The sequence below is a fragment of the Hippopotamus amphibius genome, chromosome 1 (genome assembly GCF_030028045.1).
Source record: "Hippopotamus amphibius kiboko isolate mHipAmp2 chromosome 1, mHipAmp2.hap2, whole genome shotgun sequence".
Lineage (NCBI taxonomy): Eukaryota > Metazoa > Chordata > Mammalia > Artiodactyla > Hippopotamidae > Hippopotamus > Hippopotamus amphibius.
Window position 1 is genome coordinate 128,493,874 of NC_080186.1, and position 72,089 is coordinate 128,565,962.

Consider the following 72,089-nt stretch of genomic DNA (forward strand, 5'->3'; position numbering starts at 1 on the left):
ACACATTATAGAAGGTCTATTTTAACTCCTTGCTTCTTTTTGACTCTCGTTTCTTGGCAATGTTCCCTCTGTTCCCTTCCCTGGTGTTTTCCAACCTTGCCTTCAGACAGAAAAACACTTACCAGATCTCCCCTAGACAGAAAGACCCACAACTTGTTTTGCAATTTTTGTTATAAAACATTTAATGTTAACCTACAATACAATGTAAACTTTTATGAAAAAAATTTAAAGTACACTAGATTTCTTCAGTAAATTCTCACATAACTATTCAGGTGCAGTACAAGTTGGGGCACTGCATCCTTTGTGGATGGATTTCCTGCTGCTTCATCCCTCACAAGTCCTTAAAAAAACCAGTTGTAAAATGGAGCTTCTTGTTCAAGCACCAGATAATACTCCCCTGATTTTGCATTCTGGGGGTTATCACTCCTTCCCACAGTCATTTTCTGTAACTTTTTCCTTGGCCTTGGCACCGTTAGCAATTTTCATAATGACTACTCAGTTGAAGATTCTAGGTTCTTTTCAGCTTGTTTAGTTTTTAGTGTTTTTTGTTTTTTTTTAAGAAATAGTCTCCATTGGCCATCTCTTATCCAAACATCATAGTGGAAGCAAGTAAGGAGAAAGAAGTACTTGCTGCAGGAAATTCTGCAGAAGTGGAAGAAAAGACCGAGGCTGCAGAAATTCGACTGACTCCAATTGGGTGTCTCTGCTTGGTCATTTCCTACGGAAATTCAGCCGAATCTACAATGTTAGTCTTGGGAGTGCAGAACAAAACTGGAAACAAGTGTTTCTGTTTAGTTGATGACTTGCCTGCCATTTGGAAACAACAGCTGAAATAATCAGGAGGTGATTTGGAAAAAACAGCAAATGCTTGCAGATCACCGGCTTCTCAGTATTTTCTCACTTGCAGGTCCTATCTAGTTCCCAGAGGTCCTTGGGAGTAACATACAGATTGTCCTGGCGTTGACAAAATGTGCATCTTTCATGGAAGAAAGGATGGCACCTAGACAGCAGATCTAGGTCAGCATGAAGACAGGAACCGGGTCTGAGTAAAGCAGGGCTGTTTCAACATGGACTAGGAAGGAGCATCTGCTTCAGGTGGAGCCTCTTGAAAACTAAAGTAAATGGAGAGGCCATCCCAAGAGTTGTACCGACATGAACAGACTTTAATACTCTGGCATCTCACCTCCTTCACTGAACAAGTCATCAAAAGTCAAGAGGCACATCGTAGAATAAGATGCAGACTGAATTATTAAGGAAAAAAATTTACAACTTCCCAAAGAGGTTTGGGCAAGATACTTGGTACACCTAGCCTGGCAAAGGTCCTTAATACCCTCCTATGTACTGCCAGGGAAACAGCTATGACTTCCAGATATGGAGGGCGGCTCTGAGTTAAGTGGAAAAATTTCATCTTTGCATGGTTGTCAGCAGGAAGCAGACTTCACATAAGGTAGAGTGGAGAACATGGTATATCCTGGTATTCACTCCAGATACATTTTATGACAACAGTCAGATAATTTCCCACTCATCTGGCCTTAGGACAGCAGGAGACAATGTGGAAGAATAACAGGCAGCCAGGAGCAAAATGATATTTCCCTGGAGATGATGCTGTAGACACCTGTGCCAAGGCCACTGGGAAATTCTCAGGCTCCCCAGGGATACCCATGGGACGCCTCACCCTGCCCCTTGGTGTTCACCCCAACCACTGAGGGTGGCAGCCACATCACTGCTACCTAAAAGAATGGTCCTTAGGTTTTAGCTAAGCAAGAGAAAGCCTTTGGAAACTGCAAATCCAGCAAGCTATGCTTTGTCTTGATAGGAACCCTTGGCCTCACAGCATGCTAGGAAACTGCGGTAACTTCATTAGGTTGCAGTACTATGCGTCTGCACCAGTCTAGCTAGAGAACACTCTGGAATACTGGTCAGCTCACGCTGACATCTGTTAATACACGGCCTGACCCATGTACCCATTACCATAAACTCAACCACATGAGACATCCAGAGGCTAAAAACCCCTACTGCTTCAACACAGCAATAGAGGGAGAGGATTAAAAACCTGCCTCCAGTAGGTGGCTACATCAGAACTGAAACGTGTCTTCCAACAGCTTACACAGGCTGAGTTCCGTCTTGGCTCCCTTCAAGGCCTCCAGTTCTTTCAATCCTTGAAACACCACCCCCACCACCACATTCCCAAATGAGACAGGCAGGGTACTGTCACACAGTCCTGTTGGTTCCACCACAGGCCCTGCTAGTCCTTTGGAAAGGCACCAAGCTTGGCAATTGAGGAAAGCTCAGGGCTGGGCAGGAAGAGCGTGCACACGCCAGGAGAGGAATGAAGAGCTGCTACCCTTTGACTCAGACCCCATAACGACCACCTGGTCCAGATCCGAAGGAAAAGCTGCAGTTGTATGTAAAGGAGAGTCTACATGGAGTTCATATCACACATATGGATGTATCTGTATATACACAGCCTTTTAGGGCTACAAACCCAGATTTCCTCCCACTGCACCAAGTGGGGTGCAGAGGTGGCAAGAAAGGACAGCAAGAGTTGGACCAAAAAAAAACAACCTCTCTGGGAATGTGAGAGGGACAATGGCAGAAATAAGCACAAACCAGCCTGGGGCACCTTTATTACACTCTTGTGGGCTAAGGAGTCCAGGGCAAGAATTCATGGGTTTAAGAGTTGGCTCTTTATCAAATAAAGTTAAGAAAAAAAAAATACACCTATGTCAGCCTCATTCCTTTGGTCATTACAAAGCAACAGAAAAAAAAAAAAGTAAAGTTATTCATAAATTGTGGGAAGTTCAAGGAAGATTTCTGTTCTGTGCCTTCTCTTCCCGCTCTTCTCTGGAAGTGGGAGAAGTCCTCAGGAGATGCTGCAGTAGCTGGTTGATGGAAGTTTTTTCACTTTCACTTTCCATAAAAGAAAGAATGAGATCTAGTGGGAATGTCCCCTTCCCCAGTTGGGACAATGGCTGGGTTGGAGGTGAACAGTCTCCTTTTGTTGGAAGGTGTGTGGTGCAGAGGCAGTATGGAAGGGTGGGCTTGCCAGCGGGAACGTTCTTTGCTAACCTCACGCACACACACAGGTGGTTACTCTTGCAGGCAGCATGGTTTCTGATCCTTCCTTAGGATGCAGCAGTCTTTTAAAAAAAATATTGTATTATAATAATAATAATATGAATTTCTCTCTCATTTTTTTGTTTTTGTTTTTTTCCATTTCTTTTAGGGATTGGGGTGGGAGAGGAGAGGAAGAAAAAGTGTCATTCGTCTGTTAGGTCCTGAACAAAGAGAACTTCTGTGTGGCTGAGTCCGGCCTCCTGCAGCGTGGGAGGGTTGGGCCACTCCTCTGAAGGGATGCAGGGCAGCACCCTCCGGGGAAAATTGGCTTCAATCTGAAACTTTTCAGGGCTTTCTTTCAAGGAGAACAAGAAGTCATGGATTACCTGCAGAGGTCACACAGAAAAAGAAGGGCAGTGAGAAAAAGACAAAGACAGATACACACACAACCATGAAATCAAATACACCCCAGCTATCCCCAGACTTGGAGATTTGAAGTAATCACATTACACTGAAACTCCATTTCGAAGTTGACCCATTTCACAGAGCAAGAACGCAGGGCATTTCCTTTAAGAGATTTATTACATAGCCCAATGCTAGTCCTGCTCTGAATTGACCCATCTGTTTCTTTTTTGAAAGCTTGTCTGATATAAACATTTTTTACTTAGAAATAATCGACTCACAGAAAAGCTGGAAACACAGGTATAGAATTTTTTCTTTGAACCAGCTGAAAGTGAGCTATCAAGTGAATGTCCCATCACCTCCGAATACTTCTGTATATCTTACAATCTTACAGGGCAATCACCTTCATAATACAACCCTCAAAATCAGGAAACTGAACTGATACATTATTACTTAATATAATAATGTACATTAAATTTTTCTTTGGGCCCCATTCAAGTTTTGGCAGTTGCCTTTTATAGCGAAAGGACCCAGTTTAGAATTGCGTGTTGCATTTAGCAGTTGTCAGACCTCCTAAGTCTGCTCCTTTAGCCTGGAAAACATCTTCAGGATTTCCTTGACTTTCAGGATCTTGACACTCCTAAAGATTACTGGTCAGTTGTTTTGTCTCTCAATTTGTTTATCTGACATTTACTCGTGATTAGATTCCAGTTATGCATCTTCAGTATTACAGAAATGATGTTGTGTTCTACTCAGTGCATCCTATTCAGACGGAGTACAATTTCTATTTGCTCCATTACCTATGATGTCCACCTTGATCACTTGATTAAGGGTGGTGCCTGCCAGGCCTCTCCACTCTTTTCTCCTTTGTAATTAACGAGTACTTTGTGGGGGAGGTACTTTGAAACGGAGATATTCTGCTCCTCAAACTTTCTTCAATTTATTTATTTATATTAATACAGAGCCATGCTTTCCTATTTTATTCAATAGGTTATGATGTTCAAACTGTTTCAGATGGGAGTCTGAGAAGCCCAATCAAGCTGGCCTCCATGTCGTTCTGACATGTCTCCAACGTTCTTTGAATAATTCCTTGCTTTGTGGCACAGGTGTTCCAGGCTAATCTTGTATTTTCCCTGTCCCAGTCCCAGAATCAGCCATTTCTCCAAGGAGCCCTGATTCTTCTTAATGGACAATGGTATTTAAAAACCACAATCTAGGGAGTTCCCTGGTTGTCCAATGGTTAGGATTCCACACTTCCACTGCAGGGAGCATGGGTTCGAGCCCTGGTCGGGGAACTAAGACCTTGCATGCTGTGCAGTGCAGCCAAAAAAGAAAAAATAAGAAAAAAAAAAAAAAAAAAAACCACGATCTAGGTGTGAGGTATGTTCATTGCTACTGGGCTGCTGACTCTCCCAAGCACCCTCTGTGGAGAAAGCTAGACAGTGTGCACTTACATGTACGCATCCACATCTGTATTTCCCTGTGTACTGAGAGCCATGAGTTGACCGCTTTCTCCTCATGTATACCCTCCTTACCTGGTTCTGCCTTTAACATCCACCCCATCCCCCCAGGCCACTTGGGCTCTCACTTTCCTGCACTGGGTGCCCCGCAAGTGGACTTCCTCTTAACTTGATAGAGATCTGAAACCCTCCATGCAGACTTCTCTGTGGGAAAGCCCTCTCCACCCCGGTCTGGCTCTGACAACGTACAGGTAAATTCTTTTATTTTCCTTTCTTTTTTTTTTCTTAAATTTATTTATTTATTTTATTTTATTGGTTGCATTGGGTCTTCATTGCTGTGCGCAGGCTTTCTCTAGTTGTGGTGAGCGGGGGCTACTCTTCATTGTGGTGCACAGCCTTCTCAATGCAGTGGCTTCTCTTGTTGCAGAGCACGGGCTCTAGGCACTCGGAATTCAGTAGTTGTGGCACCCAGGCTCAGTTGCTCCTTGGCATGTGGGATCTTCCCAGACCAGGGATCGAACCCATGTCCCCTACATTGGCAGGCAGATTCTTAACCACTGGGCCACCAAGGAAGTCCTGGTACATGTAAATTCTAACCTTCCCCTGTCTCTTAACGCCACACATGAAGAACAGGCACTCTGGATCTGATCTATGGTCCTCTTCATCTCAAATTCTATTTCTAACAAGACTCTAAGGGATGAGCTGTGAAGGGCACTGCTAACCTGCTTTCAGGTCCATCCCAAGGATCAGGAACACACCATTCAAGTTACCCTTACTTTTTCGAGGGAATCTATTTCTATTTCCTTTTTGTTCCAACTCTTGTAAGTTTATTCCCCTCTGCATGAAGCAGTTCTTCTTGCGTTTGTCTTAAACTTACCTCTGTAGAACTTTTAAGGGGCTATTGCTACGAATCCACTTAAGGAGTAAACTCATTTCCTCTCACCTAATCCATTCATGATTTTACAAAATTCTCAGATTCTGGTCCATTAGCCCTAATCATTTTCAGTTCCTTTCTCTGTCTTTGCAATTTCCATTAACATTCCGTCTCCTTTTCTTTCCTTGAGATGCATCAGTTAGACCTGCACCAAGTATTCTTGGTATGAACCTAACAAGGGTTTTACAAAAGGGCAAAATATCTTGCTTCTTTTTACAATCACTGCTTGACAACACTCAACACTGGCATTTTTTGCTTATCACTGGCAATGCGCTAAAACCATAACGAAACAGATGGAATCACCTCTAGAGGTCCCCTTTAGCTCATAATGGATAGAAAAATGATTTCTGGGCCAAGTATAATTCGGTTTCTCTCTCATATGCATTCATTTCAGGAGAAAGTCAGCTGCCACTCTTCTGCCCACTCATGAAAGCCTGAGATTTTTCTACAGTTTACCCTTTTTTATCCTAGCATTTAACCACTGTCAAGAGCAGAGCATCATATGCAAACTGAGCATTTCCCTGAACATTCACTCACTGAGACTGAACGAAGGGTAGAGCTCACAGGAAGGTCACACTAGCTCTGCAAGAGCACTAAAAAACCAACTCATTATTCAGTTACGTGTTATTAACTGCATGAATGCTAAATGAAAGACCAGCACTGCCACTACACCTCTCCTTTTCAACGTCTTTCCCATTTCTCAGCCTTGTCCCCATTCACTAGTTATTTCTCTCCGTCTGAAGTTTTTTTAAAAATAACTTTTATTGTGAATGTATTTAAAAGCCTACAAGGATTAAATATTTAACAAGTGGGTTGGTTCCCCTTTGGCTAAAAGTCTATTCTATTCCACAACTCTAATAGATTTTCCTCCAAAACTCTCAAGAGAGGAAATTTCAGTTAGGCTTTTCATATACATAATGATAATGAGAGTTTGGGGAGTAAAAGCTCCCTAAAGCTTGGACATACTAACAGGCGTACTCTTAGTGAACATGGCTGCAAGCTAAAACCCACACACAGGACTTCCCTGGTGGCGCAGTGGTTAAAAATCCACCTGCCAAAGCAGGGGACAGGGGTTTGATCCCTGGTCCAGGAAGATCCCACATGCCATGGACCAATTAAGCCCATGTGTCACAACTACTGAGTCCACACACCACAACTACTGAAGCCCGTGCTCTCTCGGGCCCGCGTGCTACAACTACTGAAGCCTGTGTGCTTCACGTAGCCTGTGCTCCATAACAAGAGAAGCCACCGCGCTGAGAAGCCAGAGCACCACAATGAAGAGTAGCTCCCACTCACCACAACTAGAGAAAGCCCACGTGCAGCAAGGGAGACCCAATGCAGCCAAAAAAATATACTACTACTAATAAAAAGATAAATAAAATAAAATGACTTGCCCACAGAACCCTTTAAAAAACAAAACAAACAAAACCCAACGTTAGATGTGAGCATCCTCCCCCATATAAATCAATGTATAAATAAGAGATAAACAAATAAGCTATTGCTCCTCTCTCACCAGGATGCCTCACAACGTCTTACTCTGAATTAGCTCTTTGAATCGTCTTACATTCCTTACTGGCCAGTAAGCTCCATGAATTCCAGAACCACGCTTTACTCACCTGCATAACCCCTACGGTGCCTAGCAGAGTGCCTGACAATACACCTTCAGTTTAACGTTATCAGAGGGCAGGTTAAATTTCCATTTTACATATGGGATATATCTGAGACCCTATAAGAGACTCTGTAACCTGCCCAATGTTCTCCAGTTAAACAGGAAGAAGTAATGAATATGCTACCCAACCTCATCTGACTACAGAGGATCCACATTTCTATTATGCAGTTTATTCTTGATTATTTCAAGTGATCAGGGAAATGGCAGAATCTATTATAGTTGTAAACTTGGAAAGGCAACATACCAATGCTTAATATAAACAGAAACTTACTTCTGATGATAAGCACCAAAAAACAATAGCATTTGAATGCTTACTATGAGCCAGGCACAATGTTGAGCACTTTACATATGAACTTAATCCTAACAATGCTATTAGAGAGTACCTATTATACCCATTTTACAGATGAAGAAACTGAGGCTCATAGATTAAGTAAATTGATCAAGGAAACACATCTATTAACACTGGAACAATGAGAATTTGATCTTTATTCTGTGAGACTCTGAGAGCATCTGCTTTTAACTACATCCCTATGGAATGACAAACACTATTTACCTATGGACACCAGATATACAAGGTAGCCCTAAGTGGGGCTTCTAATGGGCTGAGCAGAGAGACAGCTGCATGCAAGCTGCACATGCACTTATATTCAGTTGTGTAATTCCAGTCCTTCTAAGTCAGTGGGGATAGCACTTTTTCTACACAGCAAGGGGTTCTGGTGGGTTCTGAAGCCAATGCAAGCCTAGCAGCTTGGAAGAGCCTCTCACCTCCAACATACAAGTCTTTTGTGGGACTTCTTGGTAAGGTTTCTTTTCTTCTTGGCAGAGCTCAACCATGACAAAATGAAACCTTAGTAACTGCTCTGAGTGGGCAGCTAGACCTGAAGGAACCTACAATTATTCAGCATACTCTTCTCTCTCTGCCCTACCTCCTTCCTCCCCTGTTCATCAGAGCAGCAGATGCACCACCAATACTCTTGAGGGTCTTTAAGTTTCCAAATCTACAGCCCAGACTTTATATACACTTCACACAACTTAGGCAGTCCTTACTGTTAGAGACTGTGAAAAGTGGAATCGTCTCTCTACTCGAGAATCATTGGGTAATTTGAAAATGATTTTGACACTTTCAGGGTCATCAGGGGAAGGCTCCGGGGGGAGGCACTCCAATTTCCTTTCCTTCTCCTCTTGTAAATTCTGTAGAGACACAAAGCAAAGGTGAGGGTACGGCTCCAATTAGGGAACAAGGAAACAAGAAATACAATCACATCTTGTAGGTTTACTGGACAGTCAGACGAAAAATTAATGACCAGTATCAGAATAAAAACTTCCTGGCATGAGTCAGAAACACCCTAATTCAAATTATATTTATTTGATTAGATACTACTGCATCACAGGTGTTATTTATTGACTATGTTAAGGTATGTAACTGTTAGAAAAAAGGGAATGACTAAACGACGTTGGCTATAATCAAGTAGTGAAACAAGATGGTGAATAAGATGTCTGGTGAACCAACACTGGCACTAAGAGTGAAAGCTTAAAGTCTAGCGCTGTGAGTCAGCACAGTGAACTGCTTCTTATCTATTTATACTTACATTTTCAAGCAACAGAGCTGTTCTGCCTAATTTTTACTTACTCTTATAATTTGTTCTAATAAACTTTTTAAAAGCTTAAAAAATACTTTTTGGGAAAATGTAGTAAATATTAAAATGGCATGGAGACTTTAAATCACTCACAATCCTATCAACTAGGTTTTTCCTTTCATACTTGAGAAAAGACCAGTTCGGGAGTCACCAGAAGTAAAGACAGGCTCTTTACCCGCCGCCGTCTCTCCTCTGCCAGCTTCTGCTGCTGCACCTCTTCCTCCTTCCGCCGCTTCCGCTCCCGCTCCTCCCGCTTCTTTCTCTCCTTCTCCTGGTCAGCCCTGAGAGAGGCCAGGTAGGCCTCATCCTGTTGTTGTCTCAGCACCTGGGTCTGGTTTCGTTCTTCCCTGTGGATGGATCAAAAGCATAGATGGAAAAGATAAACCTCCAAAGCTCTGTGTTTTCTTAACTTGAAATTTTTTAGAGGGTCAAAAAGAGTAACAATCTTGGCAGATGACTATCTCACACTACCATAAGGGATTCCAAAGCAGAGCACGCAGAATCTGAATGAGCCATCTCTTTTCTTAGTTTAATTTGGCAGAAAAAGAAATAGCAAGCTTTTCCCTCTCCTTTAAACTTTTCACGTAAAACTCTTTCCCCTCAATCCTAACAGAAGTAACACAGTATTACTGCCATAAAATGACCATCAAGAGTATATCTGACAGGTAAACACCTTTTTGGGTTACTGCATTTTTGTGTATGCTGCTTTCAGAAAACCAAAAAACCACATACCCATTTTTTAGAAGATTTGAAAAATACAGAAACATCTTATTTAGAGTTCTACTAATCAAAGAGAAAACATGGTAACATTTTGGGATATTTCTTTTTCTCTCCAAAAAATTGTGTATGTACATAGAGTCTGTGTGTCTGTGTCTATAAAATTAAAAGAAAATATCCCAGAATGTTAAAAGTGGTGGTAGGATTAGGAGTGACTTAAAATTTCTTCTTTGTGCTTTTCTTTGTTTCTTGAATTTTCTACATTAATTAATGTACATTACTTATGTGATGGGGGAGGTGTTATAACCATTCCTCAGTTTTTGCATTTAAGTGCTTTATAGCATGCTCAGCTGTTTTAAATGACATGATTTATATTCCTAAGCATAAAGTCCTGTCATTATTTTGAATCCCATCTCCAAGAACAGGCAATCTGATGGAGTTATTTAGGTCAAAATACATAAATATTTTAACACTAAATGGACAAGGCTTTTTAAGTTGCCTAACACAGAGAAGAAGCCAGGATGTGTGGAGCTCAGGTAAGGCACCCTAGTCTGCAGCTGGTCTCTCAGGTCCAGAGAGGAACTCCCCTGTACCTCTCTAGGCGTTCTGACACCAGGTAAGTCTGGTTTGCATCCATGATAAATGTCAGCTGGTTAATGAGGTCATCAGGCTGAATGAGGCCTTCTAGTCTTCCTACCACCGTCATTCTCCGATCCTTCAACATAATCATGGCCAGGAATGGATAGGTGTTTTCTCTTAAAGCCTGCGAGACTGTGACAGAAAGAAGACACAAAAGATCAAGGGCAGGACTTAGGGATGAAAAAGATTAATTCTTAGGCTTTACACAACAAGCAAGAGAACTGCTTTAGTCTCAGTTGAGAAAGAAGGGAGGTGTCATTTATTCCCTGCCTACCTTTCTTCCTTCCTAGTTTCTCAATCTTTTTGTTGTTGTTGTTATATATTTGTGTCCCTATTCCCAGGTAATTTGATTAGAGTAGGACAGGCTTTTCTGGTGGGGTGTGGTTGTCATGATGTTAGGGCAGGCCGCAGAGTTCAAGAACAATGTCTATTTGATGGAAGGAAAAGGATCTACAAAGACTCTGGCTACTGCTTAGCATAATTTTCCCCTGTGTCGGGGTCAAGCCTAAAGGGGACAAAGCTACGAGTCTCAAGCTTTATGTTACTGGTGAGGACCTCCACCATCATTTTTCCTGTCTTTTGTTCCTCTTATCCAATCCCTTCCTTACCCCCTTTTCCTATGTCCCACTCATCCCTGCCCAATAAAAAAGGTCTAGCTTTTCTGTTCCAAAGGAGTTTAGAAATTAGAAAGTTGGTCTTTCAAATAACTAAGGTTTTACAGTAACAGAGTTTTCCTTATGATTTGAAAGAAGAGATTTTAAGCTTCTATAAAAAATATCCTTAGTCTCCTTCTCTCTCTCACTCCTCACTCCCAAAGCCATAGTAGAATGGCAAAACATATACTGCAGAAACTTATCAGATGTTTAAAAAACAATTAGGAATAACGATTCCAGGATGTAGACAAAACATCTGCTGTATCTTTGGTTTTCAAGATTTAGCACAGTGCTTGGTATGCTATTATATATTCAAGAGGTAGCTGCAAAGTAACTATATTTTCCTTCACTAGAGGCATTTATATCTTATTCTGACTTCTAAAGATATTTACCTCCAGGTAAGAGTTACAGTCAGGGCTTCCCTGGTGGCACAGTGGTTAAGAATCTGCCTGCCAATGCAGGAGACATGGGTTCGATCCCTGGGCTGGGAAGATCCCATATGCCACGGAGCAACTAAGCCCGTGTGCCGCAACTACTAAGCGTGTGCTCTAGAATCTGTGAATCACAACTACTGAGCCCACGTGTCACAACTACTGAAGCCCACATGACTAGAGCCCGTGCTGTGCAGCAAGAGAAGCCACTGCAATGAGAAGCCCACGCACCACTATCAAGAGCAGCCCCTGCTGACTGCAAGAGAAAGCCCATGCGCAGCAACGAAGACCCAACGCAGCCAATAAAATAAAAATTAATAAATTAAATAAATTTATTAAAAAAAAAAAAGAGTTATAGTCAGCAAAGATCTGAGCTTTCTGAATCCCTATCAGGACTCACGGTACTCAAAACTCATTGTGCAAGGAGCTCTGTTAAAATTACTGATGACAAGAATAAACTCTTCAGTAAAAAGCCCATTATGATTAAAGGCAAGCTGCTGGCCAGGACTGGGTATTTTTAAAAATAAAACAGGCTCTGGCAATGGTTAACTGTAATGAACAGGCTAGAGTCTGACAGACCTGAGCCTGTCCCAAAACTTGCTAACTGTTGTGATCCTGGGCCAGTGGCTTAAACTCTCTGAGCGTGTTTCCTAAACCATAAAGTGGAGGTAATACAACCCCGATCTCTTAGGACTGCTGAGAAGACTGGTTGGCCACAGAATAGTCATGCAATAAATGGCATGCCTTTCCATTATTCCAAAGATACCCCAACAATCTCAATAAGGCAAAAGAAACACAACTTACCCCTGTATCCCTCAGGTTTGTTTGTGGAGCATGCCCAGAAGAGCATCCTGCTGTTTATCAGTGAGATAACTTCAGGTGCACACAGTGTGTTGCTGTGGAGAGGGATGAAAAGGATATGAGAAGAACTTGCTTACTACAAACTATCAGCAGATAAGATCAGAAAAGAGGGAAGAAACAAAACAAACAAAACAACCCACTTACCGACAGAACTCATCAGAGTCCTGGTGATCATCTCCATGAAGATAAACCAAAAGAAAGCGAAGCTCCCGTTTGGCATCATTAAGTGCCTGTGAGAAACAGAAGATCACTAATTATGATGATAACTGTGCCTCGAACTTCTAATTAGGCTAAGGGTCCTAATGGATACAGCTACGTATTTAGGAACAAAAGAAGAAATGAGGGGAAAAGGTGAGCAAGAAAACCAGAAAATTTCTGGGTTGCTACCTTCACACCCATGGCATTTCTCTCCCTATAGAAAGTCCATGCTAACAGGCTTCAATGAAAAAGTTTTTAGTGTTGTTAGGATTTAAATTGTATCAGGCACATGAGAGTAGGCAGGCTGACCAAAAAAAAAGCCCCCTCCCCATCCAATCACAGAAAAGTCAGCTGTTCCCACAGTCTAAAGGAAGACATAAACAGGAGAATCTGACCTGAAAAAGGAGATGAGAATTTTGCCACTTTACAGCTACAACATTAAAAATACTGCGAAGATGACCCTGATCCAAGGCCACACACCAAGCAGGGATGAGGAACTGAGGGGCCCAAGGGCATTTTGAAAAGAGCATGGGCTTTAAAACATCTTCAAAGACAAGGCTAGTGTCCAAGATTCCTGAGCATGCTTTTGCATTTGCAGAATCCTGGACACATTACAATTCAATTAAGATTTCCTGAATGACCAATGGTAGTCTACCCTCAGCATCACAGCAACGACGGTGTACGAGAGGTGCCCATTTCATTCATGTCTGTATCTCTAGCACTAAGCACAATGCGTGGCATATAGAAGGTGCTTAATGCTTGTTGAGTGGGGTGGGAGCAGCCAGTGAGAAAAAGCAGATGCAGAAGAATCACAGCAGAAAGCAAGAGTAAGCACTTTTCTCTTTCTCCAGATAGATTCAGGAATCCTGGAGGCTGCAGAATAGAACCACCCTTAGGCATATGCCCACAGTGTTACTTCTATATTTTCCTCTGGTAAACTAGAGATATGTCTAACACCCATAGAACTCCTAATTTTCACTCCCTGAGAGGTAACAACAGTCAAAGGTTTGTGTGGCTTGGGTTAAATGAGATGTGCTGCTTTGAGGCTATGCCCTTATTCAATTCTGTGAGGGATCCAAGAAGACTCGGGCTTTGCTTACAAGGAGCTTTACAGTCTGGTATAGGAGGTAAGACATGAACACAAACAAGTATAAAATGAGGAAGAATGTGAAATTGCTATAGTGTTTAAAAAAAAAACACACTATGAAAATACAAAAGGAAAGACTACTATTTTAGATTGCAAATAGGCAGGCGGGGTAGGGCACAACAATTAGGAAAGGGTACAAGAGGGGAGTGACATGAGCTGGTGAAGGATGGGCAAGATTCCAATTAGCAAAAATGTGAGGAAGGCATTCCAGACGGAGGAAACAGTAAAGCAAAAGCAAAGGCACAGAGGTGGGAAAGTACAGAGTATATTAAGGGAATGGTCAGCTGGAACCTAGGGTATAGAGAAACAAGTTATGCAGGAAAGACCTAAAAAGGAGGTTGGGATTAGATCAAGGAGGGCCCAGCTAAAGGGCTTGGTCTTTTTTTGTGTAAGCAATAAAAAGCTACTTAAAGTTTTTGAATAAAAGGATGACATGATCAGTGCTGGGCTATATGCTTTCCTTTGAGGATAGAATCATATCAATAAATTGGCATCTATATGGTTTGTGGCACTGACCTGGCTGTACGTTCCCTGGTAGAAGACAGGGTGTGCCCTCCCATATTTCTCTTCAAAAGAGTGCATAAATGAAACAATGTCCCCAACGGGGTCAGTGACCCGGCTGCGAGGGTCAGGCCGTATAAAACGAAGAGCAAACCTGGGGAGGAAGGAATAAATATCACATGAATCGGCTTACTGTAGTGCATATGGAGTGGGCCAGTTTGTAAAGGTTCCTATAGCAGAACCACAGGCATGGCAGCAAAGGGAGGTGAACGGTCTGTGAGTGGACCATCAAACCTGAGAGTATAGTCTGGCTCAAAAGCCACAATGCAGCAAGTGTTCTACCACTGCCTATTTAAGAAGAATGCAAACTGCTAGAATTATAAATTCCAACACTGGCCTAAACAAATCTTGAGTGCACTTTGCAGAAAAATTAGGACTATAAGAATTGGGAAAGGAAGACACAATATCCAAAAAGATCACGGGTCAGGCTGTGCCCCCACCCTCCATAACAGCACTGTCTAAACCAGCAGCCGCAGGCCACATATGGCAATCTAAATTACCAACAAAACTGGTAAATTAAATTAAATACAATTTAAAAAATTCAGTTCCTCACTCGCATCAGCCACATTTCAAGTGTTCAATAGCCACGTGTGGCTAGTGGCTTCCACACTAGACAGTGCAGATACAGAACATTTCCATCATCACAGAGAGTGCTGGTCTAGAATAGAGCTCTCTTTCTGGTTGTTCGACTTGCCTCTCCCTTTCCTTTCTGTTCTCCTGGGATTTTGAATTATAAATCCACACTCCCAAACTACTCAAATTATGGACAAGAACTCCAAATCCAAACCTGCAGTCATGATTTACTTGCTCTTCAATGGGGCAAGTAAATTCTGCTCAGTGATTTATGGTTGACAGCACCCACGGAGGAAGTTATAAAATGGATCTAGACAACACTGGCAGAGTTGGAGACCTGGCAGTTACTGTAAGGTTAAAGATGGTATCACACATCTGTTTCTAAAGAGCCCATCTCATCACATTTGTATAGTACTATTTACTTATCCTTTGGGTTTCCATAAAAGGCAAAGGAGCAGGGGCTTGAAAAGTCAATGTGCTACATAACATTAAACAAGTTGCTTGGATGATACAGTTGCATTAAAATTAGTAACACATGCCATGCATATTTTTCCCCAAGGAAAGCAAACAATATTCATATACTTGAAGAAATTTCAGCATAGAAAAGCTGACTGAGCTATGATAGCTTCCTTACCAAATACTGAGCCAATTCCTTATCCCCTTAACAAATTCCCCGTATGTATACGATTTCACTTGGAATTTCTCCTGCATACTCAAATCAAACTTGACACAAACATTCCAGAGCAAACTGAAAACTAAGGTAAGAAGCTGTGTATGTGGGGGAGTGATTAGAAATCCTTAAGAAGATTAATGTTTTGATAACTTTCTCTGAAATCAAGTACTTTAGGATTATATTGTTATTCTTTAAGTTTTCAAAATTTGATGAATGAGTGGATAAAGGTTTTAATTTTTTTGTTTGTCATTACAATATACTCCAACGGCCAACACAACTTGGACAATCAGCTTTAAAAGAAAAAAAAAAAAAAAAGAGAGAGATGTCAACTCAGACTTCATTATGATTTTAAAGGTTTTTACATGCCCATTCTGAGGTACTGTCTGATCCTAACACTTCTGCAGCTGTTGGGTCCTTACCTTCAGGCTCTGCTCCCTAGAGCAAGGCAAGATTAGCCCACATTTAGAAGGGCTATGTACACAAGGCCCAGAGGACATATTCTAGCTCCCTCTGTTGGCCTGGATGCCCATAAACATTTTAGTTCTCCATAAAGTCTAGGTGTGGGTTCATCTACTACTGTTCCAGACCAGACATCCCAAGTCTGATGTACCAGTAACTTGGACCCCTTGACATTCTCCAGCCTTTCTGTAGCTTCCTGTGCTGAGCTCTCCAAATGGTACATGAAGGAAGTAAGAAGAAAGGTGAAGGTGTGAAGCAAGGGGGTACACATATGGAAGGCTTCCAGTGCCAGCAACCTATGGGTTGCCAGGACAGAGGAAAATGTACAGAAAGTGTGCCTAGAACGGTGAAACTGTTACAGGAGGAAGCTAGAAAACAGTGGGTTGTCTCAGAACAAGAAAATTTGTTGGGATTATGAGTTGTAAGATGGTTTAAGGTAAAAGTTACAAGGAGTGTGAAGCTAGTAAAGATAACAGAGGTCGGAAAGGAAAGGGTGTGAAGATTAACTAGGGAATGTAGGTGGACAAACATGGTCGGATAGGGAGGATACAATAAATACAGGCAGACTCATTTGTGAAAATAACCTCTGTGTTACATTTGAAAAACTGAAAATACTTTCATACTATATGAATACTTCAGGAAAGTATTCAATCTGACGACAAACTGGCAAACCAAAATTGATAGAGCATAAACCTTATTCTGGTCTCTGTTTCAGCTCCAATGTCTACCTTGTTACTACTAACACACAGATATAACGGTACATACCTAAATATATCAAGTATTGTATAATAGGTAAACCGGAATGGAAGCATTATCAAGTAATAACCCCATCCAAGCAGCCCCTGAAATTCCAAAAACAAAGTTAGATATCATTCTCTCAATCCCTAATACCTTAATTGCTAGTTAATATTTTTATTCGTTTTTGTCCTTTTCATGTGATTTCTCCCTCTGCAATACATGGTTCCCTTTTCCTGGCCCACCTCATCCTTCTTAAAAACGAATTACCTTTGATCTCATTTCATCTAATACTGTTATATTTTTCTCTTATCACATAGTTTTCATATTAAATCTGCTTGAACACTTTTTCTGCAGCTACTTACATTTGTTGTCAAATTCAATTGCAAGTTTTCCTCTCCAAATCATAAATATTCATTCTTTCCTTTTTAGAGTTAACACATTAAAATATGGTATACAGAAATAACAAGAAAGATAACCACTATTACTACCTTGGACATTTGTATATAAATGACAAATAATTATATTAACCACAATTATAAATTTCCAAATAGCTGCTAATCTTGGTAATACTGTTAATTATTATTTTAACAATGTTGATTATTGCTGCTCTTATTATTAACTAGCAAATACATAGGGCTCTATAACTTACAAAGCATTCTTATATGTTACACTGTGTTAATCTGAGACCCTGTCTACGTCCATGGCCAGGGAGCTCTAGAGCTCCATAGCTCCATTAGTGGACATTAAGGTCCCAAACACAGTCCAGTCTAAAACAAATTGGAGAAACATTGGGCATACATAGAACTACTCTTTTTTTAAAACAAATAAATAAATAAAATTAAAAAAAAAATTGGGGGTGTAGGGGGGGGGCCCCTGAACCATGCGGCTTGTGGGATCTTAGTTCCTCAACCAGGGACTGAACCTGGGCCCTCAGCAGCGAAAGTATGGAGTCCTAACCACTGGACAGCCAGGGAGTTCCCTAGGACTGCTCCCTGAGTCATATCATTGCTCTAGGAATCTGTGCTCTTCTACTTCAGAATACCCCAAAACAGCTAGTTAGAAACTCTATTTTTAAAATGTTATCAAGTACTTCACCAAAAAGAATGATGGAGTAAACACTAAGTCCAAGTAAAAGAGGTGAGTATAACTCCAAGAATAAGAAAGAGAAACTCCAAAAAGTTCTCTGGAGTCCGCTCTCAGTATACACACCTGATTTCCCTAATTTGACTGTGAATAATTTGAAGAGGGAAAAACGCTTCTTTATTCATCTCTAGATCCCCAACAGCAAAATATCAAGTACCCTGGAACACTCTTAAATGCCTGCTGAATTTAACTGAGCCACCTCCTTGCTACTAGCCCTTCAAGACTAATTTCAAAGATACGGCCAAGGCTCTCACAGAGATTCCAAGTACTTCCCTAGAAGTAACTTAAAATTAAGTAAAATGAAGCAACAAAGAATTCAGTAAACATTCTAACTTAACAGTGGAGGACCTATTAAACATAGCAAACATTTTTAGACATGTAAATACATGTAGATAAAGTGCTATAAACACAAAACAAGGCACAGAAAACTCTTCAAATAACTGGCATAGAAATGGGGAAAAAAGGATACGTTACTTCCTTTAGTTCATTAAGGAATCAAGGAAAAATGATAAGCCCAATAAATCTTTGAAGGAGCGAAGGTCAAGCTGACAGGTTTATATTCTGAATATTCCTTTTGCTCCTATCATTTAGAGATCAACATAACCAAGTGAAAGAACTTTTAAAATAAAAAAGGGAGACATTCCAGCTATGAAACAACTTGCCCTTGGTTGTGGTCTTGAGACAACATAGCTGTAGATCCTGTGGTCGGCTGTATTAACTTGCAAGGGTCGGGATGGTGGTGGGTTGAAAACACTTGGTACACCCTCTTGTTCATTCAATCTGTCCTGTACAGCAGCCTGAGAAGAAAAGAATAGCAGGAACTTCAGTGAAGCTCAAATCAACCTAGAAGAGATGAGACAACCATTGCTGGTGTTTCAAAACAAGTCGCCAGAGAGTATATATACACGAACCTTCCTTTAACTTGCTATGGTGGAAGGCAATGTGTGGTAATAGCTCCAGAATTCATACACAGCCAGAGGAGTCCAAGGAACTTGTCTGGAAGCTCTCTGCTTTTATTCAGATGGTATTTGTTATTTAGGGTGGCTGGGATACAAGGTGCTTCACTGTACAAGCGTAAGGAAAACCATCCACAGAGAACACAAAAACGGACCATGTCCCCAGAGCTGTGCAATGGAGCAATCCTGATGGGTTGGTGTTTGATGGAAGGCTTAGCTTTGGAGCAGAGAAACTTAGGTCTGAATCCTAGCACTGCTTGGCTTATGCGCCTCAGTTTTCTCATGTGCAAAATGAAGAAACAATACTTCTCAGGGTTAATTTGAAAATTTAATGAGGTGACCATACACAAAGATTCTAATGCAATTCCTGGCAGACAGATGATCTTCAGCAAGAAGTCTCATTCCTTTCCTAACTCTGCCCCTGAAAATGGATATCTGTCTCGGTGTAGTAAAAAATCTGGTCTTACCCAAAGGGAGGTCTGATCTCTGCTTTCAGTTTCTGGAGATAATCCATGTTGCACCTGATAAAAGTATCTTTGCTATGGGATCTTAGGTGGGGCTGACCACCCTAGAAAGATCAACCACGTAATTTAGGCTGGGGACTTTGGGTAACGCAGTATCAGTCAGCCTAGAGGCTGAGTTCAATTACACAGACAACCAATCAACTCAATCATGCTTATGTAATGACGCCCCAGTGAAAACTGGACACTGAAGCTGAGGTGAGCTTCCCTGGTTGGTAACATGTCCTGATTCCATGACAGGAGTAAGGAATCTTTGTGTTTAGAACTCAAGACTCTGCACTATGTGTCTTTCTTTAGCTGATTTTAACCTGTATCCTTTCCCTGTAATAAACTGTAACCATGAGTTACAATAGCTTTCAGTGAGCTCTTCTAGTGAATTATCAAACCTGAAGGTGGTTTTAGGAACACCTTGAACTTGCAGTTGCTGTCAGAACACCTTGAACTTGCAGTTGAGGGTGGTCTTTTGGAGGATTTGTGCGCCCTCTAAACTCGATAGTTGGCTCTAAACTTTGCCATGTGGCTAATTTCAGGGAGCTAATTTCATTTCTGGGTTTCATGTTTTCAAGTATTAAGACACAATTCAGGGACTTCCCTGGAGGTGCAATGGTTAAGAATCCACCTGCCAATGCAGGGGTCATGGATTTGAGTCCTCATCCAAGAAGATCCCACATGCGCAACTAAGCCCATGCGCCACAATTACTGAGCCCGCGTGCCACAACTACTGAAGCCCATGCACCTAGAGCCTGTGCTCCACAGCAACAGAAGCCACTGCAATGAGAAGCCCGAAGAGTAGCCCCCGCTTGCCACAACTAGAAGAAAGCCCATGTGCAGCAATGAAGACCCAACGCAGCCAATAAATTAATTAATTAATTAACTAAGAAAAAAAAGAGAATTCAATGGGGAAAGAATACTCTCAACAAATGAGGCTGAGACAACTGGAAATCCACATGCAAAATAATGAAGCAGACCCCCTTAATCACATTATATACAAAAATTAACTCAAAATACATCAAAGACCTAAATATAAGAGCTGAAATTATGAAACTCTTAAAAGAAAACATAGGTGAAAATCTTTGTGACCTTGGATTAGACAATGGTTTCTTAGATAAGACATTAAAAGCACAAGCAATGAAAGAAAAAAATAGATAACTGGATTTCATCACACCTGAAAACTTCCGTGCATCAAAGGACACTACCATAGAGTCAAAGGACAATCCCACAGAATGAGAGAAAATATTTACAAATCATGTATCTGATAAGGGTCTAGTATTTACAGTATCTAAAGAACTTCTACAACTCATCATTGAGAAGACAGATAACCCAATTTAAAAATGGGCAAAGGATCTGAATAGACATCTCCCCAAAGGAGATGAACAAATGACCAACAAGTATATAAAAAGATACATTACATCATTAGCCATCAGAAAAATGCATATCAAAATCACGAGATACTACTTCATACCCACTAGAATGACTCTAATATAATAAAAGACAGATGTTACAAGTTGTAGGTGATGATGTGGAAAAATTGGAACCATCATACACTATTGTTGGGAGTGTAAAATAGTGCGGCCTCTTTGGAAGCAGTTCTTCAAAAGGTTAAACATAAGAGTTATCATATGATTCAGCAATTCCACTCCTAGATATATACTCAAGAGAAATGAAAACATACGTCCACACAATAACTTGTACACTAATATCCACTGCAACACTAATGGTAAGAACTGAAAGGGGAAACAATCCAAATGTCTATCAATTGGTGAATGGATAAAGACTGTGGTATATTCATACAAGGAATATTATTTTATAATAAAAAAAGTAGTGTTGACACATATTGTGACTTAGATAAATCTTGAAAACAGTATGCTAAGTGAAATAAGCCAGACACAAAAGGACAAATATTGTCTGATTCCACTTATATGAGGTATCTAGAATAGTCAAACTTTATAGTGACAGAAAGTAGAGCTGTGGTTACCAGAGGCTGGGTGGAGGCAGTAATGGGAAGTAATTGTTTACTGGGTATAGAGTTTCAGTTTGGGACAATGAAAAAGTTTTAAAGATGGATAGTGGTCATTTCTCCACAACAATGTAAATGTACTTAAATTATTGCCACTAAATTGTAACGCCACTTAAAAATGGTTAAAATGGTAAACTAAATACCTGGGTGAAGGCAGATTTCCTTCACATACTTCAACTAAAACTACATATCACAAAAGATTGAAAGCAGAAGTAAATATGAAAATCCAGCTGTTTTCTATTAAGCCAGACAGAAAACTCTGCAAACATTTATATTAATGTGTAATGAGTTTACTATTCTTTAAAAAAACTAACAAACGAAGAAAAATTTCAGTTTTGTCATATGGTAATAAATATCAATAGATACAGCCCATATAAGTAGAGGCTCTCTGGAGAAAAATACACATATTTTTAGACAGGCACAAAAATATCTGGGAAAAAGCAAAAGAAATTAGTATTGCTATGTTGGGGGTGTAGGACAGAGAAATAGTGATAGGGAAGTGATTTGAGTGGGATTTTTTTCATATTTAATCTTAGGCTTTGTTTGAACTTTTTAAACTAAAGTTTCTTTTTCCTCTATTAATTGATATTTAAAAATTGAAGTACAGTTGATTTACAATGTTGTGTCAATTTCTGCTGTACAAAGTGATTCAGTTATACATATATACATTCTTTTTTAATATTCTTTTTCATTATGTTTATCACAGGATACTAAATATAGTTCCCTGTGCTGTACAGTAGGACCTTGTTTATCCAGATTCTTTATCTGCTAACCCCAAACTCCCACTGGATCCTTCCCCCACCCCTCCTCACCCCCGGGAACCACAAGTCTGTTCTCCATGTCTCTGAGTCTGTTTCTGTTTCATAGATATTTGTGTTATATTTTAGATTTCACATATTGATATCATGGTATTTGTCTTTCTCTTTCTTACTTCACTCAGTATGATATAATCTCTGGTTGCAACCATGTTGCTGCAAATGGCATTATTTCATTCTTTTTTATGGCCAAGTAGTATTCTATTGTATATATACACCACATCTTCTTTATCCATTCACCTTCAATGGACATTTGGGTTGTTTCCATGTCTTGGCTATTGTGAATAGTACTGCTATGAACACTGGGGTGCATGTATCTTTTTGAATTATAGTTGTACCTGGATAGAGGCCCAGAAGTGGGATTGCAAATCACACAGTAATTCTATTTTTAGTTTTCTGAGGAACCTCCACATTGTTTTCCACAGTGAATGTACCAACTTTTCATTCCCACCGGCAGTGTAGGAGGTTCCCTTTTCTCTATACCCTCTCCAGCATATGTTATTTTGTAGACTTTTCAATGATGGCCATTCTGACCAGTGTAAAATAGCACCTCAGTGTAGTTTTGATTTGCATTTCTCTAAAAATTAGTAATGTTGAGCATCTTTTCACGTGCCTACTGGCCATCCGTATGTCTTCAAACAAAAGTTATTTTCATGTACTTTATGTATTATTTTTATGAGTTACTAAAAGTGAAAAATGTAAATATGGCATAATTCCATTTGTGTAACAAGAAAATTATATGTAAATCTATATAGCCATATAAATAAACAAAAATAGTCTGAAAGGATATACACTAAAATTTAACACTAGCTATCCATGAAATGATGGGATTGAGGGTGAGCATTTTCTTCTTTACACTTTTTAGAATTCTTCACCTGTGCGGGTGCATGAGTATTTCTGCAACAAGTTTTTAATATTTCTATAAGTCATTTCATGTTAAAGGATGGTTGACACTATACCAGATTAACTGTAAAACAATAAATAAATAAAGCAAGGGCAGCAATAGTAATAAACCAAACTAGAATTTAAAGTAAAAGGGATCATCTGATATCATCAAAGGATATTATTACAAGAAAGCTGTAACAGCCACAGGTCTTTATGCATCAAATAAAATAGTCAAACTATATAAAAGTTAGAACATGTCTCCCCCCCAAATAAACACAGAATTTATTAATCTATTTTATTTGCATCAGGTACTGCCTTCCCACAGCGTACAGAAAAGCCTTGTCTCGGACATATTCGTTATTAACATTGGGAAAGTTAACATTATTAGCACACTAAGCAGAGTTGTATATATAAGAAAGTCTGGAAGGACATATACTAGAACATCAAAAGTGGGTATCTCAAGTATGGTTATTAAGGACTTTCATTTTCAACTGTATAAACTTAAATTTTTTGCAGACATGTATTGGTTTTGTAATTAGGAAAAAACAAAGACATTAGCAATAGAAAATAAAGAAATCTATAAAACCACATTCAAGTTCATCATGTCAAGTAGCCTTATTAAGTAATCAGGAAAAAAAAGAAAGAAAAAGGTGATTTTAATTGTATATTTAATAAGCTTGAATACAGACACCAAACCTTCATCCCACAAAAAACACATTCCTTGACAACCACTGTTGTCAACAGTGGTTACTTCTAGGAAAGAAGGGAAAGAAAGGGAGGGGGTGCAGGCAGGGATGACATGTAAGCAGCTGACGTGGGGGCTTCAATTTTATCCATATTTATTTAAAAGAAATTTGAAACAAGCATTGCAAAATGCCTGCTTTTAGGAGGTGGATGGTAGGTACATGATGGTTCCCTTTATTTTTCTCTAAATTTTAAGCATTTAATTTTAAAAATGTATATTTCATAATGTTAACAGAATGTTATTAAGTGACAAGGACCTTAATATATATTAAATTATATAAATAAAATGAAAGAATATGAAAAGGCTAAACAAAAAGCTACTAGGAATTCCAAATATGTTTAAATAACTCTTGGGTCAAAAAAGAAAATGAAAAACTTTTAATGAAAGAGAGTACAAATAAATAACCAAACAGCAAAAATCATAATGCTTAAAAAAAAAACATAAACCTACAAAAAAGTATGAAAAAATACATTAAAGACAGATTTTGCTTAATAAACAGAAAAAAAGAATTGATAAACATGAGCTTTTTATAAACAAAAGAAATAAAATAAACTACTGTCCAGCAAGTCTCATTTTTAAAAAAGGAAAATAAGCATAAAGAAACAATGAGAAGTGGGGATAACAGAACAGACACAGGAGAGTAAATGATATGCTGCTTTGTCTAGCCTATGATAAATAACATGAAAATTTCTAAGAAAAAAGCATCTTCTAAGAAAGCTTATCAAGAAAGAAGTAGGAAACAGATTATGAATAATGGAAAACATGAAGTTAATAAAGAACAGGCAGAAACAAGTTTTCAAGTGCTTTCTTTCAAATCTATGCTATCTAGGCTTCTCAACTCATTTTATCAAGTCAGTCATTTTATTTGTTTGTTTGTTTGTTTGTTTGTTTTGGCGCACGGGCTTAGCTGCTCCGCAGCATGTGGGATCTTCCTGGAGCAGGGGTTGAACTCATGTCCTCTACATTGGCAGGCGGATTCCCAACCACCGCGCCACCTAGGAAGCCCGAAGTCAGTCATTTTAAAAAGCCAGCATATGCTTGAAATCAAAGTCTAACAAGGAGACAGACACACCAAAGTATCACACAGAGCAGCACCATTCTCTCTGCCAAAAATGCACTCCCCTGACATTTTCACATCTGTCATTCCCTTTAGTCATTCAGGTGTCAGCTCAGATATATCCTACCCAGAAAGGCCTCACCTGATTGGCCACCCTATTAAAATAACTTTTCTGATCCTCTCTGTCCTGTTTTCTATACTCATCTTATTCACAGTATTTATTACAAACTTAAATTATCCAGAATTAAGCTCCATGAGAGTAGGGACTTCGTCTTGTTTGCTGGCATAGTGCCAGAGCCTAGAATTTAACTGCTCGAAAACAGTGCTGAATAACTAAATATGATGTAGAAGTATATTTTCAGAAATCTAGCACCCTATTCAAATAATATACCATAATTAAACAGTAATTTCAACAGATAGCAAAAAGGTGCTTGATTAAATTCAACTCCACTCTTGATATATTAACATACCAAGAATGGAAGAATAGTCAACAAATACTTGGGAGCCTATGATGTACTAGGATCAATTTTAGATGCTGGGAATACAGCAGCTAACAAAACCAAAAACACTCTGCTCTCATGGAGCTTATCACATTCTAGTAGTTCTATCTCAAGACAATAACCAGCACCACACTTGATAATAAAACATCACAGGCATTATAGTGAGGACAAGATGTTTGCTATTACCATTATTAATTGAGATTGTTCTGAAGTTCTAACCAATTCAATGTCAAATAAAACAAAAGATCCACATACTGAAAAAAATTATGGAGTTGCAGATGACACAATTATCTAGAAAATCCAAAAGAATAAATTATAAAATACGTAAGAAAAAGTTTCACATTATGGTATCTGGTTACAAACCAAATACATAAAAACCGGTATTTTTCTCAAAGAGTCATTAAGAAAAAATAAAGAGGGAGGGACACGACACTGAGGGATTTGGTCACAATATTTTCTATGATTTTATAAACTGTGATCATAATCTTTATCTTAGCTACAAATTTATTTTTAAAGACTAAAGAGCCATAAATTTGAAAAAAATCTACCAAGAGAAGATTCCTGCTGTGGGAAAAAAAAATACATGTCTTTGAGATGTGTTACCACACCACGGAAAAAGAAATATGTAAGCTGACAACAAATTCTATTATACCTCTATGTTCCAGTTATGCTGTTCCAAGGTGTGGCGACATTGATCCATAGATTCTATGCCAGTCAGATCCTGAAAGATAAAAACAAAAAGTTATTTAGGGAAAAACCAACAGTACATATTGAATATTTTTACCCCTAATAGAATACTTATGAATACTGCTGGGAAAATACTCTGAAGTGTTGAAGGCAGATATTCAAGTATGGTAAAATGTCACTATTCAGAATTTACTCAAGCAGTTATTGTAGATATTACTCTCACACAGCAACAAAAAAAGAAAATTTCTTGTCTTTTAAAACTTCAAGGCTTTCAATTAAGACTACTTGATTAAAATCAATATTCTCTCAAATTCAAGTTTAAAAAATGAAAGACTTCTTCAACCTCCTCATCCAGCAAAATAGTCTTTAATATTAAACATCTATTCTGTTTATAGTACATACAGATATAAAAAATGCAGGTTTTCTGCAAATGTCATGCCTTTCACTAACTTACATCATTTAACCTATGAGCATTTAACCTAGCTTGCAAAACAAACTGTGTAAAACAAAACTTTTTATTAAAAAGAGTCTGTAATTCAGTTGTTTCCCTCCAATAAGTTCTTTCCCTACTCCCTTCTTATACTGTTCTCAGGTTTTACTTTGTCTATGACCAACTCTTCTCTGGTTCATCTTCTCCCATCCCCTCTAAAGTAGAAATTTCCCTAAGGATGTGTCCTTGGCTTTTGCCTCTTCCTGGCAATCTCATTTAATTAATTTTCAGCCTTCAGTGATCTTTTCTACTCAAATAATTCCTAATTTTTGGACCTGTCACCTCTTCTGAAGTTGAGCAGCATGTTTCCAACAGCCTATTCAACATTTCCCCCTAGATGGGGCACCAGTACGTCAAATGCATCATTTAAAACCACTGTATGTGTTAATGACACCACCACCTTCCAAAATATACAGGCAAATATGACATCTGGAACCTCAGCCTCATCTTTGAGTATTTTATGCCTTGAACTACACACTTCATCAGTAATCAATCTGACTGGTTTTTGTAACTATAATCACATTTCCATTCCCACAGCCAGCACCTTCAATCAAGCTTTTATGACACCTCAAGCAAACTGTCAAAATAATCTCTCTTTCTCTTCCTAAGTCTTTCCCCACCTCCCCTGGTCTCCCCACTCGTGTGTGTGTGTGTGTGTGTGTGTGTGTTTTACTTCTCTGCTCAAAAGTTTTCAGCCAAAATCCTTAGCTTGGCATTCAATTCTTTCTATAATGTGGCCCCAGCCTAGCTTTCTACATTATTTTCTATTTCCCTTTAGGTGTCCAATACTCAACAAATCTAACAGCTTATGTGTACACCTAATGAACAGAATTTCCACAGAGCTAAATCCTAGCGTTCCTTCAAGGTCTGATACAAAAGCCAAACCCATCCATCCTTTCATGCAACACGTCTATTGTTATCGTCCATTTTGCGCATTACCTACTATATAGAGATGAATACAGTATAGCCTCTATCCTCAAGAAATTCCTCTTAATAACGAGCAAGCAACAGGAAAAAAAGAGACTGATCTCAACCTGACAAGACTATGGTAACATGCACTACTGGGTCAGGAGCCTGAGGGTCTTGCTCTGGTTCTGTACCCTGTGATCACTGACCAGGCATGTTTTAATTCTGAATTCTAGCTTCCTTTATGTACAACATGAGGGGTTTAATCTGGACTGAATATCCTTTCCGGAGCTTAAAAGAAAAAACCAAAAACTGAAGTTTGCATTCTTTATGTATGCAATTGCTTGTTTTTTAAAATTACGCAAGTTGTATAGAAACTTTGCTAATATAATTTTATGTTTAAAATACTACAAAATTTTCAATACTGAAATTGGAAAGCTCTGTCACCAACTCTAGCTCTATTAAGAACCACTGGCTTTGACAGCTCTGACAATGTGGATTTTGGTTCCTGACCATTCCGGCCCTCTTGCCATTTGGCTATTGGCTTCTGGCTTGCAACAGGATCCGTTTTAACTGTTGATTTCCTTACAACCCACTGCAGAGAACTGGGATGTCCAGGGTTCCATTTCCTCTCTGTACATTCTTTTTAAGATTTGGACTTTACTTTCACCTTCTCAGGGTATGAATGATCTGTCTTTACCAAAAATGTTTTCTCTCTCTCTTATGCACCTATTATTTTCTATCATCTATTATGACTATTCATGCTCATTCCACTGCCTTATCAGAGGATGCAGGCTCCTTAAGAGCAGTGTCTGTGATTCATCTCTATATAATGCTCCCCAGTACTTAGCACACTATAAGGACTTAAAAGGTTGCAGAAAAATTTGTTCAAGTTAAAAAGACCGTTTAGTACAAGCTTCAATAATCACAGCTATTAAGTGAAATCCTCTAGACATTTTCACCAAAACTCACTGTACATTAATACCCTGGGGTTTTTATTAAACTCCATCTAGTCAGAGCTAGATGCTAAGCTGGCTGTTAAAAATACACATTTGCAAAATCTTCCTGGAGACCAATAAGTCAGGGATGGTGCCAAGGAATCAGTGCGTTTTTAAAAAAAACTCCTCAGTGGATTCTAATGCACAGCCAGGACAATTCTATGTGGGACCAGAGATAATGCATCACTTATTAAACTAACTTTTTTAAAAAGGGGTTATAAACATTGTAGGAGAGAACAATCAGGGTAACTGCACATCTTCAGTATACTGAAATACTTAACCTAATGCAAGCAAAACCCTTTTATTGTAGAAGTAGTGAATCAGGGTAAACTAGAAACCCAACTTGAAAAAGCCTGCTTTTCAGTCACTACTGATGAGTATTAAAAACACGCACTACCAATAAGCTAGGACAGGACTAGTCATTCATACATTAACAAATATTCCCTGATCCAGTACTCTAGATGTCCAGGATACAGACACAGTCCTTGCTCTCATTAGGTCTGTATCCTACTAAAGGGAGACTGAGCAAAACAAACCACACACATAGAGAAAATAAATGAATAAAAATTTAGGTTGGGAGCTTCCTTAGGATTGGGTGCTCAAGGAAGGCCTCCCCAAGGAAATAACACTTCAGCAGAGACCTGATGAAAGATAAGGGTCCAGCCGTGGGAAAATATGTGGGAAGAGTATTCCAGGCAGAAGGACAAATGCAAAAACTCTAAGACAAATGGATATATGACACTATGCATCTGTCAAAACCCACAGAACTTTACAGCAGAGTGAACCTTAATGTATATAAATTTAAAATATAATTTAGAAGGTGAGAGGATCCCAGGATGGAACACATACTGTGACAAAAGAATCTAATGGTATTAAAAATATATGAAACAGGGGCTTCCTAGGTGGTACAGGGGTTGAGAATCCGCCTGTCAATGCAGGGGACACGGGTTGGATCCCTGCTCCAGGAAGATCCCACATGCCGCGGAGCAACTAAGCCCTTGTGCCACAACTACTGAGCCTGCACTTTAGAGCCCGTGAGCCACAACTATTGAGCCCATGTGCTGCAACTACTGAAGCCCATGCACCTAGAGCCCCTGTTCCGCAACAAGAAAAGCCATGGCAATGAGGAGCCCGCACACCACAATGAAGAGTAGCCCCCACTCACCACAACTAAAAAGAAGCCTGCGCACAGCAAAAAAGACCCAACACGGCAAATAAAATAAATAAATAAATAAATAAATAAATAAATAAATAAAAATAAATAAAATACATATATGAAACAACCTCATTGAATAGGGTGGGGGGGAAGGTGTTAAGTATCTCTGGAAATGAGTGAAGTCTGTAAGACTAAAAGCAAAAGGAACTTCACACAAGCACTATGCTCTAGTTGACAGAGGAGGTTCACAGTATGTGTTCATTCTGAAACACTATATCTATATACATATACTGGAATTGAACAATTAGATAGTGGGAGCCAGTTTTCCCATCATTGAAGTGGGAAGTTACAGATAGTCAAGGGGAGAACGCTAAAATGATCCATGTGGATGAGACTTGGAGACATCTGAATCAACTCATTTTTAAGCTTAATATAGACAGATGGTTGCATACAGAACTAGTTAGCTTAGTATACACATGTATGTCCTTGCTCTGTCAGCTGAGAGGTCCTAGAAGCAACAACACACACCCCAGTAGCAAGCACACATAACGCCTGGATTTTGGTTTCTAATACTGTTCTCCAATAAAAAGAACCAGGTTCCTTGGAGAAATGGCTAATTCTAGGACTGGAGCAGAGAATACACAAGATGAGCCCAGAGAATCTTATAGCTCCAGAAAGTAAATAAGTGCTCAAAAAAAACCCACAATGATGGGAGTATATCAAAGTGATACAGGAATCAACTGAAAGAGCTCCCGCTGGCTAACGCTGGTACAATCTGAGCAACAAAATAAAGGAGTAATAGGTTACAATCCAAAGTACAAAATAAACATCCTTGAATCCATATGGACAGAAATACATGACTGAATAAATAAATAAATGGGGGAGAATAGACAAATCTTGTGCAGAAGAATTCCAAATAACTATGTAGATAGATGCTTTCTTTGCCTTCTAGGAGGTGGAACATAACTCTTCACTCCTTAGGTATGGGCTGTGTGCACAGTGACTTCCTTCCAAAGAGTACAGTACGGAAAAAGAGGAAAAAAAGATTAACTTCATAGTGGAGAAACCTGACAAACACTACCTCGGCCAGATGATCAAGGTCAACATCAACAGCGATAAATCCTGTTGATAATATGTACCCTTGATAAAATGTAATGAAAAGGCACTTTACCTCTGTGGTCTTCCTCCCCAAACCCTGAACGCTAGCCTCATCATGAGAAAAACATTACACAAATCCCAACTGAGGGACAATCACCAGTGCTCCTCAAACTGTCAAGGTCATCAAAAACAAGGAAAAGTCTGAGAAACTGTCACAGCCAAGAGGAGCCTAAGAAGATACAGTCACTACATGTAAGGTGGGATCCTGGAACAGAAGAAGGACATTAGGTAAAAACTAAAGAAATCTGAATACAGTGTGGACTTTCTACTAATAATGTAATAATATTGGTTCATTAATTGTGACAAATATATGAAACTAGTATGTAAGATGGTAATAGGGAACACTGAGTGAAGGTATATGGGAAGTCTGCATACCATTTTTGAAAATTTTCTGTAAATCTAAATCTATCCTAAAATTAAGAGTTTATTTAAAAAGTGGAAAAACGAAACTGGGGTGGGAGAGACACATGTTAGACAGAACAAGCTTGACATAAGTCTGAGAAGTAGGCAGGGGAGAGAAGGTTCCTCTAGGACCATGTTTCTCAACCTTGCTTGCACATCAGAAGCATCTGAGGGGAATCTACAGCTAACTAGATACCTCCCCCCCTCCCCACCAAAAGCAATTTAATCAGATTCTCTGAACATGCGGGCTAGGCACAGGTAAATTTTTGCCTAGAAGGGAAGGAGCTTTCAGGTGATTCTAGTATAGAGCCAGGGTTGAGAATCACTAACCTAGAGCCTTAATTCTAAGTTCAGTAGCAGTGTCATGACCATATGTAGATTTTTTAAAATAACTTTTTGTTTGTTTGTTTAATTGGCTGTGGTGGGTCTTTTTTTGCCGTGCGCGGGCTTTCTTTGGTTGCGGTGAGTGGGGGCTACTTGGCATTGTGGTGCGTGGGCTCCTCATTGCCGTGGATTCTCTTGTTGCGGAGCAGGGGCTCTAGGTGCATGGGCTTCAGTAGTTGCAGCACATGGGCTCAATAGTTGTGGCTCACGGGCTCTAAAGTGCAGACTCAGTAGTTGTGGCACATGGGCTTAGTTGCTCCGCGGCATCTGGGATCTTCCTGGAGCAGGGATCGAACCCGTGTCCCCTGCGTTGGCAGGCGGATTCTTAACCACTGCGCCACCTAGGAAGCCCTAGATTTTTTTAAAAGAGTAATTCTGGCTGCTGTGTGAAGAACTGATTGTAGAGGGCACAAAAGAGAGCAAGACACAGGAAGGAAGGAGACTATACAGGAATCCAAGGGAAAGAGAATGCTGGTTTAGCATAGGATGGTAGCAGTGAAAAGGGAAAGAAGAGGATAGACTGAGGTTATATTGTAAAGGTAAACCCAAAAAGATTGGATAATATGTGGAAGTGGAAGAGAAATATTAAGATAAAGGAAAGTGTTCAAAAAAACTAGGAGGAAAAGTGGAAACAGACTGCCAAAGATGAATGCACTCTTATTCATTATACCATGATGCTAAATGCATCGTGTAGGAAAGGATTTCCTGACCTCAAAGCTAGCCAGTAGGATGGCTAGTGATCTATCCAAAAAGTCAAAAGAAAAACATGCTGAACTCATCCGGCACTCACTGTCTGAAAACAGATGTACCCATAACCTAGACATGGATTGGCTATCTGGGTTTTCTCTCAGTTTTGTACTTTTAAAAACCTAGTATAAGTTAGGTTAAGAAAGTTTAAATACTAGAGAAAGATGAGGAAGGGAGAGATTTCCCTGTGGTCACAACCACTATTAATACAATTGGTTTCACATTTTAATATATGTTCCCCACATTCCAAGAGAAGGATTTAGAGTTTTGATTCAATCTCCTTTCCAAACTTAAACAAACAAAACCCAAACATATAGAGGGAACTGATTTAATGGGTTTTGCTTCTCCTTTCTGGGCTGTAAGATCTTGACAAAAATCCTTTTTTTTTTTTTTTTTTGTAAATCTTTGTAGGACTCTTCTGGTGTTTTCTCTCCTGGCTTGGGAACCAAACTTTCCATCCCATTCTTTCCACTAACCAGCCCCACCTTTCACATCACTGCATACAGTCAAGGTTTGGGGAGATTTCTCAATATTCTCTTCCCCGTGAGACTCCTCTCTCCTAGATATGTAGATATTTGAGCATATACGCCTCCATGCATTAGTCTCCATCCCCATTTTAATGATTATATAACATTCCAATTGACTAAAACAATTTACATATAGATGTTACACATGCTTTCTGATTTTCTGCTATTAAAACAGCACTTTGATGAACATTTCTGTTTATAAAGCTTATCTGTATTTAGGATTTTCCTCCTTAGGATCCAGTTAAAATTATGGGCCAAGGAATACATATTTTTTCCCCCGCATTCTCAGTTTTCCCTGAGAGAAATACGCATATTTTTATGTTCTTGAAACATACTGCCAAAATACACTTTAAAAGGACTAGTCCAATTTACACTGAATAGGGCTGGTTTCAATGTGAGTCAAAAGCTAAATATGTCTCAAGCTAATAGTCATTTCGGTGCCAATTAAGTTTTGCAATGCCAGCTTTGTTCAAAAAGAAAGAATATTACAGGTTTGTCTGGAGACACCGCATTAGCTTTGCTATCAATTCTCCCCTCAGCAATAACATGTTTGGCTATAAGCACTTACAGAAGAGAGGTGAAACATGGATGTTGAGGAGTTTAATAACCTCAGTCATTGGTTTTAGGCTCCTCCCAAACGAATTTCTTCAGAACTCAACAGCCTGTAATTCTCTTTCAAAAGAAATTTTCTTTTGAGAAGAGAACCCATTTATCTCTATATCCCCTAGACCCAAGTGTAGTGCCTTAGCACACAGCAGAAAATGTTTAAATGAACATCTTGCCCTCATGCCAATGATCAACTTTAACTTCTTTCTCTCTCTAGTCTTTAAACAGTGTTTTTTTTATTATCACTCATTTATTCCTACTTTGTGTAAGGAACTACATATTTTCCTCAACAATCCCATGAGACAGATATTGCCATCATACCCATTATCAGTTGAGACTACTGAGACTTTTTAAAAAGAATTATGTGGAAGACACCCACACTAATTCAGGTACACAGTAAATGCTCAATAAAGCTTAGCTAAATCTGTAATTTCAGCTAACTAGCTTTGCTCTTCAGAACTCTGGTTTACATTCAGATCTACTGACATCTGAGGTGACCTGAGATGGTATTGGACAAAACAGCTTCAATATGTAGAAAGTTTAACTTTGGATCTCCTCCCTCTAATCTTTCAGGACCAGTGTCTACCACAAATCCCCCATTTGGGCAGGTCCATCCAAGTCTGTCTTACTGAGAAATACCCCTTGTTCCAAGATGATCTCTCCCTTCCTCCTCCTCTCAGAGCTAACTGCTCTTCCATGAATTGCCCTCCCAAGGATTTAGCATAATGCTACATTTTGTTACATCAATTGACACAAGTGTAACTGCACTGATAGCATCAGTAGGAGAAAGGCAGTATTTATCTTTAGGGCAAAAAAATGCCCTGAACCCCAATCAATATCCAACTAGCAAAAAACGTAAAGGAGACTGGAGCAAAGTGTGTGAACTATTTTATATCCTTCTCTTATTCCAACCCTGGTCTAACATCCTCCTCTCCCAAGTAAGATGACAACAGGATGTCAACACTACTTGGCAACCTACATCCGAAATATTGTGATCCCTGATCTCTCTCTTGCTTTAAGTATAACTCAAGGAAGGTATTACAAACAACAGATGTACAGTGTTTTAACCAGATGTCTCATTCAACTATTTGGATAGGGATCGGGTAACTAGAGTTAATCATTCTACAGTAATCACTAGAGCGCCTTCCTAAGAAGTGTTTCTTTCCACACCTCACCTGTTTATTATACTAACAAACACTTTAGGAGGTTGGGGTGAAACCTCAGTTGAAATCTAAGTACTCTCCAAACTCCAGTTGGCTTGCTGGTTCTAGCTGGTTGAAGATGCATATTTTAACTTTTGTTTTCAGTTATTTCCAGAGTGAAACTTGGCAAAAAGCAGAGATCTTCGTTCTCTCCTTCCTGCAACACAGACAGCTTTGCTTTATGCAATAAGCACTATGCCCTCTCTAGTAATAGCTGGAGAAACGGAATTTGAAGTCCTTTCAGGAAGTGAAGTGATCACACAGAGGCTCTAATCTATAACTAAAGCTCTTACACTCAGATCTTTATTATTCACATATTTACTGATTTACCAAATTAAATACCAGTGGCTTCCATTTACTAAGTAATAAAGCCCTCATTTTCACCACTGAGAGACCCAATGATTCAAGAGGTTAGGTACCTTGCATAAGAATATCCTTGTTTAAGAAGAATAAGTGGGGCTTCCTAGGTGGCGCAGTGGTTAAGAATCCACCGGCCAATGCAAGGGACATGAGTTCGAGCCCTGCTCTTGGAAGATTCCACATGCCATGGAGCAACTAAGTCCATGCGCCACAACTATTGAGCCTGCGCTTTAGAGCCCGTGAGCCACAACTATTGGGTCCATTTGCTGCTACTGAAGCCCATGCGCCTAGAGCCCGTGATCCGCAACAAGATAAGCCATGGCAAAGAGGAGCCCATGCACCACAACAAAGAGTAGCCCTCGCTTGCCGCAACTAAAGAAAGCCCACGTGCAGCAAAAAAGACCCAACACAGCCAAAAGTAAGTAAATAAATAAATGTATTAAAAAAAAAAGAATAATGATAAGTGGTGGAGCCAAGACTGAAACCTAGAATAACTACCTACAAAGTCCAGGTTGTTTCCTATGCTATACTGCATCCTATTATTTAATTAATTCATGTTAGAAAACAAGTTTTCAATAAATTCTCAATTTGAAAAATTTCAACAAAAGTTTTGTTCAACTGTGAATAAAACATCTGGAATTTTTCCAACTTTCACATTAAAGATTAAAGATAAATTGAGGACAGTATTTCAACCCCTCATTTTGCATAAAAGGAAACTGAGGCTTAGCAAAGTGAACAAGTTTTCCCAAGTCAGAGCATGAGTGTGGTCCAGAACTGTCCAGTCTTCTTATTTCCGGTCTCTTCTTTCTTCACTGTACCTACTGGTAAGCTAAGTAACAGCTCATAGATGTATATAAAATTTTTCTCCTTTATGCCCAGGGTCAACAATTAATCAGTATAGTTTTGTTCTCTGGACACAGAGTTTGGTGTCAAATAAGACTGCTGTTTATCAAATCCTTTTCTGGAAATTCCCAATACGTCTTTAAAGGTTTTGAAAAGTCCTGCCTTTAGTTAAAAAGGAAAAAAAAATTACCTTCACATAAAGGAAGGTCTTATCTAAACAATTAAGAGTAGGTGGGAAAAGTGGTGGAGCTTTCTTGGAAATTTAGACACCAGAACCTTCAATAATCCTTCATTCTAACTCTACCATTCACCAGCTTGGTGACCTTAGGCATCTTTCTGAGGTTCAGTTTCTTTATTGGTAAAATGTAAATAAAAATACTCATTAGCCCACTGGGTTGTAAAGATTAAGTGTACGACGTTCAATTTATGTATTTATTTATTTTTAAAAATTATGTATTTATTTACTGGCTGCGTGGGTCTTCACTGCTTGCACACAGGCTTTCTCTAGTTCCAGAGAGCCGGGGTGGGGGGGGGGGGTGCTATTCTTTGCTGTGGTGGGCAGGCTTCTCATTGCAGTGGCTTCTCTTGTTGCAGAGTACAGGCTCTAGGCTTCAGTAGTTGTGGCACATGGGCTCAGCAGTTGCGGCACACGGGCTTGCTGCTCCACCGCATGTGGGATCTTCCTGGCTCAGGGATCAGACCTGTATTCCCTGCACTGGCAAGCAGATTCTTAACCACTGCGCCACCAGGGAAGCCCTACAATGCTCAATTTAGCTACTATTTTTAAGAAACATGAAGGAAACATTAAAAATGAGAATGTTATAATGAAACTACCTAGTTCATGTGGATAAGAAAGACATTTGTATATCAACTGAAATGACCATGTGGATTTTTTCCCTTCACTCTTTAATGGGAAGTATCACACAGAGTTTCATATGTTGAAGCATTCTTGGCATTCCAGAGACAAATCCCACTTGGTCATGGTGTATAATCCTTTTAATATGCTGCTGAATTCAGTGTGCTAGTAATTTGGTTGAGGATTCTTGCATTAATGTTCATAAGGGATACTGATCTGTAGTTTTCTAGTGGTATCTGGGTATCAGGGTAATGCTGCCCTCAAAGAGTGAGTCAGAAAGTATTCCCTCCTTTTCAATGTTTTTAAAAAGTTGGAGAAGGACTGCAATTAGTCCTTCTTTTTTTTTTTCTTTTTTCGGCCCCACTGGGTCTTCACTGCTGTGAACAGGCTTTCTCTAGTTGTGGCAAGCAGGGGCTACTCTTGGTTGTGGTGCGCAGGCTTCCCATTGTGGTGGCTCCTCTTGCTGTGGAGCATGGGCGCTAGCAACGTGGGCTTCAGTAGTTGCTGTACGTGGGCCCAGAGTGTGCAAGCTTCAGTAGTTGTGGTGTGAGGCTTCAGTAGTTGTGGCTCATGGGCTCTAGAGCACAGGCTCAGTAGTTATGGAGCACAGGCTTAGTTGCTCTGCGGCATGTGGGAACTTTCCGGACCAGGGATCAAACCTGTTCCCCTGCACTGGCAGGTGGATTCTTAACCACTGTGTCACTAGGGAAGTCCCACAATTAGTTCTTTAAATGTTTCGGAGAAGTCACCAGTGAAGCCATCAGGTCCAATGCTTTTCTTTGTTAGGAGATTTTTGATTATGGATTCAATCTCCTTACTAGTTATGGACTATTCAGATTTTCTTTTTCTTTGGTAGGTTTTGTATTTCTAGGAATTTGTCTATCTCATCTACGTTATCTAATTTGTTGGCATACAATTGTTCACAGTACTCTCTTCTAATCATTTTTTACTTCTGTAAATTTGGTAATAACGTCTCCATTTTCATTTCTGATTTTAATAATTTGTTTTTTTTTTTAATTTTATTATTTATTTTTGGCTGTGTTGGGTCTTTGTTGCTGCATGTAGGCTTTCTCTAGTTGCAGTGAGTGGGGACTACTCTTCATTGCAGTGCGTAGGCTTCTCATTGCAGTGGCTTCTCTTGTTGCGGAGCATGGGCTCTAGGTGTCTGGGCTTCAGTAGTTGTGGCATATGGGCTCAGCAGTTGTGGCTCATGGACTCTAGGGCACAGGCTCAGTAGTTGTGGTGCACGGGCTTAGTTGCTCCATCACATGTGTAATCTTCCCCAGCCAGGGCTCAAACCCATGTCCCCTGCACTGGCAGGCAGATTCTTAACCACTGTGCCATCAGGGAAGTCTCCCATTGGTTATTTAAGAGTGTGTTGCTTACATAAGTTTGTGAATCTTCCAGTTTTACTTCTGTTATTAATTTCTACGTTAATCTCACTGTGGTTTGAGAAGCTACTTTGTACGATCGCTATCTATTAAAATCAATTGACACAACTTCTTATATGTAGAAAACCCTAAAGACCACCCCCCCATCCCTGCTATAACTAATAAATTAATTCAACAAAGTAGCAGGATACAAAGTCAACACACAAGTTTCAGTTGCATTTCTTTACACTAACAATGAACACTTAAAAATGAAAGTAAGAAAACAATTCCATTTATAATAGCATCAAAAAGAATAAAATACTGGGAATTAACTGAGGTGAGAGACTTATGCAATGAAAACTACAAAACAGTGCTGGAAGAGATTAATGAAGCCCTACATAAATGGAAAGACACCCAATGATCATGGATTGGAAGACAATACTGTTAAAAGGTCAGTACTACCCAAAGTGAGCTATAGATTCAGAGCACTCCCTATTAAAATCTCAACGCCTCTTTTTTTCCCCCAGAAATAGAAAAACCAACCCTAAAACTCATATGGAATCTCAAGGGACAATCTTGAAAAAGAAGAACAAAGCTAGAGGACTCACACCTCCTGATTTCAAAACTTACTATAAAGTTACAGTAATCAAAATAGTATGGTACTGACACAAAGACAGACATATAGGCCAATGGAATAGAATACTGAGTCCAGAAATAAACCCTTGCATATATGGTATAATGATTTTTGACAAAGATGGTCTGAACCATTCAAGAGGTAAAGACCAGTCTTACCAACAAATGGTGCTGGAAAACTGGACACCCACATGCAAAAGAATGTAACTGGATCCTTACTGTGAAATATATTTGTTTCTGCCCCCAGTTCCTGACACAGAGCTCCTAAAACCCCTGCAAATAGGGGTGCCAGGAGACTCTCTTGTTCTAACATTTAGTTTTTGACCACAGTACCTGACTCAGAGCTCCCCAAACCCTTATAATTTCCTACATGATAAGAGCACTAGGAGCATCTTTTGTTCTAATATTTGTTCTTTGATCCTGGTTCCTGACAGAGATCCTAAATCCCTTGGAATTTCCTGGATGATATCATTGTATTTTGTTCTAATGAGGTGACTCCTGGTGGGCTCCACCTTCCAATCTCCAGGGAGGGGAGAGGGTCTGGGAAATAAGAGTTAAAATCAATCATGCCTAGGCGATAAACCCTCCAAAAATATCCCAACAATATGAGATTCAGACAGCTTTTGAGTTGGTGAAGCCATCTACATGCCAGGAGGATGGTATACCCCAACTCCACTGGGATAGAAGCTCCCCTGCACTTGGGGCCCTTCTGGACTTTGCCCTTTGTATCGCTTTATCTGGCTGTTTTTCTGTATCCTTTATCATATCCTTTGTAATAAACCAGTAAACAAGTGTTTCCTTGAGTTCTGTGAACCATTCTAGCAAATTATCAAACCCAAGGAGGGGGTCATGTGAACCCCAATTTATAGCTGGTCAGTCAGAAGTTCAGGTGACACTGGGACTTGTGATGGCATCTGAATTGGGTGGGGGCGGTCCTGTGGGACTGAACTCTTAACTTGTGGGATCTGATGCTAACTTGAAGAAGACAGTGTCAGAATTGAACTGAATTGAATCTAGAATTGCTTGATGCATGAAAATCCCACACATCTGCTGAGAGTAAAGGAGAAACACAGGAGGAGTGTGTTTTTTCTACTCATTTACCTAACACCATATACAAAAATTAACTTAAAATGGATCCATGACCCAAACCTAAAACCTAAAACTATAAAACTCTTAGGAGAAAACAAGTTGAAAACTTTCTGACATTGGATTTGGCAATGATTTCTTGAATGTGACACCAAAGGCACAGGCAACAAAAGTAGAGAGACAAACTAGACCATGCAAACTTTAAAAATTTGTACAACAGATGACACTACCCAGAGTAAGAAGACAAAACCACAGAATGGGAAAATATATTTGCAAATTGTATATCTGATAAGGGATGAACATCCAGAATATAGAGAACTCTTAACACAACAAAAAAAATAAACAACTCGATTGGGCAAAGGACTTGATATTTCTCCAACGAAGATATACAAATAATCAATAAACACACAAAAAGATGTTCAACATCACTAATCATTAGGGAAATGCAAATCAAAACTATAAGCTACCACTTAACATCTGTTAGGACAGCTGCTATTAAAAAAACAGGAAATGAAAAGTACTGACCAGGATGTGGAGACACTGGAACCCTTACGCACCACTGGTGGGAATGTAAAATAGTACGACGACTACAGAAAACAGTGTGGAGTTCATCCATAAATCCAAAATAGAACTACTATATGACACAATTCTACTTCTGCATATATACTCAAAATAAATGCAGTCTTGAAGAGATACCTGTACACCCATGTTCACGGCGGCATTATCCACAGTAGCTAAGACGGGAAACAATCCAGTGTCCATCAACAGATGAGTGGAATAAGCAAAATGTGATATATACATACAATGGAATATTACTCAGCCTTCAAAAAGAAGAAAATCCTGCAATATTCTACAACACGGAGGAACTTTCAGAACCTATGCTAAGAAAAACAAGCCAGTCACAAAAAGAAAATACTGTATGATTCCACCTGTATGAAGTATTTAGAGTACTCAAAATCATAGAGAGAGACAGGAGAACGGTGGCTGCCAGGGGCTGCAGGAGGGGGAAATTGGGATTTACTGTCTAATGGGTATAGTTTCAGTTTTACAAGATGAAAAGAGGTATGGAGATGAATGATAATGATGGCTGCACAACATCACAAATATATGTTATCACTAAATTGACTTAAAATGGTTAAGATGGTAAATTTTGTGTGTATTTTGCCCATTTTAAAAACTGAGGGAAAAGACATTTGTAATGTATTGTGAGATGAACTTTAACTTAATTAAAAGGTTCTAAAGTACTACAATCAGATTACCTTGTTTTCTGGGAATCAATCACCTTTCATTAAATTCCTATTTCAATAACTATTGTTTCATTTAACATACTTAATTCCACTAAAAAAACAAACAAAAACCACTTTGGCCTTATTCAACCTTTCCTAACATGACTCAGCTACTCTGAATCAAGTGGAAAAGTTGTTTAGAAAGACATAAGGTCTTCTTTACCAGAAACATTACAAAGGCACCAAACTTTACTAGTCTTCCAAAAAGTCATCTGAGAATCTGGCCTTCCTTGTTCCCTCCCCACCCTCAAGGCCAATAATATCTGCCACTGTATACATTTCAAAATAGCATGAAATCACATTTCTAAAACTTGACATGCATACATACATATATATACATGTATCTATATATGTATACTCTAATGTCAAGTGAGAAGATGTTAATAATTTACTTTTAAACTTAATTAACTTTCAACCTCAAATCTTGACATTATAAAATGCTCCATGACTTAGGTTCAATTGTTTATTAAGCATCTATGAGCCAAGCACTATAGTATGTGCTTTCTTATCCACTCTTACAACAATCCAGTAAAGTTAAAAATATTAGAATCATTTTGCAGATATGGAAACTGAGGCCTAGAGGGATTAATTAACTGTCAAGATTTTAAATGGAGCAATTCCTAATATGGAGCTCTGTCCCCTATATCATGCTGCAAAGATGAGAATGTGGCTAACTGGAATTTTTGTTTTTCCCTTCCTCCTAAAAATGGGATACTTAAAGCTGCTGGAATTGCTTTAACAAAGAGAGAGAAACAAACATCAAGAACAACAACAACTACAACAAAACCCCTCTGGTTAAGTGAGATTTCTGGTGAGTTATTAAATTCACTCAACAAATATTAATTAAGCATCAAGCAGCAAGTACCACAAATAAATCACAGTCCTCACCCCCAATAATTTTGTGCAGTAAAAAGATATGTAAATAACTATGACAATGACCACACACCAATAGTACACAAATCCAGGTCTTCCAGGGGACTTGGGATGATATCAGTTCTGAGCTGAAAACTAGCAGGAGGTGTTTCAAGGCAACAGGAGCATGCATGGAGGTACAGAGGCATGAGAAAAAATGTCATGTTAAGGAAACCAAAAAATATCACTGGAATAGAAATGAAAAGGTTAGAATTATGGAGGTTGGACAGCAAAATATGGGTCAGATCATGAGATGCGAAGAAAAATTTCATGCTGCTTTAATCAATGCAAAACAAATGCAAAATCTTAGAGAGTGACACAATCAAATCTTTGCTAGACAGATTATTCTGGAAAAAGTAAGAAGGCTGAATTGAAGAGGAGATAGACTTGGAATTAGGGGCACTAGTTCATGTAGTTATTGAAATAGTCCAAAGGGGAAATGAAGTGTAAACTAGGATAGAGGCAATACAGATAGTTAATTGAGAGTAGCAGATTTTTGTTGGTTTGACATATTTAACTCCAACAGTAATTTATAAACCTTAATACACATATACAAGCTTATATGCTGAAAAAAAAATTCCCCAGTTACTCAGCATGAAAACATTTTCTCTTCTAAATTTATTCCAGGAAACTGAAAACATTTTCAAAAACTTCCTTGGTGGGAAAATCCAAAGCCAACAGGAACGTCAGTGCTCACAGTGATTTTGTTATTTATCATTTCTGGCACTCGCACAAAATGATAGTTTAAAAACACACGTACACAACTGGAAGCATTTAACATCAAATCTTCAATTTGATTACTTTACTATTTTTTGCTATTCATTTTAAGGAAAAATGTAATATGGAGAAATGACCACTGAGATTTCCTAAATATATCAAATGACCCTCAACTGGCTCAAAAGAAAATTGACAACATTAATCTTTATCAATATCCACCTCAAAGATCTGTTTCTAAAAGAATATCTGCAGTACTGATACTCCTCCACTCAGTTATTTGAATTGATACTACTCTGCCAATTACACAAATGTTATTCCTTAAAAGACTTAGAGGAGTGCATAAAACACTGATGCCCAGCCCATTCTGAAGAAATAATCCCAAACTTGAACCAACCTTATCACAAATGCCTGTAATTGTTACATAAAAATGTAACAAACAAACCAAAGGCCAGCAAACACTACAGAATCAGTTTGTCAAAAAGCTTCCAAGATGACAATAACTGTGTTCTTGAATAAGAAGATTCAACAACATAAAGATGTCAATTGGGGTTTCCCTGGTGGTGCAGTGGTTAAGAATCCACCTGCCAATGCAGGGGACACCGGTTTGATCCCTGCTCTGGGAAGATCCCACATGCCATGGAGCAACTAAGTGTGTGAGCCACAGCTACTAAGCCTGCGTTCTAGAGCCCGTGAGCCACAACTACTGAAGTGAGCCACAACTACTGAAGCCCGAGCACCTAGAGCACGTGCTCTGCAACAAGAGACACCACCGCAATGAGAAGCCCGTGCACCACAATGAAGAGGAGCCCCCGCTCACAACTAGAGAAAGCCTGCGCACAGCAACAAAGACCCAACACAGCCAATAAATACATGAATAAATTTATAAAACAAACAAAAAACAAAATATACAAACATCTTATACAACTTAATAAAGAGAAATGTAAGAGAACATGTGTACAACTGAATATTCTCCAAAACTGCCCTTGTTTTGAAAGAGCCCTACTACTTATCAGGTACTTTACTTGCATTGTCTCATATAACCCCTTTAAGAACCCAAGACACCCTTTCATGATAAGAACTTAACTGGGAATAGAAGGGAACTTCCCCACCCTGACCTAAGAAACACTCACAGCTAACATAATAATGGTCATATACTGAATGATTTCCTCTTAAGATCAGGAAAAAGACAATGAAATACTACTCAGCTATAAAAAAGGGTGAAATGTTGCCATTTGCAGCAACGTGGATAGACTTGGAGGATATTATGCTAAGTTAATATCCTCCAAGTTAATAAATCAGAGAAAACCAAATACTATATATCATTTATATGTAGAATCTAAAAAATACTACAAATTAGTGAATACAGCAAAAAAGAAGCAGACTCACAGATATGGACAACAAACTAGAGTTTACCCGTGGGGAGAAGGAAGGGGGAAGGAGTGATATAAGGACAGGGGATCGAGAGGTACAAACAACTATGTGTAAAAAAAGCTACAAGGGAATATAGCCAATATTTTATAATAACTATAAATAGAGCATAACCTTTAAAACTCGCAAATCACTATATTGTATACCTGTAGCTTATATAATATTGTACACCACCTATACTTCAGTAAAAAAAAAAAAAAGATGTAGTACACAAGCACACACACACGAATATTACTCAGCCATAAAAAAGAATGAAATATTGCCATCTGCACCAACATGGATGGACTTAGAAAATATCATACTAAGTGAGACAGAGAAAGACAAATATTATATGATATCACTTACATATGGAATCTAAAAAATTATACAAATGAATATATATACAAAACAGAAAGAGATTCAGATACAGAAAACAAACATGGTCACCAAAGCGGAAAGGAAAAAGGAGGAGGGATAAATTAGTAGTATGAGATTAAAAGATACAAACTACCATATATAAGATAGATAAGCAATAAGGATTTACGGTGTAACACAGGGAACCATATTCAGTACCTTGTAATAACCTATAATAGAAAAATATCTGAAAAAATATATAACTGAATCATTTTGCTGTACACTGAAACACAACATTGTAAATTAACTACAATTCAATTTTTTAAAAATGGGCAAAGGATTTGAATTTGTATCTCCAAAAGAAGGTACAAGAATGGCCAATAAGCATATGAAAAGATGCTCAACATCTTTTCAGTCTTTAGGGAAATGCAAATCAAAACGAGATAATATCTCACACTCACTAGGGTGGTTTCAAAGATGGATGATTAAATGCTAGGGGCTTCCCTGGTGGCATAGTGGTTAAGAATCCTCCTGCTACCTGCTCACGCGGGGGATATGGATTTGATCCCTGGGCTGGGAAGATCCCACATGCCACAGAGCAACTAAGCCCATGTGCCACAACTACTGAAGCCCAAGTGCCTAGAACCTGTGCTCCGCAACCAGAGAAGCCACCACACTGAGAAGCCCACGCACCATAACAAAGAATAGCCTCAGCTGTCCGCAACTAGAGAAAGCCCGTGTGCAGCAATGGAGACCCAATGCAGCCAATAAATAAAACAAATAAATTTATTAAAAAAGTTCTTTGAAGAAAACAAAAGAGAACATTTGTATAACCTCATTAAGTGGAAGGCATTCTTAGACAAAACAGAAAATCCAAAAGACAGAAAGAAAAAAAATGCCAATTTGATGACATAATTTTAAACAAGTGTAAGTGAAGAGATAACAAAGATAAATGATGTCATGAAAGAAAATATCTGCTATACATGATCAGTATACATAAAGAACTCATACAAAGTGATAAAAAAAATGTCAAATAACCCGACTGAAAATGGAACAAAGGATCAATAGGGAATTTATACAGTAAATAACCATAAATAGCCAGAAGGAGCTCAATCTCGTCCATAATCAGTATATAGAACAATGGAATTCAATCTTAAAATCAGCACTTTTTATTCTGCAGGCAGAAAACAAGCCTTCCATATACCATGAGATACCTGTAAAGCCAATTCCCTCATTCTTTATGTCCCTCCCTACTCTTCCCCATTTGAAATAGCTTAAAACAAGTGTTTGCATTAGCTGTTCAAACTCAACTGACTGCAAAATGAAATCAAAAACTACAACCACCACTACCACTAGAAATGCAAATTAAAATAAGGACTCAACCTGAAAAGATACCATCCAATGCTGGCAAGGATGTGGAGAAACAGGTTGTCTCACATCCTCTTCGTCAGAGTGTGAGCTGCCAAAACTCCCTGGAAAGCAGTCTAGCAGTAGCTATTAAAATTTACAATGTACATTGTTTTGACCCAGTTACATCACATTTTTAGGATTCTGTTTAGAATGAAAAGCCCTGCTATGTCAGCAATATCCCCCAGGATCTTTAACTTCCCTGAATACTTCCTTCGTCTTCATGGTCTAACTGAAACTTGGCTTTTGCCTGAAGGTACTCCCCCTGAAGCCCTCTCTCCCATTTTCTCTCTCATACCTGTGGGTATGGAAGTGAGAGAACGGTCCTCCTTGTTCATTCCCACTTTGGGGGATTCTTCTTCCCTTCTCCTTAAAAAGTGCATCTTCATGTAGAGGAGATTAAGAGAATTAACATTAGTGATGATGTCCAGGATGAGAACCACACTCTTGGAATCCCTTTGCTGTGTTCTCTTTCTTAAAAGTGTCCCACACTGTTTCTGTTGGCCCTACCCACTTACCTGTAGCTGAAAACAAATCAAAACCTAGGGCCAGAGAGGCAGTGCTAGGTGGTAGGAAAGAGAATCCAGAGTTCTGGATTCAAATCTAAGCTCATCACTAACCTTAGGTAAATTACCTCCTGATCCTATTTCAGTCACCAATACCAGAAGCTACACTATGTTTACTGGCAGGACCCAATGATACAATGGACCTAGAGCACTTTGGATAAAGTAAATGCTCAAGAAGTGTTTAAACAACATCAAAAACAAAACCTTCACAACTCAAAATTTTGTACTCCTGTACAAGCAGAAAAGGATTGTTTCTTCCTCTACTGGCCATGCATAGCTCCTTTAGTTCCTTCTCTCTTTGTCCACATCATCCTTCCCCAGGTGTTCAAACAGTAACCTAGAGGCAGTAAACCAAGACACCAGGGGAGTCTGCTATACTTGGAAATTTGGAAAAATGGACCTCAATACAACGGACCTTCCCCTTATCTGTATTAGCTCCTCTTAAAACCCATTATTTCCCATTTGAAGCAGCCTAAAACAAATATGGCATTAGTTATTCATATTCAACTGGCTCCAAAATAAACAGGAGAAAATAACTAGAAAAATCTTAAAAGACATCAAACGAACTTAGAAGCCTAAGGAGTTCCAATCAAATCACGTCACAAAAAAAGTGAAACAGAGGAAATCGGAGATTTCCAAAATATTTCACTTTTGCTAATTTCAATATATCAAATGAAGCAACACATTGAAAACTGACTCCTAGCAGTGTCATCACGTTCTGTCCTGACCCCTGTGGAGATTCCAAGCACATGCTCCATAGTGTTAGTGAAGCAAACCTGAAACCTAGTGTTATTTCATTCTCTAGTTGAAAAAACCTTGGATGGCTCCTCACGCCTACAGATTAAAGTTTAAACCACTGAGCACAGCTCTGAAAGGCCTCCAAAATCTGGTTCTAATTTACCTTTCCAGTCTTATTTTACACTTCCAATTCTCTAAATCCATCACAACAAACACATTCCACATTATTTCATACCTATACCTCAGCTCTGAACACACTCCTGCTCACCACCTGTTATTCCATTCCTCCTTCCAAGTAGCAAAGTACAGTGGAAAGAGTGCAGCTTTTACTTTCAGATCCAGACCCACTAGATGCCTAATTCTAATCCCATCCCCACCATTTAATTGCTTAATGATCTGGAGCAAATACTTTACTAGACCTGTTACCTTACTTAGGAGGAGGCCTATCACCTGTGGCACTTTCACAAGGCCTTTATGAGGATTAAGCATAATGGTTACAAACTATCTAAGGTTAGAAACTTAATGGTAACTACTATGCCATCCTTCTTTCCCCCTCCCACTGTCATCAATACTATTATTCCCTAAATTGCCACAGCACTTTGTTTATACCACTATGTTTACCACACTATGAGCACTAATATACTGCAGAACACTCATTATTTATGTATGTGTCTGGTTTCTCCATTAGGTTATAGGCAAGATGGTTATGGATGTGAATTTCTAAATCTCTGCCACTTACCACTTGAGCAAGTTATATGACCTTGCAGAACCTGCTTCTTCATTAATAAACTGAATTGGGGTTAACACCTTACAGTGTCAGTTAGGGAAAGATTTAAAAGAGTTAATGTACATCAAATACCTGATATAATGGTAATCTGAATGATGAACCTGATCCAAGCAACTGCTTGAAGAACACACAAATGTAAAAAGTGTTTGCCTTATTAAATCCAATTTCATAAAGCAACGTTAATACATCTTTAACTTGCTACTCATGTCTCTTGCTGATAGAGATATTCAATGAAGACAAAAACAGAGATGCCTATGCACTTTATCTCAGAAATGCTACCACATACTCATGTTCTTCCAGGACCCGACTAAGTACTTCACAATTTATGGTTCACATCACCTCATTACACTTTAAACAACGTGGGGGCTTATCCCTCAAGAGTTGTAAGGAATAAAATGATCTGCCAAAGTTAAACAACACTGAAATTAGTGGTCTACCAGGAAGCAGAAGCTAGTTATCTGCGCTTTATTCATTCTAATTCTAATCTGCTGTGTCAACAATTTCTCTACTCAAAACTCCAATCAAATGTCAACTACTTCTTTAACAGTATTTTCCAATGTATACACTTCCAACCCACTGCTTGATTTAAGAGAAAACACTTCAATGTTAACTGCAAGTGAAATCAAGGAAATCACAGAAAAGTGAGAATGTGCAAAGAGAAAAAAAAAAGACAGAGCATTTGCATCCCACTTTCAGTTGTACAGTGCTACTTACATGGGTTGTATAGCACACATGTCAAGAGCTCAGGAAAAGTTCTGGAAAGATGGACCTGGTTTTAAATCTGACACCACGACCTACTAGCTGTGTTACCTAAGCATGTTACTTCTTAAGCCTCAATCCCTTATCTGTAAAATAGGGATTGTAACAGTATGAATTTCACAGGGTTGCTGTATTAAATACAATAATGTATGGTAAGTGTTTTAGCCAAGTACTCACAACACCACACTCAATAAATGGTATTCCATCCATTTGTTGTTACTGCCTGAGCACTAAGGTTCTTGGTAAAAATTGAGGAACTAATGAATATTTAGCATATTTTATATTAAAAAATAAGCATACCACTAACTTTAATTCTATCCCAAGTTAAATGATTAATAGTTGCAGTACTGTTTGATTGCAGTTTACTGTTTACAAAGCCCTTTAGACATCTATACACTCATTGTGATCTCCACAACATCCTTAGGGGATTAACACTTTTAAGATATGTAGTTTAGAGATAAAGAAACTGGTACCCATCAGGGTAATATAGAGTCAAGATTACCTAAGTCTCCTCCAACCAGATTCTCCAGCTCAGGGATAAAGTGCTTAGTGTCAAAAGTTCTTAACACAAACATCCACTAAAAGGAGGCAGATTCCAGCAAGTTTCCCACCCTCCTCAAGCAGAGTCAAGCACGTGAGTCCAGGACTAAGCCCGGGGTAATAAACCCCATCAGAAGGCACTGATGACATTTCTCATGCTGCACTGTTTCACTACGAGGTGTCCTCCCACACCCGCAGGAAGGGAGACCGTCCTGCCCCCAGCCCCACTAGGGCGCCCAACACAGGACCTGGCACGCAAGAAGCCCTCAGTAAGTGTTTGCGGAAATGGCATGGGGAGGCTGGTAGGAGGCTTTCCAGAGACCCGAAACGAGGCCAACATCGCAGTCGGGATTAAGCATCTCAGCAGATCCGGAGTCGTCGGCGGAGAGGGTCCAACCGGTAACCTGGCTGGAAAGGATGGCTAAGGACGGGCGCCACTAAGGGGAACCCGGGAAGCTGACGCTCTGAGGGGAGAGAGGGGAAGCGGGTCTGGCCGCAGCCGTTCCTGGATGGCCGGGGACCGACAGACGCTCGGGGGCCGGGGGCAGCAAGCAGGGCAATTGGCGGCTGGGGGGGAGGGGGCCGCCTGCTGGACTGAGAAGAATCTCGGGCCCAATCTGAGAGGGTTCTGAGCTCCTCTAGGGACCCACTCCCTAGCCCGCGGCGGCGTTCGCTGCACCGACTACTCGCTGCTACCTGAAACTGCAGCAGCTTCTCTGTCTGCTCCTGGGTTAGATCCCGCTCCTCAGGCGCCGCCATTTTGCCGCCGCCACTACGCTTCTGACCCGTCCGCACCGTCACCCGCCGGAAGTGACCTCAGCGGCAACCACATCCGGTCTGAACGGCCGCCGGAGCGCAACTGCGTCTGTGCGTGCGGGTCTACCTTGGGGGGCCGGGGATGGTGACAATTTCCGCCGCCAGAGGGCGCCATTCTCGGGCAGATCCCGAACACTTCCGAAAATTGTCGAAAGGCTGTCTGCATAAATCGCCTTTAGGAGTTAGGCGAAGAACGAATCTACCAGAGATTAAGACTCTCGAATAGATCGCAAAGAGCCGAGAGGTTCCGAATGCCGCTCGAGAAGCTTCGGAAATTCCCGAATGCTACTCGGCCGGTTTCGCCTTCTCTCTAACCTTTTTCATCTCCCAGTGTGTATGAATGTTTCTTAGGAAATGGTGGCTATTCAGAAATACCGGCAGTTTGACGTTTGATTCCTGCCACGATGTTTCCAAAAGCCCCTGACCATCTCTAGGGAGGTTCCGAAAGCCCCCGATTACTGGGGGCGGGGCGGGAGGGCATTTCCCACGGCGCCTTCGAGCCGGAAGCCGCGGAAGGCGTGGGCCCCGCAGACACAGCTGGGACTCGGCCACCCGGGAGCTGCTACCCTGGGACGGAGCTTTCCGTCCACCCGCCTTGCATCTCTGCGCCTGCCTGCCTCAGGCCCTCCCGCGTCCCCTGCCCACCGGCCCGTCTCCCCGGTGACCAACCGAATGGGATCGGGAGACCTGGATTCAGATTCTAGTGTCCACCTGGCAAAGCGCTGGACATCCCCGGGCAAACCACGTCCTCTCTGGTCTGCTTTTGCCACTGATGGCGTGAGGTTCCACAGCAGCCCCAGATGCGCCGCCTCAGCTCATTCTCCTTGGAAGCAGCCCCCCACCCTTTCCACTACCTTATCTCCACGCCTCAGTGTCTGCCTTCTTCTGCCCTTTCCTTGCCCCTTTTAACCCGCCACCTCTCTTCGGATCTTCTGTTGTCGTTTCCACTTCTTTTCTCCTGCCGTCCGCCTTCTCTGTCCACCTTCAGAAAGGCCTTGAGAGGCAAGAGGGGTCACGGTCTGGTGCTTTTCCGCAGGCCACCTGTCTCAGCCCCCGGGGCCCCCGCTGTCCTCCCCACCTGAGGACTCAGCCCCTGAACTTCCCAGGGATGAATTAGGTGAGACAGAATCGGAAGTGCTTTGAAAGCCGAAGTTCTGTGAAGAGTACACTAAGGGATGGAAGGACTTAGGTTTTGGCTATTTCTGTCTTTCAGGCCTGAATCAGTTCTTACTAGGTCTGCACAAACTTCATAACAATGTCCTGGAATTTTTCTTAGACCCTTGAGGTACAATTGGAATGAAGTAGCACTTTGGAGAATTTTTTTACATCAACTCAAAGCTCAAAGGAGACTATTCGATGTCTCCAATAGTAATGGTGGATCCCGAAGAACTAGATGAGGGACTGCGAAGTCAAATGCTCTCTGGAGTTGTTGCATAATTCTGATTTAAGATGTACTCTTTCACACGCAAACTTTGCAGTCATATTAAACACCACTGAATGTTCTTCACTTCCTTTAAGACACATTTACCTTCTTAGTCTACATTTCCCTTTTCTTCTTTGAATAAAGATGTGGTTACAAGAAATATTTTGCTTAAAAAAAAAAACTCTACCATAGGAATCCAATATGGCAAACTGGAGGTGGTTTCTGCTTTTTAGCTGTAACTTTCGGCTTCCGTGTAAGACCAGTATTGGGGAGGGATAAATTAGGAATCTGGGATTAACAGGTATGGACCGCTATATGTCAAACAGATAAACAAGGACCTACTGTATAACACAGGGAACTATACTCAGTATCTTAGAATAACTTATAACGGAAAAGAATCTGAAAAAGAATGTGTGTATAAATGTATATATATGTATAACTGAATCACTTTGCTATACACCTGAAACATTTTAAATCAACGATACTTCAATTAAAAAAAAAAAAAAAAGAAGACCAGGGGCTTCCTAGGTGGCGCAGTGGTTAAGAATCTGCCTGCCAATGCAGGGAACACGAGTTCGATCCCTGCTCCAGGAAGATCCCACATGCCATGGAGCAACCAAGCCCGTGCGCCACAACTATTGAGCCCATGTGCTGCACCTACTGAAGCCTACACGCCTATAGCCCGTGCTCTGCAAAAGAGAAGCCACGGCAATGAGGAGCCTGCACACCACAAGGAAGAGTAGCCCCCACTCACTGCAACCAAAGAAAGCGCGTGCACAGCAAAAAAAAGACCCAACACAGCAAATTTAATTAATTAATTAATTAAAAAATAACCAACAAAAAAACACGTTATATTAAAAAAAAAAGACCAGCATTGCCACAACTTCCCATTTTTTAAGAACACCTAACAAATATGCATCTGTGTATGAAATCTCCCCATTTTGAAATAGTAGTAACTAATTCAGTTTTTAAGAAAATCACTGTGTCAACCGTAACTGCAAGCCACATTTCAGCCCATGAGTTACCAGCCTGCCCCTCTGACCTAGGCAGAATCTTTGTGGCCTCTGTTTGTCATAGGAGAAGCTGGCCTTGGAAAAAACTTATGCCTTTTTGATAAGTTCAAGATGGAAAATGTGGAAAGTGTCATCAAATATTGGCTTGCCAACTTCTTTAAGAATAATTTTTTCTGACCTTTATTTTCCTTTTTAGAGCAGTGCTGTCCAACCAAAATACAATGATAGCTACGTGTATAATTTTAAATACTCTAGGAGTCACATATAAGACAGATTAGATTAATCTCAGTAATATATTTAATTTAACCCAATATATCAAAAATATTATCTTTTTTTATACTAAATCTTCAAAATCTGGGGTGTATTTTACACTTCCCTACATCTCTATTTGGACTGGCTACACTTCAAGGTGGGTTGCCACACCTAGTTAGTGACCAATGTGTTGGACAGTGCAATTCTAGAGCATTTTGAAGATCTTTTTCATAGATTTATTAATTATATTCATCTACATATCACTTATGTGTGGAATCTAAACTACGACACAAACGTATCTACTATAAAGAAACAGACTCATAGACATAGAAAACAGACTTGTGGCTGCCAAGGGGAAGGTGGATCGGAGAGGGATGGATTGGAAGTTTGGGATTAGCAGATGTAAACTATTATATATAGGATGGATAAACAACAAGGTCCTGCTGTGTAGCACAGGGAACTATGTTTAATATCCTGCGATAAACCATAATGGAAAAGAATATGAAAAAGAATGTATATATATGTAGAGCTGGGTCACTTTGCTGTACAGCAGTAATTAACGCAACATTGTAATTCAACTATACTTCAAATAAAAATTTTTTTGAAAGGGTAAAAAATGTATATTCGTCTACAGATTTTAGGAGTTCATTCAACAAATGTTTATTGAATGCTTATTCTGAGCCAGGCCAGATACTGTAAAGGTAAGACACAGCCACTGTCCTCGAAAGAACAGTTTAATGAAAAATTAAATGAATTTTCATCAGTCTCTGGACTGCTGTGTGTGTGTGAGAGAGAGAGGTGTTTTTAAGTCCCAGTTTTATGCCTTTTATAACACACTGGGATTTGTGACTGAGAGCTGTCTCAGAGAATCTAATGAATATGTCTTTCTCTAATCCTAGTAATAAGACTTGCTGATGCCTTACCATTTTGTTGCTGATAAAGGATGAATTCTGTCCTGCTGAGTCATGGAAATCCTAGAACAAGCCCTCAATTTCTGAGTAGCTAGAACATAAGATATTTTTTATCAGTTGGGGACATGGCATTTTGATTGCTGAGTAAAGCAGACCATTGAGATCTCAGCAACAGTTTATTATTTGTTGGTCTCCTGTCCATCAAATTATTCATTGTAGGTTAAGTGGAGCCAGCAGGAATTAAGGTGACTCGACTAGATTCATCCAAAAAGTAAGAGGAGTGAGAGAAGTATGCCTGCACCCAATAGTGTATTTTAGATTCTCAGGCTTCTGCTAGGGGTGTTTGGATGGATGCAGAAAAATTAAGCTTGGAAGGAAAGTTTTGCCTTATTTAAGTCACAATGTATGTTTCACGCTCTGCAGGGAGACCTGAGTATTGCAGCATTAATTGTGTGGCTTTGGCAAGTGAACCTGTCTGTCTCAGTTTGCTCACCTCTCAGCTGTAAACATATAGTCCCTACCTCGCTGTTTGTGGCAAGGGTTAAATCAGAGAGTGCATGTAAAATTCATGGCCTCATCAGAGCCACCTTGCAGATTTGGGAGAGGACAGAATGAAATCATGTATTAAGAGAAGGCTTATCCAGCACTATTCACAATAGCCAAGACGTGGAAAAAACCTAAAGGTCCATAGACAGATGAATAGATAAAGAAGATGTGAGATATATATATATCCAATGGACTATGACTCAGTTATAGGAAAGGATTAAATAATTCCATTTGCAGCAACATGAATGGACCTAGAGATGATCATACTAAGGGAAGTAAGTCAGAAAGAGAAAGACAAATACCATATGATATTACCTATATGTGGAATGTAAAATATGACACAAATGAACGTATCTACAAAACAGAAACAGACTCACAGACATAGAGAACAGAATTGTGGTTGTCATGGGGGAGGGAGGTGGGGCAGGGGGTGGGGGAGGGGTGGACTGGGAGTTGGGGACAGGCAGATGCAAACTATTATACAGGGAATGGATAAACAACGAGGTCCTACTGTATAGCACAGTGAACTATATTCAATATCCTGTGATAAGTCATAATGGAAAAGAATAAAAGAAAAAGACTATATATATATATGTATATACATATATATGTTGAACAATTTTGCTATACATCAGAAACTAACACAACATTGTAAATCAACTATACTTCAGGACTTCCCTGGTGGTCTAGTGGTAAAGAATCTGCCTCCCAGTGCAGGGGACATGGGTTTGATCCCTGGTTGGGGAACTAAGATCCTACATGCCACAGGGCAATGAAGCCAGTGTGCCACAACTACTGAGCTCACGCGCTGCCTCAACTAGAGAGCTTGCGTGCCACAAACTACAGAGCCTACGTGCTTTGGAGCTGGCGCATGCCACAAGTAGAGAGAGAAAACCCACAGGCCACAACTAGAAAGAAGCCTGAGTGCTGCAACAAAGAGCCCGTGTGCCACAATGAAAGATCCCACATGCTGCAACGAAAATCATGTGTGCCGTAATTAAAACACCCAACACAGCACCCCCCCACACAAAAAACATCAACTATACTTCAGTAAAATAAATTTTGGAAAAAGAGAGAAGGCTTTATCATTGCTAAAGCCCTTTGCAGAAGTTAGAATTTGCTAGAGATTGATTCAACGTGTGTTACTGTCTTACAGTTAGTTCTGGGGGTGATCTAGCCTCAGGAATCTCCTAGAATAACAGGAAGTCAACTGCAGTATCAGATGGGAAGTGACAGAGACCCAAAGGTACATAGTCGATAATAGACTGTATCTGTCACATAGGTCTTCTTAGCTCCCCATCTCACCTCTCCTCTGAATAGGGAGTTCCCGCCTAACTGGTCTCCTGGATTTTACTCTCGCCCCTTTCTGATTCAGTCTCATCACAGCTGCCAGAGAAGCTTTTCAAAAAAGTAAGTCAGATCCTATCACTCCCAGCTCCAAACCTTCTATTGACTCCCCATTGTCCTGAGAATAGAATCCAAGCTCCTTCCTGCTGCCGGCAAAGAAGCCTACCTCACGCTTCTCTGACCTCATTACTGTGAACTCACTCGCAAACCTCCATCTCATTTATGAGCTGAAAAGTATGAATTATTCTTATTCATACCTCAGGGACTTTGCATTTGCAGTACCCTCTGCCTGGAACACTTTCCTCACAAGACTGGTCCTTTTTTTTTTTTAATAAATTTATTTATTTATTTATTTATTTATTTATTTATTTATTGGCAGGATTGGATCTTCGTTGCTGTGCGTGGGCTTTCTCTAGTTGCAGCGAGCAGGGGCTACTCTTCGTTGTGGAGCACAGACTCCAGGTGCGTGGGCTTCAGCAGCAGCACGTGGGCTCAATAGTTGTGGCTCGTGGGCTCTAGAGTACAGGCTCAGTAGTTGTAGTGCACCGGCTTCGTTGCTCTGCGGCACTGGGGATCTTCCCGGGCCAGGGCTCGAACCCGTGTCCCCTGCGTTGGCAGGAGGATTCTTAACCACTGGGCCACCACGGAAGTCCCTAGCTGGTCCCTTTTGACATTCAGATCTCAGTACATGTATACAGCATCCTCAGAGAAGACCTAAAATGTACATTTTCTTCAAATCATTTGTCACTAGATGATATTGCCTTGTTTACCTGTTTATTGTTTGTTTCCCAGCTCTGCATTCCAGGAGGGAAAGAGAGGTCAAGTGGCTTGGGCCACCACTGAGTCCCCAGTACTGAGATCTGCACTGGGCACAAAGTCAAAGGTCTATAAATATTGGGTCCAGGCTAGATCTTTAGAGGAAGAGCCTCATGAACGTGGGTGGACTTATGGGAGTAAAGCCTTCGGAACTAAATCAGGAAATGAAGCTACAGCCGGTGGGATATAGAGGGGAAGTCTTTACTTAGAGCATCTCAAATCAGAGGATAAAGGGAGTACCACCTTAATTTTTTGTGATGGGGGAAAGGATGCTGAATACAGTGACCTTTAAAGCAGAGATCCCTTTTTAAAGCAGAGATATTTTATTGCTTTTTAAAAACTCCATGTTCATAAATATTACAAGATTTGTGAACTGTGAACAAGTTCAAACAACACCTCAGTTGGCAGGGTGGGAAAGGGAGGAAAAACAGGAGACCTATTTACAGATGGTTTAAATAACCCAGACGCATCGAGAGCCTACAATCTTAGACCCTGCCTGGCTTGGGGCAGGGGGAGGGGAGCATGTTTCCCAGGGGATATAGTGTGGGTTCCACTGAACCAGATGCTGGGATTACTGTCTGGATACTTCGGGCTCAATGCCCAGGAACCCGGGGATGGAGGAGTTCCCATGCTGGCAGGGCAATGCCCTGATTACAATGAGGGGCCAGGGTTGCCGTTACACACAGCAGAGTCAGGAAGAGTATGTCTGGAGCCCAGGGGGTTCACTAGGACATCTCTGGGTGCCTCCATACCTAGTGACAACAGAAAACAAGCAATTGCAACAACAACTACAACCTGACAAGGGCAAGGTAAGTAAAGGCTCAGACCCAGCAGAAGTGAAAGTCTGGATCACTCCACTGGAAGGCAATCAGGCTGACTGAAGTAGCCTGATTGCTACTTTTGCCAAAAGTAGCAAAATCTAGACTGAACAGTGGAGGAGGGAGATGATGTGATTTTCACTTACAGCCTTAGGACCAGCTTCCGCTGCAGAGACCTGTAGCTTGTCTCACTAATTCATTTTCCCTAAGTCAAGAGAGATTGTGGCTGGTCACTACCTTAAAGGGAATTTTATGAATAATTGGACTTGTACCACCCCTTTTGGGAGGAGTGAGGGCATTTTGTTCCCACCATAGAGGAGAACCCATATTGTCACATGAGACCAGGTATAATGAGAGGGAATGAGCAGCACTGAGGGGTCCATCTGCTATATCAGATGCCTTTTGTTTTCATTTCAGATCTTTGCAGTCTCACCTGTCTCCAAGGCCTTTGGCCACTTGTTTCACCTCAGCCACTTCTGTGGTGACCAACTCTACATGGGTTCTGTCTGGTCACCGCCATGGTGACCCATTTACACAGACACGACCCGACAGCACTTCACCTGATGCGTGCGCCGCGAGCCTCCCGCCTCCCACCCTACAGCTTTGCTATGGGAGCACGAGACACCACGGACCAGAACGATGCCCACACACGCACTACCCAGAAGTGCGGGAGAATTCATGTGCCATGAGGCAAAACCCTGACCAGTGAGAGATGGGATTCACCAAATGAAAATTTCTCATTTCCTGCCCCGTGTTGAGCTGTCTTGAGATGCTGTCTTCCTTATGGTCTCTCTGAGGCAGACCCATGGGATGGAGCAATGAACTTTCTACCATGCAGTAGCCTGCACCCTGTACTGCTCCCTGTTCGTTGCCTTCCCGCCTCATTCTGTCATGATGTTGGAATCGTACTCCCCAGTAAAGTATAAACATGTAAGCTTTTGACTCAGGCTGTTTTCCGTGGGACTTAGCCTATGACACTGTGTATCAAATTAGTGGCTCAACCACAGAGAACATAACAATTTCAAGTGGATTTAAAACAACGCACAGTGGTTAAGAATCTGCCTGCCAATGCAGGGGACACGGGGTCGAGTCCTGGTCTGGGAAGATCACACCTGCCACGACGCGACTAAGCCCGCCAGCCACAACTACTGAGCCCACCCACCGCAACTACTGAAGCCTGCGCTCCGCAACAAGAGAAGCCACCACAATAAGAAGCCTGTGCCCTACAACAAAGAGTATCCCCTGCTCTCCGCAACTACAGAAAGCCTGCGCGCAGCAACGAAGACCCAATGTAGCCAATAAATAAAAACCAACCGCTGAGCCACCAGGGAAGTCCTGAATACCTGGTTTTGATTCTTTTGGATATATACTTAGGAGTAGAATTTCTGGGTCATATGGTAATTCTATGTTTAACCTTTTTTTTTTTTTTGATACCTAAAAATTATTTATTTTAATTATTTATTTATTTTTGGCTTTGTTGGGTCTTTGTTGCTGCACGTGGGCTTTCTCTAGTTATGTTTAACCTTTTGAAGAACCACCAAACTGTTTTCCACAAAGGCTGCCTCATTTTACGTTCCACCTGCAATGTATGAGAATTCCAATCATGCGACATCCTGGCCAACACATCTTCCTTTTTTAAAAGAATTACAACCATTCTAGCAGGTATAAAGTGGCATCTCCTGTGGTTTCAGTTTGCATTTCCCTAGCGACCAATGGTGTTGAACAACTTTTCATGTGATTGCTGGCTATTTGTACATCTTCTTTGGAGACATGTCCATTCATGTCCCTTGCATGCTTTTTTTTTTTTTAACTTGGGTTGTTTGTCTTTTGGTTGTTGAATTATGTGAGTTTCTTACATATTCTAGATATTAGAGACTTATCAGATGTGTGATTTGCAGATATTTCCTCCCATTCTGTAAGTTGTATTTTTCCCTTTCTTGATAGTGTCCTTTGATGCACAAAAGGTTTTATTGTAGATGAAGTCAAGTTCATCTATTTTTTTCTTTTGCTGCTTGTGCTTTGGGGTTATCTCTAAGAACCTATTGCCAAATACAAGGTTACGAAGATTTACGCTTAGGTTTAAGAGTTTCACAATTTTAGGTCTTACATTTAAGTCTTTGGTCCATTTTGAGTAAATTTTTCATATGTTATGAGACAAGTGTGCAACTTCATTCTTTTGCATGTGGGTATCTAGTTGTCCCAGAACCATTTGTTGAAGAAATTATTCTTCTCTTATTGAATAGTCTTGGCATCCTTTTCAAAAACAATTGATGATAGGTATATGGGTTTATTCCTGAACTCTCAATACTCGTCTATTGATTTACCCTATGCCAGTACCTCACTCTTGATTACTGTAGTTTTGTAGTAAGTTATAAAATTGGGAAGTGTGAGTCCTTTAACTTTGTTTTTCTTCTTTGAGATTGTTTTGGCTATTCATGGTTCCTTGAGATCCCATGTGAATTTTAAAATTAACGTTACCATTTCAGCAAAAATGGTCATTGGGATTTTAACAGCAGTTACATTGAATCTGTAGACCCCTTTGGGCTGTATTGCCACGTTAACTATATTAAGTCTTTCAATCCTTGAACTTTCCATTTGTGTAGGTCTTCTTTAATTTATGTCAGCAATTTTGATGCTATTGTAAATGAAATTGTTTTCTTAATTGCATTTTTGGGCTGCTCATTGCTAGTGTATGGCAATACAACTTTTTTATTTTATTTTATTTTATTGAAGTATAGTTGATTTACAATACAACTAGTTTTTGTTTGTTGATCTTGAGCCCTAAAACTCTGCTAAATTCATTTATTAGCTCTAATAGTTCTTGATGTGTAGCCTTAAGGATTTTCAATATATAAAATCATTTCTTCTGTAAATAGAGAACATTTTACTTCTGTTCCAATTTGGATGCCTTTTATTTCTTTTTCTTGCCTAATTGTTACGATTAGAACTTCCAGTACAATATTGAATAGAAGTGGCAAAAGTGACCATTCTTGTATAGGAAGGTTTTTAACTACAAATTCTGTTTCTTTAACAGATATGTGGATGTTCAAGTAGTTTGTATCTTTCAAGGAAAATTGATCATAGACTTAGATGTAAAACACAAAACTATAAAGCTTCTGGAGGAAAACATTAGACAAAAATTTTTGTGACCTAGGGTTAAGCAAAGATTTCTTAGATGTAACAGAAAAACATGGTCCATAAAAGAACAAACTGATAAATTATAATTCATCAAAATGTAAAACTTCTGCTCTTCAAAAGACTTTGTTAAGAAAATAACAAGACAGACTGGAAGAACATATTTGTGAATTACATATCCGAGAGAGAATTTAGTCAGAAAATATAATATACTCTCAAAACTCAATAGTAAAAAACCAAACAATCCAATTTAAATACTAGGTAAAAGCTTTAAATAAAATATAATAATATTATACTAACTTCAGTTAATAATATATCAATACTGTTTCATTAACTATGACAAATACACCATATTAATATAAAATGTTATTGGGAGAAAGTCGGTATGGGATATATGGAAACTCTCTGTACTACTTTCACAATTTTTCTATAATCTAAGAGTCTTCTAAGAAATTAAATTTTTAAATGATAAAAATAAAAATGAAGGCTACTCCTACTCTATGATCCAGCCATTCCACTTCTAGGTATTTACCCAAGAAAAAAAGAAAACATGTAGTCACACAAAGACTTGTACACAAATGTTCATAACAACTTTATTGGTAATATCCAGAAACTGGAAACAACCCACATATCTATCAACAGGTGAATGGAGGAATAAAGTTTAGCACAATATAAAGGAATGAACTATTGTTACATGAAACAACATAGAATGAACCTTGAAAGAATTACACTGAGTCAAAGAAGCCAGGACTTCCTAGGTGGCGCAGTGGTAAAGAATCCGCCTGCCAATGCAGGGGACACGGGTTCGAGCCCTGGGAAGATTCCACATGCCATGGAGCAACTAAGCCCATGTGCCACAACTATATAAAAAAAAAAAAAAAGAAGCCAGACAAAAGAGAATGAGTATTGTATGATTCCATTTATATAAAACTTGAGACAATACACAAAACACATCAGCGATTCTCTGGGGACTGGAGGGAGGCAGGGAGGTAAGGGAGAGAGGAATTACAAAGGGAACAAATAAATCTTTCAGGTTATTGGAGATGTTCATTATCTTGATTGCAGTGAGGATTTCTAGCTGTCCACGTATGTCAAAATTTCTCAAATTGTAAACTTCGAATATGTGCAGTTTATTACATGTCAATTATACCTAAATAGAGGTACTTAAAAAATATAATGCCTGTAATGAATTGAAGCACATCAAATACATATAAATCCAGGTGGTTATTATGATATCAAAGAGAGAACGACCACAAACCCATAGCTCATTAATTGCTTTTAAAGATTGCCAGCACATCAATTCATTTTTCTGAAAGCTGGCAAATTAAGAGAAGCTATCAAGCATTGGTCTTACCTGTCCTCTACGAACTCTACCTGTGGGCGACCAAACTGATAACAAGTGAAAGTTCTTTAAGAATTTCCAGCTAAGGCAGACATATTGAGAGAAATAGAATTACCACAATTTCTACCCCAAATAAAGTAATTGATTTAGATAAAGATCACAAAGTGTGCTTAAAAACCTGAGACGAAAAGCTGATCTGGAACTTTATTATCAAAGGATCAGGCTGACAACACCTAAACCGGCTGATCAATGTTAAGGTTACTACAAGGCGATTAGACATGATGTGATATCTGATGTGATGCAATGGGAATTTCCCAACATCACGTATGAAATATTCTTGCGAAAACATTCATCTGGAATCTGCTTAAGTCTCTAGATCAGGGTTTCTCAACTGGGGCTTTACTGACATTTTGGGGTGGATAATTCTTTTTTGTGAGGAGCTATCCTGTGCATTGTAAGATGTTTAACAACACCCCTGCTGCCCACTAGCTGTCATTAGCATCTGGCAAGTTGTGACAATTAAAAAAGGTCTCTAAACATGGCCAAATGTTCCCTGGGGTGGGGGTGGGGGGTGGGGTAAGATCAACCCTGCTAGAGAACCACCACTCTAGATCTGACCACTAATTTATAAGAAGTAATAAAGTTCCCGAAGAGCAAGTTAAACGCCGCCACAGGGATGCAAACGGATAAAGCTACGCTGAGATAAACTCTACAAAGCAATAGGATTTCTTCAATAACAACAATAAATGGCAAGGAAAAAAGGGGATGAGGGGAAATGTGTCAATCAAAAAAGATTTAAGAAACATCCTTAAAGCCTGTGGGAAGCTCCCCAAAGTTAAATTTCACCACATGTGGATGGAGTCAGACCCTAAGAGATGCAAAACCAGGAGAACTTTAAGGGTAAGTAAGATATGGATGTCTCATACCATAGAGACCAGCTACTTGCCCAGGACAGGGGATTAACAGAATCTTCTGTGAAGGAAACACTCCAGTTTGCATCACAGAAGGGAAAGAAAAGCTCCTCCAAATTGAATAAACTTAGAACTAGGACTCAGGTACAGAACAGATTGGTGGTTGCCAGAGGCAAGGATGAAGGGTGGATGGAGCGGTGAAGGGGTCAAAAAGTGCAAACTTTCAGTTATAAACTAAGTCAGTCATAGGGATGTCATGTTCAGCAAAGTGACTATAGTTAATAATACTGTACTGCAGATTCGAAAGTTGCTAAAAGAGTAGATCTTAAAAGTTCTCATCACAAGAAAAAAAATTTGTAACTGTGTAGGGTGACAGATGTTAACTAGATTTATTGTGGTGATCATTTCACAACATATGCAAATATTGAATCATTATGCTGTACGCCTGAAATTAATATAATGTTATATGTTATACATCAATTAAAACAAAAAAAAAATAAGACTCAGGGCTTGTTTCACTGGCTTTTAACCTGGAGAAAAGGCAAAGGGCAGGACCATTTCCTGAATAAGCCCTGTCAACCCAGGTCCAGAAAAAGCAGGGCTACATTATGGGCAGTAAAGATGCTGAAAGTCAGGAGAACAAGAAAGGCATTGGCAGATCCTAGAGGAAAAAATGTCAATTCATGTTTGGATGTAAAGAAAGAGTCTCAGCACAGCCAGATCCTTTAGTTGGATGACCCTGCAGCTTTCAGTGGCCTCTGAGGGCCAGAATTTTCTAGGCAGAGACAGGTATTTCAGAGACAGGGACATCCCAGGAAAATCGTAAATTCCCAAGATCAACAATGGTGAAGGCATTCTCCTTCCTTCCATGGCCCCCAGGGACTCTGTGCCCAATCTAGCACCAGCCAGGATGCACCAAGAATGCCAAGAGCCTCAGAATGCCATCTCCATCTTTAGGGATGGGTATTCATTGTCAACAAGAAAGCCCTCCTCCAATCCCTATAGAGAAGAAAATTTCATTCAAAGAAATGTCTCTATTTAGTTTCAGCAACTCCATTTAGTCTCAGAGAAGCACATTCTCTAATGAAGATTAACTCTGCTTTTCATAAGTGGTGATATTTATCCTTCACAAACACATTCCTTTGAAAAAAAAGGATTAAGAGAAGATTTCTATTTTCTTCATTGGCCATGAAGGAGTAACAGGGTCAAAATTACTCTCCCACTATACACAACTAGAATATTGGACAAAATATGGAATAGAATTGTTTTTAGACATCGACACGGCACAGAATAGTGATCCCTGAGAGAAGCGAAACAAACAAGTAAGCCCTATGATTTTCCAGGCTTTCTGCCTGAAGGAATTTCTAAACTGCTGAGTATGAAAGGGGAACCCAAACAGAGCGCAGTGGTCTCAAAAGTCAAAGAGACACAGATAGGAGTTTGGGGACATTGAAGTGGACAGAGTTTGTAGGGCAGGGTCCTGGACAGGAGCAAACTAGGCAGAGCGAGTATTCCAGAAACATGCAACGAATTGCCCTTGATTCTATGACCATATAACAATCTACATGTGGTGACATGATTTTATGTGTAGAAAACCTAAAGCTTCCACACACACACAAAACTATTAGAACTCATACATGGATTCAATAAAGCAGCAGGATACAAACTCAACACAAACATTTCAGTTGCATTCCTTTACACTGACAATGAAAAGTCTGAAAAGGAAATTAAGAATATAGCTCCTGGGACTTCCCTGGTGGAGCAGTGGTTAAGAATCTGCCTGCCAATGCAGGGGACACAGGTTCAAACCCTGGTCTGGGAAGATCCCACATGCCACGGAGCAGCTAAGCCTGTGCGCCACAACTACAGAGCCCGTGCACCACAACTACTGAAGCCCATGTGCCACAGGTACTGAAGCCCGCAAGTGCCTAGAGCCCATGTTCCACAGCAAGTAATGAATCTCATCACAATGAGAAGCCCACACACTGCAACAGAGAGTAGCGCTTGCCCGCCACAACTAGAAAAAGCAAGGAAGACCCAATGCAGCCAAAAATAAATAAAGAAATAAATTAAAAAAAAAGAAAACAACTCCTTCAACAAATGGTTCTGGGAGAACTGGATATCTACATGCAAAAGTGTGAAACTAAACCTTTACCTAACACCACATACAAAAATTAACTGAAAATGGATCTATGGCTGAAACGTAAAACCTAAAACAATAAAACTCTTAGAGGAAAACTTAGGACAAAAGCTTCCCAATATTGGATTTGGCAGTGATTTCTTGGATATGACACCAAAGGCCCAGGTAACAAAAAAAATATAGACAAATTGGACTTCATGAAAAAAATTTAAATTTGTGCATCAAAAGACACTATCCACAGAGTAAAAAGGCAACCCACAGAAAGAGAGAAAATATTTGTAAATCATATATATGATGAGGAATTAATATCCAGAACACATAAATAAATCCTAAAAATAGTCAGCAACCAAAAACAAACAACCCAACTTAAAAATGGGCAAAGAACTTGAACAGATATTTCTCCAATGAAGATACACAAATGACTAGTAAGCTCGTGAACAGATGCTCAACATCACTAATCATCGTGGAAATACACATCAAAACCACATTTAGGTACCACTTCACAACCATTAGGATGGCTGCTATCAAAACAAAATAAAGCAGAAAATAGCAAGTACCGTCAAAGAAAGGGAGAAATTGGAACCCCTGTGCACTGTTGGTGAGAATGTAAAATGGTACAGCTGCTGTGGAAGGCAGTATGGCAGTTCCTCAAAAAATTAAAAATATGATACAGCAATCCCACTTCTGGGGATATATTCAAAAGGACTGAAAGTAGGCTCTTGAAGAGATATTTCCACACTCATGTTAATAGTAGCATTATTCCCAAAAGCTAAAGCATGGGAACAGCCCAAGTGTTCATCAAGAGATGAATGGATAAACAAATTGTGGTATATACGTACAATGGAACATTACTCAGCTTTAAAAAGGTAGGAAATTCTGACTATGCTACAATGTGGATGAAACTTGAGGACATTATGTTAAGTGAAATATGCTCATCATAAAAAGATAAATACTTCATGATTCCACTTATAAGAAATAGAGTAGTCAAAATCAGAGACAGACAGTAAAACAGTGGTTGCCAAGACCTGGGGGAGAGGAGGGGAGAACAGGGAGTTATTCTCCCCCTTGCATGGGTATAGAGTTTCAGTTTCACAAGATAACAGTTCTGGAGATGGATGGTGGTGATGGTTTACACAACAATGTGAATGTACTTAATGCCCTAAACTACATACTTAAAAATGGTTAAGATTGTACATTTTATGGTATGTGGACTTAATAAAAAAATTAGGAAAAAAGACAATAGGCTGTTTAAAGCAAAAAATCATTAATATATTGTGTGGTTTAAACTGTGCATAGAAAGAAGATGTAGAATAACAATTGCAAAATAAATGAGAGGGAAGAAATGGAAGCATAATGTTGTAAAGTTTTTACACATGAAGTAATATTACATTATTTGAAGATAAACTCTGAAAAGTTAAAGATGAGTATCCTAAAACCCGGAGCAACCACAAACAAATGAGCAAACGACAAGAAAAAACATACACAAACAGGCATAATTAGTACACCAATAATGGAGGTAAAATTGAATCCTAAGCAATATTCAGGCAATAAAAAGGGAACAAAGAGCAGGAGGGAGGAGAGAAAACCAATAGCAAGATCTAAACCTAGTCAGATTAATAATTATATTAAATATAAATGTCTAAATACTGCAATTAAAAAGCAGAGACTATCAAGCTGGATTTAAAAAGCAAGACTCAACTATATGCTTTCAATAAGAAAATCACTTTAAATGTAAAGACACAGGTAGATTAACAGGAAAGGATGAGAAAAGATATACCATGCAAACACTAATCATAAAGCTGGAATGCTTATATTAAGATCAGACAAAACATATTTCACAACAAGGAGCATTATCAAGCATAACAAGATCATATCATCATGTTAAAGGCTTAAATTCATCAGGAGACCTTATAATCCAAAATGCATATGTACCTAATAATAACAAAGTTTCAAAATGGTGAGAAGCAAAAACTGATAGAACTAAAAGAAGGCAAAGAGAAATCCACAGCTATAGTTGGAGATCAGAACACTTCTCTCTCAGTAATCAATTGAACAAGTATAAAGTAAATTAGTATGGATAAAAAAGGCAAACAACACTACCACCAACTTGACTTACTTGATGTAAAATACTCCACCCTGAAACTGTAGAATACATCTTTTTTTAAGAGCACATAATAGACTATACGTCATAAAACAAGCCTCATAAAATTTCAAATTGAAATCATAGAGAGTATATTCCCAGTAAAACCTTCCAAATATTTACAAATTAAATAACACTTTTTTTTAAAATAACACTTCTAAATGACTGAAAAGTCAATGAAAAAAATCATGAGGGAAATTGGAAAAAATTTGAATTAAATTAAGATTAAAAACATATCAAAATTTGTAAGATGCAGCTAAAGCAGTGCTTAGAAGGATATTTATAGCATTAAATATTTATATTAGAAAGTAAGAAAGGTTTGGGGAATTCCCTGGCAGTCCAGTGGTTAGGACTCCCTGCTTCCACTGCAGGAGGCATAGGTTTGATCCCTGGTCGGGGAACTAAGATCCCACAAGCTGCTAGGCAAAAAAAAAAAAAAGTAAGAAAGGTTTAAAATGAGTACACCAAGCTTCTCTAAGTAGGTGGAAAAAGAAGCCCAAATTCAAACTCAAAGCTTAAAAAATGGAGTGATTAAAAACAAAAGCAGAAATCAATGAAATGGAAAGACAAACAATGGAGAACATCAATGGAACTAAAAGCTGATGCTTCTTAAATAAAATTGATAATTTTCTAGTTTTACCTACTCAAAAAAAAAAAAAAAAAAAAGACACAAACTACCAGTATTAAGAATTAAAGGGACTTCCTAGGTGGCGCAGTGGTAAAGAATCTGCCTGCCAATGCAGGGGACATGGGTTCGAGTCCTGCCCTGGGAAGATTCCACATGCCATGGAGCAACTAAGCCTGTGTGCCACAACTATTAAGCCTGTGCTCTAGAGCCCGTGAGCCACAACTACTGAGCCCATGTGCTGCAACTATTGAAGCTCATGCGCCTAGGGCCTGTGCTCCACAACAAGAGAAGCCACTAAAATGAGAAGCCCACGCACCACAATGAAGAGTAGCCCCCGCTTGCAGCGACTAGAGAAAGCCCGTGTGCAGCAATGAAGACCCAATGCAGCCAATAAATAAATTAAATAAATAAATTTATTAAAAAAAAAAAAGAATTAAAGAGGGGCTTCCCTGGTGGTGCAGTGGTTAAGCATCCACCTGCCAGTGCAGGGGACACAGGTTCCATCCCTGGTCCAGGAAGATCCCACATGATGCGGAGCAACAAAGTCCCTGGGCTGCAACTACTGAGCTTGTGCTCTAGAGCCCACAAGCCACAACTATTAAGCCCATGTGCCACAACTACTGAAGCCTGCTCACCCAGAGCCTGTGCTCTGCAACAAGAGAAACCACCACAATGAGAAGCCTTCGCACCACATAGAAGAGTAGCCCCCGCTCGCTGCAACTAAAGAAAGCCCATGTGCAGCAACAACGACGCAACACAGCCAATTAAAGAGGATACCTAAATAAGACAGTATTAACACTTAAGGAATGAGAAAATATTATGAACAACTTTGTTCCAATAAATTTAACCATCTAGTTGAGATAACAAATTCCTTGAAAGGCACAAATTTTGAAATTGACTCAAGCATAATTAAAACCCTTTCTTAAAGAAAACTCCAGGTACAGGTAGTTTTACTGGTGATTTCTTTCATTCATTTAAGGAAGGAAATATGAATGTTTTACAGTCTTTTTCAGAGAATAGTGGAGGAGTGAACGTTTCCCATCTCACTCTGAGTCAAAACTCTCCACTTGAGCACTTTCTAAATTCTTGAACCAAAGAAAATGTGAAAGGTAATAAAATGTTTGTTGTCCTATCCAATTAAGTTTTGGGGTAAATTGTTTTCCAAAAAACCTAGAAAATCATGTACATAGAAAATCTTAAGAAATCTATGTTTTAAAGCTATCAGAATAAACGAGCCTAGCAAAACCATAAGATACAGGGTCAATATATTTTAAAAATCTAACAACACAAGGAAAAAAATTGTAACTACATGAGGCAATGGATATTAACTAAACTTAGTGTGGTAATCATTTTGCAATGCATTCATATATCAAATCACTATGTTCTACACCTTAAACTCTATAGTGTTATATGTTAATAGTATGTGAATAAACCTGAATATATTTAATTTCTATATACTAGCAATAAATTATCAGAAAGTGAAATTTTGAAATATGTCCTTTATGTCCTATTGTAATAGCACTGAAAACCATGAAGCACTTAGACGACCAAGAAATACACTTTGAAAACTACAAAACACTGCTGAAAGAAATTGAAGAAGAGATTAATGGAGTGATGTACTATGTTCATTTATCTGAAGACTCAATATTGTCAAAGTGTCCATTTCCCAGAAGTTGATCTATAGATTTTGTTCCTTACCAGTCAAAATCACAACAGTTTTTTTGGGCAGAAATTTATAAGCTTATTCTAAAATTTATACAGACATGCAAAGGATCAAGAAGAACAAAACAATTTTGAAAAAGAAAAACACAGGTGGAAGACATACACTATCTGACTACAAAACTTATAGTATAGTAAGCAAGACGTATAGTATTAGCATAAGGATAGACACATAGATTAACGGAACAAAATAGAGAATCAAGAAGTAGACCCCCATGTATATGTTACGGTTATGTTCAACAAACAAGCAAAGTACTTTGGTGGGGGAAATTATATAGCCTTTACAACAAATGAAGCTGGAACAGCTGGACAATATATGGAAAAAAATTAACCTCAATCCTTATCTCACACCTTACATAAAAATTATCTTGGAATGGATCACAGATCTAAGCATAAAAGATAAAGCTATACAACTTGTAGAAGAAAACAGAAGAAAAACTGCCACCTTGATGTAGGGCAAAGATTTTTAAAATAGGTCACAAAAAGCATGAACCATAAAAGAAAAAAAATTGATAAATTGGACTTCATAAAAGTTAAAAACTTACGGTCTCTAGGGACATCCCTGGTGGCAGTGGTTAAGAATCTGCCTACCTAGGCAGGGGACATGGGTTCAATCCCTGGTCCGGGAAGATCCCACATGTCATGGAGCAACTAAGCCTGTGCACCACAACTACTGAGCCCATGTGCCGCAACTACTGAAGCCTGCGTGCCTAGAGCCTGTGCTCTGCAACAAGAGAAGCCACCGCACAGAGAAGCCCTCGCATTGCGCAGTGCTATGAAGAGTAGCCCCTGCTCTCTACAACTAGAGAACGCCCGCGCACAGCAATGAACACCCAACAGAGGCAATCAATCAATCAATCAATCAACCAATTTTATTTAAAAAAAAGTAATCTGTAGTAACAGAAGGCAGTGGTTGCTTGGGGCTGGGGGTTGCAGGCAGTAAGGGGAGTTGACTGAGAAGGAGCATAAGAAAACTTTTTAGGGTAATGGATATATTTCATTTCTTGAGTGTGCTGATAGTTACACAGTTGTACACATTTATTGGAATTGTACACTTAACATGGACGCACTTTACTGATTATAAATTTTACCTTATAAAGCTGATTTTTCAAAAGGACTTAAGAGACATAAGTAAATGTAACACTAAGACATTGTTTAGATCCTGATTCTAACAAACCAACTGCAAAAAAATGACAATTATGAAAATTTGAATACTTACTGAATATTTGCTGATATTAATATTCTTAATTTTTATCTCTGATAATTATATTATGATTATATTAAGGGAAGTAAGAAATCCTATTTTAGAGAAGTATTTATAGATGAATTGATATAGCATGTGGGATTTGCTTTAAAGAAATTAAAGCACAGGGCAGTGGTGGGGATGTAGATGAAACAAGTTTGGCCAAAGACTGATAATTATTGAAGCTGGCTGATGGGCACATTGGGGTTTGTTTTATTATTGTAATTATAATTTTATTATTATATTATATATTATTATATTGATTTTGTTATTATGATTGAAATTGTCCATAATAAAAACATTTTTAAAGGAACTTAGGAGTTATATCAACCAAATGAAATGTTTGACCTTGTCTGGATCCCAAGGGAGCAAACCTACAATAGAAAGATATTTATGACACAATTGGGGAAATCTGAATACTGACTAGATAATAGATGACACTGCGGAATGTGGAGGAGAAATTTTTTTTGATGTTATAATAATTTTGTGGTTATGTAAAGAAAAAGATGAAGATGAGGACTAAGGAAGAGGAGGAGGAGGAGAAGCTGCAGCCACAGGAGGGATCACACCTGGCACACGGATCTCGGTTTCTTCATTTTCCTCTCAAGGGTACCAGATAATTTCCCTGGTGGCCAGTGGTTAAGAATCCACCTGCCAATGTAGGGGACACGGATTCAAGCCCTGATCAAGGAATATCCCACATGCCACGGAGCAACTAAGCCTGTGCGCCACAACTACTAATCCTGCGCTCTAGAGCCCACAAACCACAACTATTGAGCCGACGTGCCACAACTACTGAAGCCCGCATGCCTAGAGCCCATGCTCTGCAACAAGAAAATCCACCACAATGAGCAGCCCGCGCAACGCGAGGAAGAGCAGCCCCTGCTCAGCGAAACTAGAGAAAGCCCATGCGCAGCAACAAAGACCCAATGCAGCTAATAAATAAATAAATATTTTTTTATAAAAGGTACCAGAAGTTCTTGTAGAAATGGTTTATTCTTTCCCCTGTCAGCTTTATTGAGGTATGAATGACATACAGCATTGAGTGAGTTTAAGGTGTACAACTTGATACATTCATATATTGCAAAATAATTGCCACCATAGCTTTAGCTCACCCGTGTATGACATTAATCATCACCATTTCTTTCTTTTTTCAAAATTGAAGTATAGTTGATTTACAATATTGTGTTAGTTTCAGCTGTACAGCAAAGTGATTCAGTTATATATATATATACTTTCAGATTATTTTCCATTATGGGTGATTACAAGACACTGAATATGGTTCCCAGTGTTATACAGTAAATCTTTGTTGCTTATCTATTTTATGTATAGTATAATAGTTTGTATCTTTTATTCCATACTCCTATTTTATTCTTCCCCCCATTTATCCTTCCCCTTCCCTCTCTCCCCTTTGGTATCCATAAGTCTGTTTTCTGTGTCTTAGTGTGTCTGCTTCTGTTTTGTGTATAGATTCAGTTGTATTGTTTGTTGGATTCCACATATATGTGATATCATCTAATAATTGTCTTTCTCTGTCTGACTGACTTCACTTAGTAT

At 39.5% G+C, this 72,089-nt stretch overlaps 1 protein-coding gene across 3 annotated transcripts; it reads right to left on the bottom strand.

Annotated features, from left to right (window-relative positions):
- Positions 1-2,599: 2,599 nt before the first annotated feature.
- FAF2 (Fas associated factor family member 2) lies at positions 2,600-50,139 on the bottom strand. Of its 3 annotated transcripts, XM_057728516.1 has the most exons (12): positions 50,029-50,116; positions 46,241-46,325; positions 26,101-26,169; positions 18,615-18,749; positions 16,837-16,913; positions 14,322-14,460; positions 12,605-12,690; positions 12,404-12,495; positions 10,470-10,647; positions 9,311-9,506; positions 8,570-8,713; positions 2,600-3,443 (listed from the first exon to the last, which is right to left on the bottom strand). In XM_057728516.1, the coding sequence occupies exons 3-12, from the start codon at positions 26,146-26,148 to the stop codon at positions 3,261-3,263; spliced, it is 1,278 nt and encodes a 425-aa protein (XP_057584499.1). In that variant the 5' UTR covers positions 26,149-26,169; positions 46,241-46,325; positions 50,029-50,116; the 3' UTR covers positions 2,600-3,260. The 3 variants fall into 3 exon arrangements, with proteins under 3 accessions (XP_057584499.1, XP_057584492.1, XP_057584483.1); XM_057728509.1 differs by lacking the exon at positions 46,241-46,325 and having other exon boundaries at positions 9,335-9,506; positions 50,029-50,139; XM_057728500.1 differs by lacking the exon at positions 46,241-46,325 and having other exon boundaries at positions 50,029-50,128.
- Positions 50,140-72,089: the final 21,950 nt, after the last annotated feature.

What these genes read in the sequence shown, in the direction of transcription:
- FAF2 (XM_057728500.1), bottom strand. Translation starts at nt 50,091, where the DNA reads ATGGCGGCGCCTGAGGAGCGGGATCTAACCCAGGAGCAGACAGAGAAG. An exon ending in GTGTCAGAACGCCTAGAGAG is followed by an intron (nt 9,507 to 10,469) that starts GTACAGGGGAGT and finishes ATCCATCCACAG; the next exon opens with GGAAGAACGAAACCAGACCC. An exon ending in ACTTTTCACAGTCTCTAACA is followed by an intron (nt 3,444 to 8,569) that starts GTAAGGACTGCC and finishes TGACCTCTGCAG; the next exon opens with GTAATCCATGACTTCTTGTT.